The following is a 50566-nucleotide window of genomic DNA, read 5'->3' on the forward strand; positions in this document are numbered from 1 at the left end:
ATACCTATCTGAAAAGGAGTTTGTCAAGGCTATATATTATCACCCTGTTTATTTAACTTATATGCAGAGTACAGCATAAGAAACGCCGGACTGGAAGAAACACAAGCTGGAATCAAGATTGCTGGGAGCAATATCAATAACCTCAGATATGCAGATGACACCACCCTTATGGCAGAAAGTGAAGAGGAACTAAAAAGCCTCTTGATGAAAGTGAAAGTGGAGAGTGAAAAAGTTGGCTTAAAGCTCAACATTCAGAAAACGAAGATCATGGCATCTGGTCCCATCACTTCATGGGAAATAGATGGGGAAACAGTGGAAACAGTGTCAGACTTTATTTTTTGGGGCTCCGAAATCACTACAGATGGTGACTGCAGCCATGAAATTAAAAGACACTTACTCCTTGGAAGGAAAGTTATGACCAACCTAGATAGCATATTGAAAAGCAGAGACATTACTGTGCCAACAAAGCTTCGTCTAGTCAAGGCTATAGTTTTTCCAGTGGTCATGTATGGATGTGAGAGTTGGACTGTGAAGAAGGCTGAGCACCAAAGAATTGATGCTTTTGAACTGTGGTGTTGGAGAAGACTCTTGAGAGTCCCTTGGACTGCAAGGAGATCCAACCAGTCCATTCTGAAGGAGATCAGCTCTGGGATTTCTTTGGAAGGAATGATGCTGAAGCTGAAACTCCAGTACTTTGGCCACCTCATGCTAAGAGTTGACTCATTGGAAAAGACTCTGATGCTGGGAGGGATTGGGGGCAAGAGGAGAAGGGGACGACAGAGGATGAGATGGCTGGATGGCATCACTGACTCGATGGATGTGAGTCTGAGTGAACTCCAGGAGTTGGTGATGGACAGGGAGGCCTGGCGTGCTGCAATTCATGGAGTCGCAAAGAGTTGGACACGACTGAGCGACTGATCTGATCTGATCTGATGGGTAGTTATGCAGATTTCATGCAAATTTTTATGCTTGTAAAGTGCTTAAGAAGGGTTTCTGGCACCATAAATATTATATAAACTTTATCAGGCTATGTTGTCAGACCTCCCACCCCTTACCACCAGTGCTCTAGGGACTGGTGAGAGGACTAGTTTTGGGGCTAAGCTCTAACCTTATCATGGATACCTCCCAAAGGCAAAGCCTAAAATAAGGATTCAGATAGGCTTGGTGGTAAAGGCTCTGCCTGCCAGTACAGGAGGCAAAAGAGGCATGGGTTCGATCCCTGGGTCAGGAAGATCCCCTGAAGTAGGAAATGGCAACCCACTCCAATATTCTTGCCGAGATAATCTCATGGACTTATAGTCCGTGGGATCGCAAAAAGTCGGACATGACTGAGCATGCAGACTAAGTTAAGTCTAAGTGGTTTAAATGGTGATCCCAGGGCAGTGGGGACAGTGAATCAGGGGGTGATCAGGGAGGGACTTTGGAAATCAACAGAAGATGCAATGATGAGTAACCTGCCACTTCAGGCAATGGGGCTCCTTCTCAGAGGATCCATTGATAGACCCATGGAGCATTCTAGAGGCAAGAACACAAGGTATTTATACACTAACTCCCATCCCTCATCTGCCTAGGGCAGCTCCTAGGTCATTTCTCCTTGGTACTTGGCACTTCCTACTTGCCAAGCATACACCTATGATCAAGAAGACCCAGGTACCTGTTTCTTAAATGAATACTGTCCACCAAAGCTGCACATGACCTTTCAGGGTGGTCTGAAGACACATGGTGGGACACTATCACATCTACCACAACTTATGAAAAACTTGGTAGCACATCAGTTGGAAAATTCAGCTTGAGGGAGGCACCACTCGTGGTTCTCCACTTTTGCTAATCCAAACCATACTGCAGTGAACAACGGATCCATCATTTTATACATGTACATGCGTAGTAGTAGTAGTAGTAGTGTTAGTTGCTCAGTTGTGTCTGACTCTTTGTGACCCCATGGATTGTAGCCCCCCAGGCTCCTCTGTCCATGGGATTCTCCAGGTAAGAATACTGGAGTGGGTTGCCATGCCCTCCTCCAGGGAATATTCCTGGCCCAGGGATTGAATTCAGGTCTCCTGCATTGCAGGCAGATTCTTTACTGTCTGAGCTACCTCACAGATCCATCATTTTGCACACGTGCATGTGTAGCCACAGGCTATTTATAGAAGTAGTATTCCAGGCCTCTTGTCACTTTGATGGAGACACCCAAAACTGGCGTCCTGTGACTGCCTGTCTTCTGAACCCTTGCCAATATCCTTCTTAACACTCCTTGATCTTTGTCAATCTGGCCGATGGAAAAATAGTATCCCATGCTTTAAAATTTCATTTTCAAGCCTCTAATTGAGGTTGACATCTTTTGATAATGTGGAAGCCATCTGTACCCCTAATGAGCTAATGAATCTACACAATGACCAATGAAGGCTGCAAATGGCACACAAAGACGGCGAGGCATCACGTGTGCCTCCTGGCAAAAGAACATTCACGGAATACTCTTGCCAAAAAGTTAAATCTGAATCTGACCAAAGCCTCTAAATGTGACCAGCCCTGAATGGAAGATATAAGGGACAGAGCACAGTGAGTGATACATGGGCAAGCAGACAGTACAATGCAACCTGGAGGACACTCCTCAGGACAGATGACGCCTCTTCTGTACTTCCACTTCCGGGAAGATGGAGAGGCTGCGCTTCCCTCTATTTCTCCTGAGAAGTAAAACTAAAATCCCTGGAAGTTGTATATGCAACAAGCATAAGAAAGCCCTGAAAGGTAAAAAGAAGGCAGGTTGGATGAGGACCTGAGAACCTGAGGAACAACACAGCGGTGAGTTCTCTGGGTTTTCTGTCTCAGAGATCCCAGACTTAGGGTTGAAGAAGTTGTAGCAGGCTACTCAAAAAAGCCAGTGGGCACAGAAAAGAAAAAACAGCCCCAACTGAAGCCAGCTCTGTCTATTCAAATGATTAGGAGAGGAACATCCTAGCAAGATAGACGTTTTAGACGATTGCAGCTCTACTCCAGCCAAATGCCACTGGGAAAAGAAAAAAACTATGAAAATTATGGCCAACTAGATCAACAAAGGGTGAGTGGGGACCCTAGGCTTCCTCCCTGATTCAAGGTGCCCCGACTACCCACTAGCCATGTGGGGTGTTATGAGATAAGGCCAAGGAAGCAGGACTTTTCATCTCAGCTGGCCAGTTAATGAGCCCTCTCCTACCACCCCTTCTCCCCGCAGTGTCAGTGGAGACCACATTGGGAGCCTGGAATTCCACACCTACCTGGCAATAATGAAAGTTTTGCAACCCCATGGACTGTAGCCTGCCAGTCTCCTCTGTTCATGGGATTCTCCAAGCAAGAATACTAGAGTGGGTTGCCATGCCCTCCTCCAAGGGATCTTCCCAACCCAGGGATCAAACCTGTGTCTCCTGTATTGCAGGAGGATTTTTTACCCACTGAGCCACCTGGGAAGCCCAGTTTCCAGTGTGCCCTGCCTGAACTCCTAACCTACAGAATTGGTGAGCCTAAGGAAATGGTTGTTTCATGCTTTTGAGTTTTAAGGGGGGTTGGAATGTAGCAGTTGGAACAGATGCACCACAGGACTTGCTTTAGCCACTGGAATGTGGTGCTGGCTCTTTGTGTGTGGTTCTGAGCCTGGGCTTTCAGAGTACCATGAGTCCCCACTGTCTCTCTGCCCCCTCAGGAGTCTCTGAGTTCTGTCATGAGAAGAACACATGCTGGGAGCCTGCTGGTGTCAGAACAATAAGACACATGAAAAACCCTAAACCCAAGTGTTATGGGCTGGCTTGTGTTTCCTGCAAATTTATATGTCAAAGCTCTAACTCCCAATACATCCAATGTAGCAGTATTGAGATGAAAGTGAAAGTCACTCAGTCATGTCCGACTCTTTGCAATCCCACGAAGTGTACAGTCCATGGAATTCTCCAAGCCAGAATACTGGAATGGGTGGCCTTTCCCTTCTCTACGGGATCTTCCCAGCCCAGGGATTGAACCCAGGTCCCCTGCATTGCAGGCAGATTCTTTACCAGCTGAGCCTTTAAAAAGGTGATAAACTTAAATGACATCATTGGGAAAGGCCTTCACTGATCTCCCTGGTGTCCTTATAAGAAAAGGAAATCTGGGAGCTTCCCTGGTGGTCCGCTGGCTCAGGCTCTGCAATCCCAATGCAGGGGGCTCAGGTTTGATCCGTGGTCAGGAAACTAGATCCCACATGCCTCGGCTAAGAGTTTGCATGCTACAACTAAAAGGTCCCACGTGCAATAATGAAGATCAAAGATCCTACATGCTGCGACTAACACCTGGTGCAGCCAAATAAGTAAATAGTTTCAAAAGAAGGAGAGAAAAAAAAAAAAGAAGGAGAGGAAATCTGGGCACACGTGGAGACGCCATGGATATGCACACAGAGGAATGACCACGTGAGGACACCGTGAGAAGGAACCCATCTGCACACCAAGGAGTCAGTTCAGTTCGGTTGCTCAGTCGTGTCGGGTTCTTTGAGACTCCATGAACCACAGCACGCCAGGCCTCCCTGTCCATCACCAAATCCTGGAGTTTACCCAAACTCACGTCCATTGAGTCGGTGATGCCATCCACCCATCTCATCCTCTGTCATCCCCTTCCCCTCCTGCCCCCAATCTTTCCCAGCATCAGGGTCTTTTCCAATGAGTCAGCTCTTCGCATCAGGTGGCCAAAGTATTGGAGTTTCAGCTTCAACGTGAGTCCTTCCAATGAACACCCAGGACTGATCTCCTTTAGAATGGACTGGTTGGATCTCCTTGCAGTCCAAGGGACTCTCAAGAGTCTTCTCCAACATCACAGTTCAAAAGCATGAATTCTTCTGTGTTCAGCTTTCTTTATAGTCCGAATCTCACATCCAACATGACCACTGGAAAAACCAAGGAGAGAGGCATCCAAAGAAGCCAGTCCTACCAACGCTTCAATCTTGGACTTCTTTTCCTTTTTATTTATTTTCATTTTTGACCACCCTGCGTGGCATGTAGGATCTTAGTTCCCCAACCAGGGATTGAACCTGTGCGCCCTATGTTGGGGTCTTAACCACTGGACCACCAGAGAATTCCTCAGTCTTGGACTTCTATCCTCCAGAATCATGAGAAAGTACACTTTTGTTGCTTAAGCCACCCAGTCTGTGGCTGTGTTACGGCAGCCCTAGGAAGCTAAAATACCAGCGGAGAGCCTGGAACTAAACCTGGCAGATCCCAGCAGAGCTTCTGCCAACCCACAAGCCCAGGAAAGACAGAAGTAAATGCTCAAAGTTATAAGCCACCAAGTTTTGGGGGTGTTTGTTACACAGTATTATTGTAGAGGAAAAAATGACTAGGGAAAAAAATTTTTCCCCTAGGCCCATTTTGACAATGTTATTTATTACCCATGACATAATTCCTTAGCAATTTATTAATCTATACAAAGTTTACCACCTGCGTAGTTCAACATCTTCAGTTATGTCCAAACCGCTCCTGCTGCTAGCAAAAGGACAAAACAATGGGTTCAAAACATTCCATCAGAAATTTCTATAGCTCTTATTCCCTTAGTCTCTGATTGGCCAAGTTTATGCCAGTCCTGCCCACAGGCCAGGAGACCAGAAGGCCAAGGCTCCTGTCTGCTCCATGTCTGCATCCCCAGCATCTCTCATGATAAGTGACTAAAAGATGAATCCCTCATGCCAGACAGAAACTGGTGGGAAGGCAGATGCCTTTCTCAGATAAAAATTAAATAGATGGGGACTTCCCTGGTGGTTCAGTAGCTAGGACTCTTGTGTTCCCAGTGTGGGGGGTGGGGGAGCTGGGGAGAGCATTCAATCCCTGGTCAGGAACTAGATCCCACATGCTGCAGCTGAAGATCCCACATGTTGCAGCAAAGACTGGCACAGTCAAATAGAATAAATAAATAAATATAAATATCAAAAAAAATCATATGGTACTTCCCTGGTGGTTCAGTGGCAAAGAATCTGCCTGCCAATGCAGGAGACACGGGATCGAGCCCTGATCAGAAAGATCCTACATGCCGAGGAGCAACTAAGCCTGTGCACGACAGCTACTGAGCCTGTGCTCTAGAGCTCAGGAGCCGAAACTACTGAAGCCCACACACCCTAGAGCCTGTGCTCTGCAACAAGAGAAGCCGCCAACAGTGAGAAACCCACTCACTGCAGCAAGAGAGTAGCCCCCACTTGCCGCAACTAAAGAAAAGCTCCCGTAGCAACTAAGACCCAACACAGTCAAAAATAAATAAATAAGATCATTGTAAAATATAGATGTTCAAGGCTTCCCATACTCTGACCCCCACATATTCCCTCAGCTCCATCCCTTCCTGCTTTCCCCCAGATTTGTCTCTTCAGAAGAGGAAGCAGAGACTCCAGGGCTCCAGGTGAGTCTTCTCCCTCCCTGTCTCCCCTTGTCCATCTCTTCCTTCTCCTCCAACTGGCTTCTTTTATTTCTTCTTCCAAGCCGTGGTCCTCACTAGCACAGGGCATTTGCACGTGCTTTTCTCTGCCTAAAATGCTGATCCACCACCCCTTTCACCTAGTTTATACCTAGTCATCTTTCATATTGTAATCAAACAGGATCCCATGAGGCCCTCCCAGAACAGACGCCTGCCTGTGTCCTCCACCTGCCTTTTTTCTGTGGAAAAACTTCAGTCAAAGAGTAAATTTAATCAGAGAAGTGAGAAAATGCAGAAAGAAAAGTCAAGCAAGACAAAATAATAATACTTTATCCATTAAACAAAGTCAAGGACTTTAGGGAGAAGGCAATGGCACCCCCACTCCAATACTCTTGCCTGGAAAATCCCATGGATGGAGGAGCCTGGTAGGCTGCAGTCCATGAGGTCTCGAAGAGTCAGACACGACTGCGTGACTTCACTTTCACTTTTCACTTTCGTGCATTGGAGAAGGAAACGGCAACCCACTCCAGTGTTCTTGCCTGGAGAATATCAGGGACAGGGGAGCCTGGTGGGCTGCCATCTATGGGGTTGCACAGAGTTGGACACGACTGAAGCGACTTAGCAGCAGCAGCAGCAGCAAGGACTTTAGGTAATATTCTGATCCATGTCCTTCAAGCTGTTTTGCAGACACTGAAACACCCATCAGGTGGAAAAGTTAACTCTGTGCTACCCATAAGCATGTAGACCCCAGACGGGTTGGCATTGGAAGGTTGATGCTGCTGCCTCCCAATTACCTCACCACCAACCAATCAGAACAATGTCCACGAGCACTCCTCACCATCCCCTTCAGGGCAGGTCACAGTCTTGAGAGCATTAGTCCACTGTGGCCCCCCTTTGCCTGAAGAAGCAATAAAGCTATTTCTTCCTACTTCTCTCAAAACTCTGTCTCTGAGGCTTAATCCAGCACCAGTGTACAGGGGCTGAATTTTGGCAACAACATCTCAACATGAAGACATTTCTTCAGGGACGCCCACCCTGACTTCTGTAGATTAGGTCAGTCCAAGTATCAGTACCACATACCTCCCCTTCTTAGCATTCATTTGTTCTGTAATTGATTAGGGTGACAATTACAGACTTCCAGATTCATGAGGACTGGAACTCATAACACCGGAATGAGGTCTCATTCACTCTGTCCCCCAGAGTCTGCATGTGGTGGATGCAAGTATTCGTTGATTGAATGAATATTGTCCCAGCTGCTCTGCTGAGTCCCTCCATCCACATCCAGGGTGTCCGTGGAGGTGTGCTGCTCAGATGTCTCTCAAGAGAACCTGCTGTGAGGAGGGTAGGTGTGTGACCATCTCTGGCTGCTACCCTTTCAGAGCTCCTGAGTGTTCCTGCCAAGGCCGGAGTCCCCCAGGCTGCTCCTACCTAGCCAAGGACTGAGCACAAGGGGGCTCTAGGGATGGGTCCATTTTTCCCAATACAAGACTCCTCCTTTTTTGGTCTAAAGCTCCCTATTGACCTGGTCAAGACTTTCTCAAAGATGCTGTGCCAGTTATCAATGTATTGTCTCTCCACCCCAAACTCACCCCTCAGTGCCTGCTCTAAGATAATGAGCCTGACTCAGTGTTGTCCCCTGTACAGTGAGATGCTGAACTTTGCCAGCAGAGGGTGCTGGAGGGGACAAACCAAGAAGAAAGGAGTCTTCTCTTCTTGGTTCTGGGGGGGGTGTGTGTGTGTGTGTGTGTGTGTGTGTATTCCTATATAATCTGCTTTTTGCCCCAAGACCAGCCCTCTCCCTCAGCACACACCTTCTTACAATATTCCAAATCATTCTGCTCCAATCACTGTGGCCTCCTTGATGTTCCGCAGACAAACTAAAATCCTATCTCAAGATCTTTTCACTTGCTGTTTTGTTTTCTCATTTGCCACCTCGTCTAAGAAGCTTCACCTGCTGCTAAGTCGCTTCAGTCGTGTCCGACTCCGTGCGACCCCATAGATGGAAGCCCACCAGGCTCGCCCGTCCCTGGGATTCTCCAGGCAAGAACACTGGAGTGGGTTGCCATTTCCTTCTCCAGTGCATGAAAGTGAAGTGAAAGGGAAGTCGCTCAGTTATGTCCGACTCTTAGCGACCCCATGGACTGCAGCCTACCAGGCTCCTCCATCCATGGGATTTTCCAGGCAAGAGTACTGGAGTGGGGTGCCATTGCCTTCTCTGAGAAGCTTCACCTACCACCCTCCAAACCCCTTTTAACTCTGTCCTTTATTCTGCTGTTTTGTTCCTTCATAGCACTGCCTACAGTGTAACACGCTGTGTACTGTACTGACTTATTCCCTTTTCTGTCTCCCCCACCACGTGCACGCGCGCGCGCGCGCACACACACACACACACACACACACACACACATAAAGAAACGCCTCCTCCAAGAGGCCAGACACTGTGTGTTGTGTTCACTGCTGCATCCCCAGGGCCTGGATTAGTACCTGGGACACAGCAGATACCCAGAAAGTATTTGCTAATTGACAGAATAAAGGAATGTCTTTACCTCTGCTCAAGCCATTCCCTCCACCTGGAATGCCTTCCCTCTCCCTCCTGCCATTCCGAATCCCACCTATCACTAAAGGCTCAACCCCAACCCCTTCTCCTCCAGGAAGCCCTCACTGATAAGTGGGGTCCTGGCCAGTGGCTTATTGCCCCTCACTTACTGTCCTGCCTAATCTTAGGTATAATGTAGGCTTTATGGCAGGTAGAGACTGTGGTGGAGACTAAAGGCAGATGAGAGCCACCAGCTTTATTGGGGTTAAGGGAGGGGAGGGGCCTCCACAGGCTCTGGACGAGGGCGGAGCTGCAGGGGGAGCCACCGAGATTCCATGTCACTTCTTCCACTCTTTCCTCTCATAGTCCCACCGGGAGGCCAGGCCTTGCACGGGGTTGCCCTTCATGTCCAGGATGCGCTGGAGCTGCTGGGCCTTCCACTCATCCGTCAGGGTGATGGGCTTCTTACGGAACACTGCAGGGAAGGAACCAGGTAGGACCCAGGGCATATGGGACCCTGCCAAGCCCACCCCCTCCCACTGAGTCAGGGTGTCCAGGCATGGGGTGGAGATGCCCTGCACTGAGGACCCCTCTCTACTCTCTCCATCCCCCACTAGACTCCCCACTAAAGCTGCACTCCAGGTTCTGTCCCCAGCTTCACCTTGGACTCACTGGGGGAACTGGGTGAGGTCCTTCCTCTTTCTCAGGCTCAGTTTCCTCATCTACTCTGGGACCCAAGGATAGGAGGAGCACTGGCTTGAAGTCTTTTTGGGTCCAAATCTCAGTTCCACCATTCCCTCACTGCGTTACCTTGAATAAATCACTTCATCTCTGAGCCCCAGTTTCCTAACCTGTCAAAAACAAATCCTGTCCACTAGGCTTGTGGAGACTGAATTTGTTAATATTTATAATGCAATTAGCAGAATGCGGGACAGATATTAAGCTCCTAATACATGATAGCTACCATAGCTTCCCTGGTAGCTCAGTTGGTAAAGAATCTGCCTGTAGTGCAGGAGACCTAGGTTCGATCCCTGGGTCATGAAGATCTCCTGGAGAAGGAAATGGCAACCCACTCCAGTATTCTTGCCTGGAGAATCCCACGGACAGAGGAACCTGGCAGGCTACAGTCCATGGGGTCGCAAGAATCTGACACAACAGAGCGACTAAACCACCATCACCATAGTTATAATTACTGAGTTTGTTCCAACTTATTGGGAAGCGTCCAGCATGAAATAGTTTCTTATGCTTCCTCTCAAGAAGGAGAAGATGAGAGCGGCCAGTTTTATTGGGGTTAAGTAAGAGGGAAGCATAAGAAACCATCTTCTATATTGTTTAAGCTCTTGAATATTGGAGACTCTTTGTTACAGCAGCTGAAACAATATGTTGAAAAGTTCATGGCTAATAACAACAATTAGTAACAACACCATTCATAACTGTGTGCCTGGCACTAGCCAACAGCTCTCTCATTAAATCCTCACAAGAACCCTGAGATGTAGGCACTATTATTCCCATTTTACGGATGAGGAAGTTGAGACCCAGAGAGGCAGAGTCCCTACATTCCAACCCAGGCAGCCATGCTCTGCCCTTTACCCTACATCACTCTGGAGGACTTTTCAAAAACTCTTCAGATGAGTACTAGCTTAGTTCACTTATCAAAACTTGGCTGATGGTTATGACCACAAGGGCATGGCTGAGGACTGTGGCTGGGTGAGGCACTGCCACTCACCATAGACCCGCTGCCACCAAATCAGCAGACCTGTGAATCCACAGAAGAAAAAGACACAGCCCATCACTGTCTTCCACTCGTTGGAGCGTCGGTTCATCTCTGCGAAGGTCTGATGGAACTGGAGCCGGTACACTGGAGGCAGGTGGGCGGGGGGGGGCGGGGGAGGTGCCTCAGATACATCCAATTCTTGGGCCAACTCTTGGCCTCGGGGACTTCCAGCCACCCCCTCCCTGCAGCAGAAGCTGTCCATTCAGCAAATTCCTACTGAGCATCTACTGTGTGCAAAGCAGGGCTAGGAGCTGATGTTGAGGCTCAAAGCTCCCGGGGGCACTTCTGGTGGGCAGCACTTGGTGTCACACATCCTTCCTGCTTCCGAGAGCCAGACCCCTGCTCTCCCATCCAACTCACCTGCCTCTTTCTGCTCCATCCCCCCAACACCACTCAGTGAAGCCCAGGACTCTCCATGCTCTCCAGTTCCCATATCCTTCCCCATGCTGTTTCCACTGCCTGGCAGCCCCTCCCCTTCACCATCCAAGGCCAGCTGGAACAACCCTTCTTGGGAAAGCCTACCAGGATGCATCTCACTCTCTCCTTTGGGTTCTCACAGCCCCATGAACACACCTCACCCAGCAGCATATCCTCTATTACAGCTTTCTGGGTTTGCATTGGTTCCCCCACTGGACTGGGAGCACCCTAGGGGCAGGAACCCTCCCCATGATTCACTTCTGTGTCCCCAGCATCACCTAGCATCAGGCTGTGCTCAAACAGTTGTGTGAATTAAAAACTGAATGAACAAAAGAATGAATTTCACCACTCAGGTATGCATTTGAGTATTTGGGTGAGGGGGTTCTAGCTGTCTTGGCCAGGGTTTCTCCCTGCCGGCTGCTCCCTAACAGGTCAGGCCCTTCTTTGCAAAATCACTCCCATCCCCACCCTGAGACCTACAGGCCACCTTCTCGGCATGGCTCAGCTGCGTCCAGCTGCCCTTCTCCTTCTCCTTGAGGGCCCGCTGCTCAGCGTTGAGTTCCATGCAGAAGGGCTCCTCGGGCATGGGGTAGGAGCGCTGGGCATGGTAGTTAGTGTAGGGAGGCATCTTCTCCTTGCCGTGGGCTGTGGGCACAGGGAGGAGCTGAGATGAGGCTGCCCCTGAGACATCCCAGCACCAACCGTAAGATTAACAAAGAGGGTAGCACTTATTGCCGGAGAAGGCAATGGCACCCCACTCCAGTACTCTTGCCTGGAAAATCCCATGGGCTGAGGAGCCTGGTGGGCTGCAGTCCATGGGGTCGTTGAGGGTCGGACACGACTGAGCGACTTCACTTTCACTTTTCACTTTCATGCCTTGGAGAAGGAAATGGCAACCCACTCCAGTGTTCTTGCCTGGAGAATCCCAGGGACGGGGAGCCTGGTGGGCTGCCGTCTATGGGGTCACACAGAGTTGGACACGACTGAAGCGACGCAGCAGCAGCAGCAGCACTTATTGAGCACTTAAACTGTGTGCCAGGAACCATGCCAAGGCCTTTGGGCAGGTTGACTCTGGCTTGGCATGGCTCTGAGACAGTGATATTAGTCTCATCTTACAGAGGAAGAAACTGAGTAGCTAAAGGACTTACTGAAGTTTGCAGAGCAAGAGGGAGCTGGACCAGGGTGGCAGTTCAGCCCCTCTGGCTCCAGACCCTGTGTCCTCTGGGAAGATCTGGGGTGGGGTTGGCACATCAGGGGAAGGCAATGGGCGGGGAAAGGCTCGAAGAGATGAACCTGGGATGGCAGTTGGGAAACTGCTCCACAAACTGAAAAGTACTAGACCTCTGCCCTTAATGAGTGGTCACAGGCATGGCTTTGGAGTCGTGAGACCCCAGGTCCACCCCGCCCCAGCTCCGACAAGCCCGCTTTACCTCACTGTGTTCCACGTCCTCACCTGGAAAGTGGGGATAGTAAGTAATCCTATCTCACACTGTTGTGGAAGCTTCAAGATCATGCCCGGGGCCCGAAACACAAAAGTTACACTGATAGAGGTTGGTTTCACGTCTCACTTCCATGCCTGGAAGCTCTCCCTGATAGCCTAGTCCTCAAGGGCTCCGTGTGAGTGTCCAGAACAAGGCTGGGCCCTAGAAGAGTCTCAGGAAAGCTTCTTCTGTTTACTGTCACCTGGGATGCCCTCCAGGAGGGCATTGGTACCACCTTGCCCAGAGAGCATGGGAACTGCTTTGGGAAAAAGAGTCCCAGGTCTGGGACCGTTTGATCATCTGAAAAAAGGAGATAACGGCACAGTGCCCACTTCACGTGGCTGCTATGAAATCCAAATGTGTTAATCTGTGCAAAACATCGATCCCAGCTCAGGGCACACAGTAAGGGCTCAATAAATGTTATCTGTTATTCTCCAGAGGATCAAGAAGGCCCGTATAAAAAAAAAAAAAAAGAAGGCCCGTCTATCTGGCTCAAGTCTCCCCTTCTTTAGGCCTCTTTCTTCCAACTGGCTTGGACACAAAGGTCTGGAAGGTTCTGTCAGCACCCTCTGCCTCCGGACACAATGGCCTTAGGAACCTGAGGTACAGGCGTCAGGCCCTGAGAACACTTCGGGGGAGGGGGCTGCTGTCTATATCCTGGATGAACGTGGCCCCCCACCAAGGACCAGGATTATGGGAAATGGTTCAGGACAGGCCCAGAGCAGCATGGAAGGGAGCGGGAGCAGCCTGCACACAGGACCCCTGCCCCAAGCCCCGAAGCTAGGCAAGGGAGGACATGTCCACGTCTTACCGGTGCTTCCTGGACTGTGGATCCCTCGAATTCCAAGGCCCCCTTGCCTCAGGGTCAAGCTCCAGGCAGCTCTGAAGGTCATCTGGGACGTGGTTTGGGGTGAGTCTTGCCCCCACACTGCCCTCTGCCCTTCCCCTCAGGACCAGACAGAGACACAGGGTTTACACAGGTGTGGTGACTGGGAAAGGCATGGTCTCCAGGATATCAAGGTCATCTCCAGCCCCTGCCCGCTTCTAAGTTTGTATGATGGGGGGTTGATGGGGCTTCTAGACATTGGGAGCCCCCTCCTGGGGCCTCAGTTTGTCATCTGAGAAGTGGGACGAGGCCTAACTCTTGAATCAGGGCCTGAACAGTTTGGATCTGGGAGCCTCAGATCCAGCCTCAGTTCCAGCCTCAGCTCACAGTGGGTGGCTAGCTTAGACAAGCTCTCTCAGCTGTTTGCCCCCCAGAGGAAACAGGGTGGGAGTCCAGGTCGGGAGGGAGCAGTTCCTGGGATGACTGTCTTGCTACAGGGCCATCTGCCAAGGTCTCCTGCAGATGGCTTGCCCTCCCCCTCTCCTCCCGCTGTAATTGGTTGCCTACGTGCCTGGAAAGCCTGCTCTGCTGGACCTGGTGGGAGAGAGGGACAGGCGAACCCAACCCCCCCATCCCCAGGGAAAATCAGGATTTGGCAATCTGGGGTGGCAGGGGCTGAGGGGGCTGTGAGGAGGAGATTCAGAGGGGGATAAAGACCAACTTGGTCAGAGATAGGAAGAGGGGGCACACATCTGGGGAGAAGAAGAGGGTACCCCACTTCTGGAAACTGAAAGGACCCCTACATCTAGAGAGAGAGAGAAGGGCACCCAATAATTAGATAGAGGGTAGGGTGTACCATATGTGGAAAGTGGACAGACACCCCACATTTGGAAAGGAAAGGGTCCCCATCAGTGATAAGTGGGTGACAGAGCCCCACCTGTGGGGAGAGGGAAGGAGTAATCTACATTTGAGGAAAGAGATAGTGTCCCATATGTGGACAGAGGAAAATTCCCCTCACCCTTGAGCTGCCAGTAGCCCTCAGCCCCCAGATCCTCCTCCACAGCAGTGACCCCACAGGTCCTGACGGGGTGATGAAAGCCAGATTCCCAGCCGCATCCCCCACTGGCCGGTGTTTGGGCAGCTGAGGCTCTCCCCAGCCACTCACTCACCTTGCGGCTTGGAGAGAGCCAGAACGCGACCCAGGTCTGCAGAGCAAGCAACAGAGAACAGGCTGCAGAGGGACTGGATCGCTGGCGCCTGCCCGGGGCCCGCCCCACAGCCTTCCCCAGGGCCGCCCCTGCGTGGGAACGTCCTGCCTGTGAGCGCCCAGCCCGCGTCCCTGGGGGCTCCCACCCACAGCCTGGGGAGAGGGATTGCACAGTGACATTGACACCATGCCTCAATTTCCCTGCCCATCCGGGTCTGGCCTCTGGAGACCACCAGCTGATAGAGCCCTGGGTCCAGGCAACCAGCTGATAGAGCCCTGGGTCCAGGCAACTCAGCCCTCTGAGCTGGTTGTCCCAGGAACTGGATCTTGCCTTCACACTTCTGCTCACTGCTGTTTCTTCTACCTGGAATACTCTCAGAGGGCTTTTGAGGACCCAAGTCTTGCCAGCTTTCGAGCGCAGACCCAATGCTTCCTGCTGCAGGAAGCTACAAGGATAGAATTTGGGGATGGCCTGTGGTATACCACCTGGCATTCATGCCCCCAATCACAATGACAGGTGAAAATGCCTCCCTCTGGGGTTCAGCTCTTAGCTGTGTGACCTTTAACAAATGGCTAAACCTCCCTGAGTCTCTTTGTGTAAAGATTAAATATGTCAATATAAAAGCATCAGGCACATTTATTCCAGGACTGTTTATTAAGACCTGTTAGAGCTGGCATTATTGTCTATTGTTTAAACGTGTGAGGATTTAGAGATAAACAAAAGTGAACACAGTCCTTGCCATTACAGGGCTTACAATCTAGTTCCAAGTAGAGAGAGGCCTGGACAAAGACCCAAAGGCAGAAAAACACAGATGTGTTCATAGAATAGAGAGAGAACATCTTGGTCAGATTGTAATGGGCAAAGGAGAAAGTTGGAGAGAGACTGGAACACCAAGCAGGGCTTTGGAAGTCATGGTGTGGATCTCAGATTTTATTTTAAAGACGGGAGGCCAATAAAGGTAAAAGGGGGAATGATGTGGTTACTGGAGCAGAACATGAGTTCAGTAAATGTGGCTTGGGATTGTTAGAATACTGATGCTGGACTGATGGATGAAGGCTGTGAGTCCCTTCTGTGGCCTGGGGCCAAAGCTTTCTAGGTGTCCAAGCTCTGGTCCAGTGAGGTGTGCGGAGGACCCACCCATCCATCAGGGTTCCTGTAGCCCAGTGAGGCCATAGAGACCCACTCTATCCACTGCCTGGAAGAAGGGGCTTACTGCTCCGGAGGCAGATGAGCCTTGAAGAGAGAGATCCTCCAGTGGGCAGGATGCAGGCCCCCTCCATTCTGGGAGATGAGAAAGCAGTGTGGGAGTCTCCTGGATGTCTGCGACCCCAGTGCCCAGGATTGGCCCTGCTTACTCCTGGAGACTGCTGCTCCCCCTTCCCCGTGATCAAGGGGATTCCAGAGTTGAGAGAATCCCAAGAGGATCACCTCACCTCTTGGATGCTGTCAGGATGTCCTGAAGAGTAAGCCTAAGGACAGAAGAAGAGGGAAGACCCACCTTCAGGCAGCCTGGGGAGGATACACTTGGTGTCTCATCAGAACTCTCCAGGCTGGTTGCACTGGAGTGAGTGGCTGATGTGTGAGTGGCAGCTCTATTGCTGCCTCAATGGCGACCAAGCAGCGCCATTTCTGAGCCTGTTTCCCCAGAGCTCACAAGCCTCCCAAGAGAAGTCATCTAGAGAACTTGACCCTCTGTTCTCCTCTACCATCACCCACTCCTGCCTCTATGGGAACTCCAGTCTCCAGATGTGGGGTAATGTTGTGACAAAGAACATCTGTTTGGGAAGCTGGCCCCAGGGCTGAGGGTGATGGGGTGATGGCAGGCTCCAGGCGGCTCAAGGTTGACATAGGGCAGCAGGACCTTCTGGGGGCTGATGCCCAGCAGTGTCTCAAGGCCTGGAACCTGGGAATAGTCAGACTCTTCTGTAAAACAGATCTCTTGGAGGTGTCAGGGCCAGGGAGTAGGAGTCCTCCCTGGGAACCTTGGTGGGCACAAGGCGGGCTCCAGGTAGAGTATTACAGCCCACTCAGGGCAAGGGGTCCTCTATGTAAATGCAGGCTGAGATTTCGGAAACAGCTGGAATGGGAGGTGAGAGGCTCTGCCGCTCCAACCCTCCCAGGGGGAGCCCATATTACAGAAAGGAACAGCTCTCACTCGATCAGATTCAGGGAGCCCCTGAGATTCTGCCCAGACACAAAGACCTGAGCCACGACCTCCGTATCCCATTGGTACGACCTTCTCCCCTCGCCCAATTCAGACTTCATGCAGGACCACCTTCATTCTCCCAGCTTGGAGGAGATACAGAGAAAGCACCCGAAGGCGAAAATAAGGAGGGCTGTTGTGTTGGACAAAGCGTCGCGGACTCGTATTCCCAGCCCCATTGGGAGGTCCTGGAGCCGATTGAAAATGGGGAGCCTGAGACGAGGAAGGGCGCGGGACGAGGCCAAGGACTGGGCGGGATATGGCGGGTAGCCGGAGCCTGAGAGTAGGAGTGGACCGGGTTTATCCTTAGGGGCGGGGACTGCGAATTAGAGGGGGGCCAGGGAAGAGCAGGGGCGGAGGCACTAGGTGGGTGGGGCCAGCTGGGTGGGGGAGGGGCCAGTGAACAGAGAGGCGTGGTCACGACAAAGAGCCTATCCCTCTCCTTCTCTCCAGCTGGAATGCCGGCTGACGTGCCAACTCCCAGCAGACACTGTAATTCAGGAACTCTGAGGCCTTCAGGGCCCCGGGCGGCTCCGGGAAGCAGCTCAGGCCCGGAGATCGTCGATCGAAGACCCGGAGATACACCAGGAAGCAGTCTAGACAGCACTTCTGCAACTGTGGACAGGCGGGCCGGGTCTGAACCGACGCCGAACCAGGGCTACCACGGGGACAATCGCTAGTGGCGGGTTTCCTGGCCCTAGGAAAGACCCACGTGGTGCAATCGGAAGCAGGTGAACGCCCTTGGCTGGATTTCATTGGGACCGGTGGCCTGGAAGATCGAAACCTCCTTCCGGCAGGTCTGATGTCTCTGCACTACACCTGGTGCATGAAATACACGAAGCCCTATATGTTCAGCCGGAAGAGCAATTCCTCTCAGAGTTGCAGGGAAGATGTTTGAGGCCGACCCCAACGGACCATGAGGTTGTCACTCATGGCCTCTTGGCCCCACCCACAAGCGGCCTTTATTCCAGGTCCCGCCATCTGTCTTGTCACTCACACTGCTCACCTACGCCCGTCGTCTCCTCCCTCCTTCCTCGTCCTGGAGCTGCCAGTCATCCTTCCCCGGTCCCTCGAGCAGTCTTCGGGCCCGCTCTTCTGGACTCTACCTCGTAGGCTAGCATTCCACCAAATGACGCCCTGTCCCAGCCGCGTCATTTATCCCTGGCGGTGCCCGGCTCGCCTAGCTTAGCCCGCCCGCCGACCCCGCCCCTACCCTGAGGCTCGTCCTCAATCGCTCAGCCCGGGCCACCCCCTTGCCCAGTCCGTCATTCTGGCACTGCCTTCCCAAGACTCGATTAAACCCTCGCCCTGGCTCCTGCCTGGTTCTTTCGGTCATTTGTGGTACCGCCACCTCCCTAGCCCTTCCCTCATTGCAGTCTCCTCAGCACGCGCCAGCCACGCCCCTACCCTGTCAGTCACTCAAACCCCGCCCCTTAATGCCCCTCCTCCTTCCCCTAGATCCGCCCCCGAGGCCCTGCCAGGTCTGCCACTCCCCTCCAGTGCGCGCCCGCTCGCGCTGACTGTCCCACTGGCTCACCCCGTTGATCCCCTGGGCCCCGCCCCCTCCAGCCTACTCAGGTCCTTCCCCCAACCAGGTGGTCCTTGAGGTGCAAGCTGGAGACCCCACGTTGCAGGCGATCGCAGAAGCAGAGTAGGTGAAGGCGTTTCCCTATCCCGGCACCGAGGCCCTCACACTCTGACCGCAGGAAGGGCATCCGAACTCGCCTTGGGCCAGGAGATGGGGCGCGGGGGTGGGGTTTGGTCAGAACTTGCTGCATTGGAATCCCGGGGCCTAGGGTCCTGAGTCCTCATCACCACCACCTGTGAGCTGGGCAGGTGTATACAAACGACATGCAAAGGACCCTGTGGTTAATATTAGGGGCGGTGAAACTGAGTGCTTGGGAGGCCCACTTCTGGGCTTCTAGTCCCAGATCCATTCTCTGCTGGTTTCAGCCCCTCTTCCTGACTGCCTCCATGGCCTTGGTTTCCATATTTCTGTAATGCCAATCACACCCAAGCTCTGCTTGGGGACCAGGAGGGTGAATGTGATGGTCTAAGAGGGAGCTTCTCTGAGAGGCACCCATGGCAGTGACAAATATAAACAGCATACTAAAAAGCAGATATTACTTTGCCAACAAAAGTCTGTATAGTCAAAGGTATGGTTTTCCAGTAGTCATGTATGGATGTGAGAGCTGGACCATAAAGAAAGCTGAGATGCTTTTGAACTGTGGTGTTGGAGGAGACTCTTGAGGGTCCCTTGGACTGCAAGGAGATCAAACCAGTAAATCCTAAAGGAAACCAGTCCTGAATATTCTTTGAAAGGACTGATGCTGAATCTGAAACGCCAATAACTTAGGCCACTTGATGCGAAGAACTGACTCACTGGGAAAGATCCTGATGATGGGAAAGATTGAAGGCAGGAAGAGAAAGGGACAACAGAGGACGTGATGGTTGGATGGCATCACCGACTCGATGGACATGAGTTTGAGCAAGCTCTGGGAGTTGCTGATGGACAGGACAGCCTGGCAAGCTGCAGTCCATGGGGTCACAAAGAGTCAGACATGATGGGTGGCTGAACTGAACTGAAAGCAGGGCTTCTCTGAGAGGCACCCATGGCTGTGACATATAAGCTAAGCTCTGGATGGAGCTATGGGCAGTGTGGACATTGGCTTGAGGTCCAGCCCAGTGCTCTGCTCTGACCATCAGAGAACAGTCCAACTTGGCAAAGGGCTGCAGCAGTGGGATCCTGGTGGTGCAGGGCGTCAAATCAACTCCAGGGTAGGCATTGGTCCCTTCAGATCCCAGTGGATCTGGGACCCACACTAACGTGGGCTCCACACTAACGTGGAATGGCCTTCAGCTTCTGTTCCTGATCTTCCAGGGCCAAAAGGAGGGTGCACAGGTCAGGGCGTAAGGGCCCCTGGCCATGTCCTGAACTCAAACTCACCAGTCTCACGGTCATGGGGATAAGCCCCCTCGTGTGGGCCGGCCTTTGTGGGGACAGCCTCTTGGCATCCTTTAACCTCCATTACCACCCACTGGCCTTCCAGTAATCTCCTTAACCTGATATTTAAGGTTCCCTCTGCCAAACTCCACAAATGGAGCCTCCTCATCAACTTCTCCTCCTCTCCCTTCACACTCCAGGCATGCTGGCCTTCAGTTCTCGGAACACACTCCACTCTTGCCCACGGCAGGGCCTTTGTAACTGTGCCTCCCTCTGCCGAAATGCTCCTCTCAAGAACAAGACTCATTTATTCCCACGTGCCTGTTTCCACGCAGGAAGGCCTTACTGGAGCAACACATCTCACTTCTCACCCGCAGACTTAGACTATGGCCTACAAACAAGCGTCTCGATTATTGTGGCTTTAACAGTATCTCCAATGCCACATGCTCTCTTTACAATGTGACCTGGACCCTCTTGCCATCAAATGGTGGCATCTGTGTCCCCATCCCCTGAAGCTGAATGCACCTTTTTGACAGCCTTAAACATAGGACATGGTAAAAGTGATGCTGTGTGACTTCCAAAGCTGGATCATAAGATGCCATGGACTCTCTCAGGATACTCTGTCTTAAAACCTAGCCACCATGCCATGAGGAAGCCAAATTAACCCATGTGGAGAGAACATAGGGAGAAGTCATATGTCGGTGCTGAGGTGCCAGCCTACAGCCTTCTAGCCATGTACATTTTCAGACAATCCCAGTCCCTAGCCACCAAGTCCCGTTCAGCCATTGCGTCTTCCCAGCTAAGGTCCCAGACATTATGGGACACCTCTGCTGTGACCTTTCTGAATTCCTGACCCACAGAATCCATTAACGTCAGACAGCTGTTTTACACACTGTTTTCAGGTGGCTTGTCATGCAACAGTAGTAACTGGAACCGTAACCAAGTGTTATTTGGAATCAATATTTGCTGTTCAGTCTCTAAGTTGTGTCTGACTCTTTGCGACCCCATGGACTGTAGCGCACCAGGCTCCTCTGTCCAGGGGATTTCCCAGGCAAGAATACTGGAGTAGATTGCCATTCCCTTCTCCAGGGGATCTTCCAGACCCAGGGATCGAACCCGGATCTCCTGCATTGCAGGCAGATTCTTTAACTGTGTGAGCGACCACGGTTTCTTGAATCTGTAAATGTAAGTTTTTCACCAAATTTGAGAAATTTTAAGGCATCTTTAAAAATTTTTTTTTTTTGCATCTTTAAGGGTACAGAAATGACATGCATATTAAATCTTTTGATATTTCCCCACATGTCCGTAAGTCTGTTCAGTTTTTAAAATATTCACTCCTCTTTAGATTGGACCACTTCTGTTGATCTAGCTTCAGGTTTACTGAGTCTTTGCTTTGTCATCTCTCTTTACTATTGAGACTATCTTGTGCATTTTTAAGATCTGAGATATTGTATTTCTTACATTTTAAAATTGTCATTTGGTCATTTGATCCTTTTGGGGGTTTTTTAGTATAATTCAATGATTCTTTTGAAAATCGTTTTGTTAAGGTATGACATACAGAAGGTATGACATACAGAAAGCTACAGATATTTAGTGTATACGATTTGATGAGTTTGAAGGTAAGTATGCACCCCTGAAACCTTCACCACAGTAATCAAGGCCATAAATTTATCCATCACCTCCAAAAGTTTCCTCCTGCCCTCCACCCCCCCCCCCAATATTGATTTCCTCATTGTGGTAAGAGCGATTAACATAAGATCTACCCTTTCAGCAAGTTTTTAAGTATACAAAACAACATTAACTACAGGTCCTGTGCTGTACAGCTCTCCAGAACTTGTTGGTCTTGTGTTATGGAAGCTTTGTACCTTTGACCAACACCGTCTGTTTTTTGGTCTTTTTAAATGTTTTTTATTTCTCTGCTGAGAACGTCTGTTTTCCCATTCATTCTAAAGTATCCATTTTCCCTTCACAGTGTGCTCTTATAATAGCTGCTTTGAAGTCTCTGTCTGACAATCCCAACATCTGGGTCTTTTCATGGTTGGAATCTACTGATTGTCTTTTGCTTTGAGAATTGGTTGGATGTGCCTTACTTTGTATTGTATCCTGAACATTTTCAATATTATGAGACTCTAGATACTGGTAAAAGGCTCTGGATTTTTTTTTTTTTTAGTAGTACGCAAAATCGGATAGGTTCGGACTACGTGTTCTTTATCACCTTCTACTGGCAGTGATTCTAATATCAGTTTTACTTTCAAAGCTTTCCTATGTGGTTTGGTTCTGCCTGATGTAAAGGTTAGTCTGGGACTTGGGCAATGGTTTACATGGTGTCAATACTCAAAAGATTTTCTCACTCTTCTTAGGGTGTCTTCCACATAGGCTCAGCTTGGGGTTGAGCCCAGGACTTGTGCTGGTTCAACATAGAATTGGAGGATTTCCTTTATCCATTCTCTCGTCACCAGGATTATATGTACATTCTCTGGCTCCACAGACCTGTTTTTCTGGTCCTCTGGTCAGAAATATGAAGTTCTCTCAGAATGCTAACCACCAGCACTGTCATACAATTCCTCACCGCTGGGCTTACCTTCGGAGCAAAGCACCAAAAAACCAAAAGACAAAAAAAATGAAGATTTGCCCCACACTATTTACACTCAGCGGTTCTTTTCCAAGTTCTTTTCTCCAGGGGGTGGGTTTTCTCCGACTTTTCTCTCAAAGGCATTGGAACTGTAAAGCAGACTGGGGCTGCCCTGCAGCAGGGCTAGTTGAGAGCGATGATTAAACAAAAGTAATAACAAGGAGTTTCATTACACCCTCCAGCTTCTGGAGGCCCATTTTTCCTCTTCTCTGACCAGAGTGCTGGGCTTCTCTGTGGGAGTGTGTGCTGCCTGTATCAGATGTGGGGTTTTCTGATTTAAAGTATCCTGGGTCTAAGCAAGAAGATACAGGAAAAAAATTTACCAGGAAACTCACCTGGTAGTGAGTTTTCACTCACCTGCTTTGTGGGTTATTCTTCGGATTTTGACTTTTCACTCCAATCTGCTTTTATTTACTTTACCATGTTCTCTTAAGTAGTTGCTTTTTTAAAAATTTGTCCAAAAAAAAAAAAAAGAAAAAAAATTTGTCCAGAGTTTTTAGTTGTAACCAGTGGGAGAGATGGGCTGTAGGAGGCTTATTTTAGCTTAGCCTTCATTCTCCCTCTTTATTTTAAGGTGTTTTTTTTCCCTTCCTTTTGAGGTAATTTTAGACTTACAGAAGTTGCAAAAATAGTACAGAGTTCCCGTATGTCCTTCTCCCAGCTTTCCCTTTTGTCAGCGTCTTACATAATGATAGAACCCTTATCAGAACTAAGAAATTAACCTCGGTTCATTACTATTAACTAAAGTTATAACAACAGAAGTCATTTAGGTTTCATCCGTTTGCCTGTTAATGTCCTTTTTCTGTCCTGGAATTCAGTGCAGGAAGAATCCCATTCAATTGTCGTGTCTCCTTAGTCCCCTCTGTGATCTGTGACAGTTCCTCCTCCCTTCCATCTCTTTTATGGTCTTAACACATCTGAAGAGTACTAGCCAGCTCTTTTATAGAATGTCCATCAGCGTGGGCTTCTCTGAGGTTTTCTCATGATCATATTGAGGTTATGCATTTTCGGGGGGGAAACACCAGAGAACTGACATATGCTTTCCTCTATGCACTGCCCTCCCCCAGGACTTCGTGAGGTTGATATGTTTAACTGGTAATGTCACCTTGACCACTGTCTAGGGTAGTATCTGTTGGATTGATACTAAAATTAATATTTTACTCTTTGTAATTGTTAAATACATTAAGGGAGATATTCTGAAACTGTGAAAATATCCCATTTCTGCTTAAATTTGACCCATTAAATTTAGCGTCCTTCAGTGGATTATTAGGGCTTCCCTTGTGGCTCAGATGGTAAAGAATCTGCTTACGTTACAGTCAGTACTTTAAGAAATTATAGTCATGATGATGACGGTGATGAATTGGATCCCAGAAGAGTACTTGCCAGTCATGTACCTGGAACCCGCTTTTCCTCTTGGAATCCCAGCTTTCTTCTTCATAAAGTGAGATGATTATGAATCTGACCTCACTGGATTGTGGAGGCGTTGAAATGAGATCCTGGCAGCAAAACAGCCAGCTGAGGTGTCTTGGGATGGGGCTGACATCAGAGGACTGAACTGTGGGAGAGAGGGCTGTGAGTGCTCCTTGGGAGATGACAATATAGAGCAAGGAGGTGCTCTGCAGGCACGGGGCGGGAATGATCCTAAGAGAAATTCCTGGAATTGTCTGTGATCAATAAGCAGTTGAGGGTACTTGTTTCTGTAGGTCAGGTAGACAGCCTGAGGAGAGTTCCCAAACTGGACCAATTTCGGGAGGAGGTGACTTCAGATAAAGGAGGCTTGGAAGATATATTGGAAGGAACTTACGCAAAGTCCAGAGGCTGGACCATAGAAGAGAGGTCAAGGTGGGTGAGCACTTAATGGAGAGGCCCTGATGCCCTAGTGGGCTTTGGTGACCAAAGCAACTCTCAGTACCCCCTTCCAGAGCTAGGAAGTGGGCTGCCAGGCGATGGTAGGAGCTTGGGTACCCCCTTCCCAATGCCAAGATATCCGTAGGATTGTCCCCAAAACCCCAGCCAGCAGGGTGAATGGAGCTCGAGCTGAGTGTACTGTGCATACATCTATTCATCCATGCTGTCATTTATTCAACAAGTATTTACTGAGCACCACTCTTTGCCAGGCTTTGTGCTGGACAATGGTCACACAGCAGAGAACAAAGCAGCCGATGGAACACCCATCCTAGAGAAAGGAGACACAATAAACAAGGAAACAAACACACAAGATTGCTTTGGTTTTATATTGTTTGGTAACAAATACTCCAAAACTTTGTGACTTAAAAACAATAGCCATTTTCTTACCTCTCACAGATTCTGTGGATCAGGAATTAAGCCACGACTTGGCTTGGCAACTGGGCAATTCTTCTGCTCCCTGTGGCATCATCAGTGGTCACTCAGTGGGACTCAGCTGACCGACAGATTAGTCCAGAGGATCCAAGACAGCTTCACACAGACCTGAATGACTGGCTGAGCTCAGCTAGAAGTGTCTTCAGGAGTACCTGCACATGGCCTTGCCAGCTGGCCAGTCTCACAGCAGGCTTACCTGGCGGCTGCTCCCTCCAGAGTGAGCGCTCCAGGAGAACCAGACAGAAGCTGGCCTTTCGTGACATAGCCGCTGAAGCCATGTAGCATTACTTCCTATAAAATGTTGGTCAAAACAGCCACAGAATCCCATCTGGAGTCACAGGGAGGGGACAGAGACCCACCTTTAGATGGAAGGAATAACAGTGACCATTTAAAAAAAATGCCACAAGGATAAGTTGTTCTCAGTGCAACAAGTCCAGAGAGGTTCAGCAACTTTCCCCAAGGACAGTTATGGATATGAACGGTGCTAGGAAGGAAACAAAAAACAGGGTGAAAGGCAGAGAATGAAAGGAGATGGTGGGAAACCAGGACCTGCTGTATAGCAGAGGGAACTATATTCAGTATCCTGTGATAAACCATATGGAAAAGGATATTAAAAAATGAATGTACATATGTGTGTGACTCAGTCACTTTGCTGTACAACCGATATTGGCACAACTTTGTAAATCAACTGTACTTCAATTAAAAAAAAAAAAAAAAGGAGATGGTGGAAATTCCCTGGCAGTCGGATGATCAGGGCGCTGTACTTCCACTGCCAAGGGCCCGGTGGGTTCAGTCTCTGGTCAGGGAACAAAGATCCTGTAAGTGGAGTGGCCAAAAAACAGAAAGAAAGGAAGGAGGTGGTATGGTCAGGGAAGAAACGTCCTCTGAGGGACGTTTGGGCTGAGGCCTGAGTAACAAGAAGGCTTATTTGCAGGGCACAGAATTACAGGCAGCAGGCAAGCACATGCAAAGGCCTCCTAGATGGGGAAGAGTAACTGGAAGGTTACCAAGGTGACAGGGTGACCGTGAGGCGAGTGCAGGTGAGTAGCAGGGTGGATGCAGACAGGAGCCAGGCCTCACTGTGCCTTACGAGCCGTGGTACCAGGTTAGGATCTTATTTTAAGAGCAACTGGAAGGCACAGGAGACTTTTAAGCAGGGAAGTAATGTGTTCTGCCTACACTTTAGAATGATGTCTCTGCCTGCCATGTGGAGAATGGGTTTGGAGTTGGGGGCACAATGCTAGAAGCAGGGAAACCAATGAAGAGGTTACTGCAATGTCCAGGTGACAGATGATGGAAACCAGGGGGATGGGCAGAAGTGCAGGGATTGGGGATACATTCAGGAGTTAGAATTGGCAGTGCTTGGACATGGAGTAAATGTGTATATGTGTGTGTATCTGTGGAACAGTTTTCAAGGAGTATCCTTGTCTCTACTTTGTCCAGAATTCTAAAACCAGACCAGAGGACAATTTTAAAGGTAAATGAATTTTGCTAATCCTCAAAATGGGAAGGAAATATGTTCTCCTCACCCACGCCCAAAATTACTTCCTAAGTTGTGATCTTAGCCTGAGAGACCAAGGTCGGGGACTCTGGGCAAGTCACTTAAGGTCTCTGGGTTTTCCTTTTCTTATCTCTTACAGTGAGTGTGTTGGGTTAAGTGATAAGTAAGGGACCTCCAGGTCTGGACTCCTCTATTTAATCAGAATAGACTCCAGTCCAACCTAGCAGCATTTAAACTACACGCCCCGTGATGCAGCCATCTCACTGCTCCACACACAGCTTCCCTGGGAGACATGCACAAGGGCACTCAGAACAGTCCTGCTGATAACAGCAAAAACCATGAACCAACCCACAGGTCCGTCAGTAGGGGACTGGGTACATAAGTCACATTACAGAGCACTGTATGCAGCGAGAAATGAGTGACCTCAGACCACGCATCACTATGGATGGCGCTAATGAAATTTATGTTACCTGCGAAAAGCAAGTGCAGAAAACTGCACACAGTATGATCCCATGCATTTATTTTTTAGTATGATTCTATTTATATAAAATACAAATGATTAAATAACACAAAGTTCTGAATAGTGATAACATCTTACAAGGAGAGGGGGGATTCTACTCAGAAGGGCACGGAAAGATTTAATATTCTATTTCTTACGCAGGGTGGCTGGTACCTGTGTTTACTATTGTCTTTAAACTGTATGCATTTGTGATATGTACCCTTTTGTGTGTAAAATACATTTTGCAATTTTTTTAAAGGTCAAAAATTTGCTAAAATCTCCTCCTCTTGTGGACGAGGTCACGAGGCTCGGAGGGGGCTGTCATACAGCAAACGAAGATGAGACAATAGGGGAAAGAGTAGCTAAGGCCCTGATCAGAGCAGGAGCTGAGAGTGGTGATTTTTTTGATTCGTCGCTGTATACACATATACAGACATACAGTCACGTACCAGATACAGAAATAACTCATCCAGGACACTCAGGGTCTTCCCTGGTGGCTCAGAAAGTAAAGAATCTGCCTGTAATACAGGACAACCACGTTGAATCCCTGGGTCGGGAAGATTCCCTGAAGAAGGAAATGGCAACCCACTCCAGTATTCTTTCCTGGAGAATCCCATGGACAGAGGAGCCTGGTGGGTTACAGCCCATGGGATCTGAGTCGGACACAGCTGAGAGACTTTTAAGACACTCACAGCCCTGGGTGCAGTTCCCAGACAGTCCACTAGAGGCCGCAAAGGCACCAGCCTTGGCCGCCCTCAGGAATAAGGCCTGATTTCTCGCGGGCGCTAGCGCAGTTCCAAATCTCCCGGAAGGGGGCGCCAGTGGTCCGAGGAAGGCTGGAGATCGGCAGTGCGCCCAGGTTCGCTGTGCACAGAGTGAACTCAGCTGCACTGGAGCGCACTGATCCACAAAGCTCTTCCCTGCCGCTCAGAGCTGGGGCGTCTCATGCTGAAAAAACGAACAGCTGAGTATATATGATTCTGCACCCCTTCCAGCAGCCCTATCTTCAAGCTTGAATCTTATACAGGGGAGACTAAGTGTCACGGGGCCTAGACTTTTGCAATCTAGGCACATCTTGCACATTTTACAAAAATAGTGGCTCAGACCATAGTCTACCAGCTATGCAGGAGACCTGGGTTCAATCCCTGGGTCAGGAAGATCCCTAGAGAAGGGAATGGCTACCCACTCCAGTATTCTTACCTGGAGAACTCCATGACCAGAGAAGCCTGGACAGAGAAGTCCAAGAAGTCCATGGGGTGTCAAGAGTCTGAAACAATTGAGCAACTAATACTTACACTTTTTCACACACACACACACACACACACACACACACGAAACCACCTCATTGCTGGAGATCTTTGGCTTGAAGTTTAAGCTTCAATTTTTTCAGGGTAAATCCACCTCTGATTATGCTTATGCATATTTATTTACTGTCTGTCTTCTTCTACTAGGAATGTATGTTTCAAGAGGGCACGGATTTTTATTTAAATTCTTAGCTTTTGCAACCCGCTCCTAGCATATGTAGAAATTTTGTAACTACAGTTGACCCTTTGAACAATGTATAGGTTAGGGACACTGACCCTATGCAGTGAAAACTTGCATAAAATTTATAGTCAGGCCATCTTATCCTGGGTTCTGATCCATGCTTCTGCATCAGTGGTTTCAGCCAACCCCACATCCGTGTGGTCCTATGCATTTGTGTGTGTGTGTGCTCAGTTGGGTCCGACTCTTCACGACCCCATGCACTGTAGCCCACCAGGCTCCTCTGTCCATGGGGTTTCTCAGGCAAGAATACTGGAGTGGGTTGCCATGCTCTCCTCCAGGGGATCTTCCAGACCCAGGGATCAAACCTTCCTCTCCTGCACTGGCAGGCATGATTCTTTACCACTAGCGCCACCTGGGAAACCCAGTCCTACAGTATTTACTATTGAAAAACATCCACCCAGTGCAGTTCAAACCCATGTTGTTCAAGAGCCAATTGTGTTTGCTGAATGAACTAGTTAGGGCTGGTACAGTTTTCCAGGTAGGGATGACTGAGGCCTGGCCTGGGTGGGGCTTGAGGAGTGGATGGGCCAAGGATGATGTCACTGAAACCTCAGAACAGTGGCTGTGACGACCCATTTTAAAGCTAAAGATGCTGAGGTCCAGGGAGGTGGCAAGTGTCCGTGAGATGTGGCACTGGGCCTAGAATCTGAGTCTGCCTTCCCTTGCCCGCTCTTGGCCTGCAGCCACCACCCTCCCCGTCAGCTAGCCCTTGCACAAGGCTCTGATGCAACCCTGTAAGGCCCATGGCGCCTCTCTTGGGGGCATCGCTGGGAAACTGATTTTGCAAGAGTTGGGTCAGGAAGCACCAGCCAGGGTGGGTCCCGGGAAGATAAGAACGGCCCACCCCCTTGTGTGCCTCCAGGCCTTTTGATTTCCTCTCTTCCCTTCCCTTCCCTTTCCCGGAAAGCAGAGCCCGGACCCTGGCCCGGCCATGACTCACCTCCTTTCCCTCTGGCAGCCAGGCTGGGCTCCCAGGCCCGCCTGTCATTGGAAAGCCTTGCAGCCTGTGACCTGGACAGTGGGGAGCCCTCCCTGGGCGCAGTCCCTGGGCCTCAATAAGAGTAGCTGGTATGAAGAAAGGTTTCACCCTTGAGTCTTAGTCTCAGGAGGCAATGGGGTGGGGGAAAGGGGCTCCAGGAGCACTCTTGAGGTCTGGGTGACTCAGATCGGCAGGTGTAAGGTTGGTGTTTGCCCATGAAGTCCCCTTGCCCCTTGTGGAGAGGGGCTTGTGTACCCAGAGGTCAGAGCCTAGTGATCCCTCAGCCACAGGTGTCCCTCAAGCAGATGTAGCCACAGTTCAGTTGGTCTCTACCTGCTTCAAGACCTGTGCCCACTGTGCCACCTGACGTCTCAGAGCCAGGTCACATGGGACCTGGCCTAGGACCTCTTAGAGGACAAGAGAGCCTGGGTGAGTTCTATCTTTCTAGGCTCTTGCTAAGATTTTTTAAAATTAAGAAAAATGTAAATTGCAAAAATTGGGATATACATCGTGCCTTGCATTTTCCCAGTTTACGCATTTAAAACAAGCATACATAATGACCTGGTGTGATTTAAATTGGAAATAAGATGAAAAAGCTAGATTGGACCTCTTGTGGGAACGTGCAACCCCTCAGAAGCTTAGTTTCCAGAAAGTTTAAGTCAGAGTTCCCACGTGGCCTTGTGTGGGTCACTTCACCTCTCCAAGGTCTCCCTTTTCTCATCTGAAAAGTAGGACTAGCAGTGGGTTTACACACCGAACGGGCTCATGAGCCAGTCCCCTTGGTGAGGGCTCAAACACTTTGCACAAACACGTAACCTAGAGTCTACACGGAGCCAGTCCTGGTGCCAAGCTTCCCATTTGCAACCCTTCAATGGATCCCTGAGGCTGAGCTTCTGGAGCCCATTTCCCAGATGAGAAAGTGGAGGCTAAGACAGGCAAAGCCTCCAGGGAAGGGCCTCCCTTCCCAGCCTTCTCCTTCCCAGCCTGGGAAGCCTCCAGGCTGCTTCAGAGGCTGTGTTCTACCAGCCTGCCTACTAAAACGTTTATCTTCCCATTACTATTGTGCTGCTGTCGTTGCTATTATTAAAATGAGCATATGATAGCACTGCCCCCATACAGCTGTGAGTAGGCTTAACCAAATTAATTTTAAGAGTTTAGTATAGTACCCGGCACATAATAAGCGCTCTAGAAGTGTCTGTTAAAGAAAAAAGAAAAAAAATCCTTTAGGTCTTGGGGCCCACAGTCTTGGAGAGGCAAGGTCCAGTGTGCAAGGAACTTTGTCCCGGTTTTTCTCTGCGGCCTTCCCCCAGCCCAGCTCCTGCCGCGCCCGGTCCAACACAGTTAAGGAGTTAATGATTTCCCAAGCGGCGGCCCCAAAGGAGCAGGGTCTTGTGTGCAGCACACACGCACGCACACACGTGCACACACACCCTCTAGCTCTCACAAACCCCCACCCCGCGGCGGCCCCGTCCCCCCCTCGCCCCCTCCCTGCGCGGGGCCCGAGCCTCTTATGCAAGCCGCCGGCGCCCGCCCGTTCCCAGGCCCGGCTGCAGCTGCGGGCGGAGGGGCAGGGCGGGGGCGGCGCGCTGTTTGTCTAGCGCGGCCGTGCCAAAGGCGGCGGGCCCCAGACAGCCAGGCGCCTCCGTACACCTGGGGATGCTCAGGTTAAATAGCTCCGCATTCCTCGGGCCCAGCTGATGGAAACGCTCCCAGGCCGCCGCCGAGCCGGCCTCCAGATGGGCTGGGCCTGGGCCAAAGGGGAAAAGAGGGAAACGTGGAAGCCAGAGTGTGCCTGCACGGGGGAGGAGGGGGCCCGCCTACCCCCGGCTCGGCACAGCCCCTTCCTCCCCTGGAAAAGGGCCCTGCCGTGAGCGGGTCCTCGCGGGGACACGCCCACGGCCCGGTGGGTGGGCGGCTGGGAAGGGGGCTCGAGGGAGGGAGTGCACACGTGTGACTCTGAGGACACTCCAAGGACGTACAGGCGACAATTAATAATGATAATTTATAGCTATCAAACACTGCGTGCTAAGTGCTCTATTTCATTTATTCTCTACAGCAGTTCTGTGAAGTTGATGCTGTCAAACAGCAGCCCGTGGTGAGCTGAGGGGGCAGTAGCAAAGCACACGATTTACCTTCAAATACTGTTCCCTTTGATAAAGTCTAGAATGTGCTCGGGGAGGAGGTGGTACCTGGCTTAGTGTTAGTGCTCAATAGGCAGTCTTCATTGTTATTGTTATTCGCAATCCTGCTGTTAGCTCCACAAGGATCCACAAAATCCTTTATGTAAACGGCTGAGCGTACAGTCAGGCTCATGGTGCTAGGTGCTATTTATTTTATTGACAAAACATATTAACAGTCCTTGCCCTCTCTGGGGCAGGTTCTTTGCCCTTTCTGGGGCTGTTTCTCCCTGTGTAATGCCTGGCAGCTGCCTGGTAGGGGTACTGACTGTTGGTGTCCCCACGGGTCTAACAATTGCCCAGAAAGTTGGTACTTAAACTTCTGAGGAAGCGTTTGCCTATGAAAAGCTCCCCCTCACCGCTATCCCCAGATCAGCAGAGACCCAGGAATGCCAGCCGATGTACAGAACACATTTAGACACCCCATGCGGTTCTTCAGTCCCCGGACGCTCACACCCAACCATCAAGCCAGATCCAGGCAGAGGTGCCACCATGCATTCCAGCAGAGCCCACAAGCCCAAACAGCTGGAGTTGGCTCACTTATCTGCAGAACACATGCGCTCACATTTGCCCTTCTGCACACATCCCCACGTGTATCTTCATCCACACCCCCAAGCCTGCACACCAACAGATGACCCAGCCCCACAGGGTAACTACCAGTTCACTCATGTCACACAGGCCCAGACACTCATGTGCACTCCCCCGTGAGTACAAACCCACACACATGTCCAGGCAGATAGGCCCTTGCCAACGACACCATTTTCTGGCTCAGGAGCTGTGGACTTACTCGCCCACTCCTCCTCAGAGCCCACACAGGAGCCCTGGGCTGCTGGCACAGCCTGGCCAGGGTGAGGGGGCAGAGTCCAGACCCGAGAGCAGGTGGCCCAGCAGCTGTGACTGGTCTGGTTCTGCCAACTTGCTCACCCACTTGGACAAAGCTGAAGCCCTGGGGCAGCCTGCTGGGATCCAGGGTTTGGTGGCCCAGGGGGGAGGCGCCTCCTCCTGGGGAATGGGGCAAGTTGGAAGTCTTGTCCCCGACAAGCTGAGGTTCTCACTATCTCCATTTAAGCCAACATGCAGGTCCAGTGACCTGGTTCTCCCAAGTAACCGACTTGTTGATACTCTTCAACCCAAAGGGGGCCTTGGCAGGTTGATCTGCATTTGACAACCTCCCCAGGTGACCCAGATGGCCCCAGGACCGCTTTGAGAAACCCTAAAAGTCTGAAGGATTTAATTTTATGACACTGGGGAGCGGGGAAATAGCCAGGGATGGGGCGGGGTGGGGGGGAAGAATAGATTTTAAAGACACCGGAAACACTCATTTCAGGTCGGTAAAAGCGACGGTCCAGATGTGGCCTTCCCGTCCCCTCCCCCAGCAGCAGCTGTGAAAAGGGTCAGGGGTCACCGCCAGCCCAGGTCCCTCCCATCAATCCAAGAAGTCACTGCAGCTTTATCACCATCTAAAGTATTTGTTTAATAACAACAACCAAAAAAGAAAACACCCCACAGAACTATTGTAAAACAATATTCTCAGTCGGTGATCATTGTAATATACAATACAAAGCAATTAATTTCCTCAGAAATCTGAGAAGCACCAAACGTGACCATTTTTTAAATGTCCGCTTTTCAAAAAATAGAAACACACGAGGGGGACTCCCCCACGTCTCTGGTGGCTGGTGGGTGAGGAGGGAGGGTCAGCCTGCCCTGTCAGTCCCCCAGACCCGGGCTGGATCCTGCAAGCGCCCCGGTGGCCGCCAATCGTTCTTGTTCCTCCCCAGCTCCGGCGAGGCGCCTGGAAGGACCAGAGAGCACTTATTCCTCTCGCCCCCTGGAGGGCTGGGGTCTGCCGGCTCCCAAGGGCGGCGCTTCAGCGACACAGGATACGATCGTCCGCTGGAACACACGCCGCCTGTGAAAAGAGAGAGAAGAGTTGTTGTCGTTTTTTTAACTATCTATTTGGGCATCCTTGAGCACCTAGGTGCCCGAAAGGATGGGGCGAATATAGGGTCAAGCACTCCCTCCCGCTCTGAGCCTCAAGTGTCCCCTTCCGTAGAAGAAAAGTGATCTCCTACTCCAACTCGGACCTCACCTCTGCCGCCAGGGCGCCGATTTCGCCGTTGAGAGTGCTGAGCGGAGCCCGGGCGGGGAGCCCCCGGCCCCCGGGGGTCCCGACGTGGGATTCCGAGTTGAGCTCCAACTCCAGATCCCAGATGTAGTCGATGACGTGCTGGAGGATCTCCACCCTGCTCACCTTGCGGTTCTGGGGCAGGGTGGGCACCAGCTCCTTGAGGCGCGAGTAGCAGCCGTTCATGTCGTAGAGTAGCACGTTCACCGGCTGCTCCTCCAGCAGGGCCGGCAGGCGCGCCCCGGGGCCGCCCGCGCAGCGCGAGATGGCCACGCTCTGCTCGGACAGGCAGCGCACCACCTCGCCCGCGCCGCCCGCCGCCTTGCCGGCCTTCAGCGCGCAGCTGGGGCCCGCGGCGGCCGCGGCACTGCCACTGGCGACCTTCATGATGCCGGCGTCGGGAGAAAACGAAGCGGACGGAGGAGGAAGAGGACGCCGGTAGTGGGGAAAATAAGCCGCCGACGCGAAAAAGACTGCAGTGCAAAAGCGCAACTCGAGTTCCCCAACCCGACTTTTATAAAGATACCGCGCGCCTCCCCGCCCCTTGCTGGGGGGGCGGGCTCAGATGTTCAAAAACAGCCAATGGAAGGCTTAAGGGCGTGGCCTGGAGGGCTTCTGCGTCCCGCCTCCAGCTCCCCTAGAGCACCCTCACCCGCGTGGAAAAGCGACTTGAGTCGCAAGAACAGAGAGAGTGGGAGGCGGGGGACAAGATGGCTAGTGGAGGCGAGGGCTGCCCAGAAGGCGAAACTGGTTATTACTGATCACGAAAAGATTCCAAGAATCAGTTTTCTCAGGGATATGTTTTCATTTCTCCAGCCCCATTTTACAGATGAGGGAAACTGAGGTCCCGATGGAGAAGCAGCCTGGGCTTCTGGACCCTATTGGAAGATTACCTCTGGGACTCTGATCTTCCCAATATTTGAGCTGATATTTAAAGCTGGCCGTCTACACTCTGCCCACCCCCGGGAGGGGTTGGGGGCGTTCTCCTTTCCCAATTCCCAGAGAACGCTGCTGGTGACTGTTCCTGGGACCGGGCAGTCTTACCCAGGCACCTCAGGATGGAAGCAATTAATTCTGGAAAATCTTCCTCCACTACTGGAAGCTTGGGCCCCTGGGACCTGAGCAAGAAAAAGGCACCCAGAGTGGGCTGTCTTCCCTGATTTCTCCCCTGAATTTGCAGCCCCAAATCTGCACCGTTAAGTAATTAATTTTCCCCCCCTTTTTGGTTTTTTTCCCCCAAAGACCGCTGGGATCAGGGTCTCCCTCCCACGGCGCGGCAGCTGCGGAGCTCTCGTCGTCCCCCTCCCACTCTTCCCCAACCCCCCACTCCCGGGGCTGCTCTGTGTCAGCGTCTGAACAAGCTGCTCAGACCGTTAGACGCCAGGCCCGTGACGTCACCCATTCATAAAACCCGGACGGGCTGTCAGGCTGGCGCCTTGAGGGCGGTCGCCATGGAGACGGCAAACCCGGCCTCAGCGCTCCCTAGCTACCCGCAGCCCGGCCAGTCACCTGCAGACCTCGGGTGGGAAGCCTGGGAATGCGCTCCTCGCGGGCGCGGTCGCTGAGCAAGGGTCACCTTACCTCCCGGCCCCACACCTGGGAATCTCTCCACCAGGCCCACAGCTCGGGCCGCTTGAGAGGTTTCTTCACCACCCCTCTTTCCGCCTCTCTAGTTCCCCGCTCCCGCCTGGGGAAAGACTTCGGATTCCAACTTTGCTGCTGGGTGAATTCAGCTGAGTAACCCTCTCCGGCCCTCTCTGAGCCCTAATGTCTGCCTGGTATTTCGGTAATGATAAAGGTGATGAATTATTCCGTTCGTAAGAATAATATTCCCTTCCAGCCAGGCACTGGGTGAAGAGTTTGCTTTATCAAACTTACCCGATCCCGGCATCTTTATGTTGTTGTTGCTAAGTCGTGTCGGACTCTTTGTGACCCATGAGCTGTAGCCCTCCAGGCTCCTCTGCCCATGGGGTTTCTCAGGCAAGAATACTGGAGTGGATTGCCATTTCCTTCTCCAGAGGATCTTCCCCATTCAGGGATGGAACTGGGGTCTCCTGCATGGCAGGCGGATTCTTTATGGCTGAGCTACCAGAGACACCTTTGGTTTCTTTATACAAAGAAGGAAACTGAGCTCAAAAAGCTTCCCAGGACCCTGAGCTGTTGTAATGGCTGCATTATGATAACAAGGGCACTTGATTGCCATGCAGTGCTTTCCTGCCAGGGTAGGCAGTCGGCCTCAAGAACCGTGAGTAGGCTAGAGGAGGAGAAACTGAGGCTTAGAATAGCCCTCCTAAGTCACACAGCATTAGCCAGGCTAAAATACTGTGCTCACAAAGGAGAGGATGATGTTATGGCCCCTTCTCCCCCTGCAATTAATTCACTAAGTATCAGCAAGTTTCCTCTTCCCACTGTTTTGGGGGGAGGGGCCGATAAACCAGCTCCCTGCCTCCACATCTGGAAACCAGGAAAACTGATCCCCGAGACCAGCTTCAAAGGAGAGAGATCACTAATTAATTAACTGGACCCCTCCATCCATCCCCTTAACACCCCACCACCACCACCACCGCCAAACTCTCCCAACTCCCTAGGTCTTGTTTGTGTGTGTGCGCTCAGTGATTCAGTCCTATCTGACTGTTTGTGACCCCACAGACTGTAGCCCACCAGGCTCCTCTGTCCATGGGGTTTTCTGGGCAAGAATACTGGACCTGGTTGCCATTTCCTACTCCAGGGCACCTTCCCCAACCCAGGGATCAAACTGTGTCTCCTGCATTGGCAGGCAGATTCTTTATCACTGTGCCACCTGGAACCCCCTCTAATGATTGGAGAGAACATTTTGCTATGCAAAAGAATTGCTAAAGAATTGGAAGGACCAACCAGAGGAAATTAGAATATTTATTCATTCAGTTCAGGTCAGTCGTTCAGTCGTGTCCGACTCTTTGCGACCCCATGAATTGCAGCACGCCAGGCCTCCCTGTCCACCACCAAGTCCCGGAGTTTACCCAAACTCAAGTGCATCGAGTCGGTGATGCCATCCCACCATCTCATCCTCTGTGGTCCCCTTCTCCTCCTGCCCCCAATCCCTCGAAGCATCAGGGTCTTTCCCAATGAGTCAACTCTTCACATGAGGTGGGCAGAGTACTGGAGTTTCAGCTTCAGCATCAGTCCTTCCATTGAACACCCAGGACTGATCTCCTTTAGGATGGACTGGTTGGATCTCCTTGCTGTCCAAGGGACTCTCAAGAGTCTTCTCCAACACCACAGTTCAAAAGCATTAATTCTTTAGTGCTAAGCTTTCTTCACAGTCTAACTCTCACATCCATACATGACCACTGGAAAAACCATAGCCTTGACTAGACGGACTTTTGTTGGCAAAGTAATGTCTCTGCTTTTTAATATGCTGTCTAGGTTGGTCATAACTTTCCTTCCAAGGAGTAAGCATCTTTTAACTTCATGGCTGCAATCACCATCTGCAGTGATTTTGGAGCCCCCCAACATAAAGTCTGACACTGTTTCCACTGTTTCCCCATCTATCATGAAGTGATGGGACCAGATGCCATGATCTTCGTTTTCTGAATGTTGAGCTTTAAGCCAACCTTTTCACTCTCCTCTTTCACTTTCATCAAGAGGCTTTTTAGTTCCTCTTCACTTTCTGCCATAAGGGTGGTGTCATCTGCATATCTGAGGTTATTGACACTTCTCCCAGAAATCTTGATTCTAGCTTGTGCTTCTTCCAGCCCAGCGTTTCTCATGATGTACTCTGCATATAAGTTAAATAAGCAGGGTGACAATATACAGCCTTGACGTACTCCTTTTCCTATTTGGAACTAGTCTGTTGTTCCATGTCAAGTTCTAACTGTTGCTTCCTGACCTGCATATAGGTTTCTCAAGAGGCAGGTCAGGTGGTCTGGTATTTCTGTCTCTTTCAGAATTTTCCACAGTTTATTGTGATCCACACAGTCAAAAGCTTTGGCATAGTCAATAAAGCAGAAATAGATGTTTTTCTGGAACTCTCTTGCTTTTTCCATGATCCAGCAGATGCTGGCAATTTGATCTCTGGTTCCTCTGCCTTTTCTAAAACCAGCTTGAACACCTGGAAGTTCACGGTTCACATATTGCTGATGCCTGGCTTCGAGAATTTTGAGCATTACTTTACTAGCGTGTGAGATGAGTGCAATTGTGCAGTAGTTTGAGCATTCTTTGGCATTGCCTTTATTTGGGATTGGAATGAAAACCGACCTTTTCCAGTACTGTGGCCACTGCTGAGTTTTCCAAATTTGCTGGCATATTGGGTGCAGCACTTTCACAGCATCATCTTTCGGGATTTGAAATAGCCCAGCTGGAATTCCATCACCTCCACTAGCTTTGTTCATAGTTATGCTTTCTAAGGCCCACTTGATTTCACATTCCAGGATGTCTGGCTCTATGTGAGTGATCACACCATCTTGATTATCTGAGCCATGAAGATCTGTTTTGTACAGTTCTTCTGTGTATTCTTGCTACCTCTTCTTAATATCTTCTGCTTCTGTTAGATCCATACCGTTTCTGTCCTTTATCGAGCCCATCTTTGCATGAAATGTTCCCTTGGTATCTCTGATTTTCTTGAAGAGATCTCTAGTCTTTCCCATTCTGTTGTTTTCCTCTATTTCTTTGCATTGATCTCTGAGGGAGGCTTTCTTATCTCTCCTTGTTATTCTTTGGAACTCTGCATTCAGATTCTTATATCTTTCCTTTTCTCCTTTGCTTTTTGCTTCCCTTCTTTTCACAGCTATTTGTAAGGCCTCCTCACACAGCCATTTTGCTTTTTTTGCATTTCTTTTCCATGGGGATGGTCTTGATCCCTGTCTCCTGTACAACGTCATGAACCTCCATCCATAGTTCATCAGGCACTCTGTCTATCAGATCTAGTCCCTTAAATCTATTTCTCACTTCTACTGTATAATCATGAGGGATTTGATTTAGGTCATACCGGTTTAGTGGTTTTCCCTACTTTCTTCAATTTAAGTCTGAATTTGGCAATAAGGAGTTCATGATCTGAGCCACCGTCAGCTCCTGGTCTTGTTTTTGCTGACTGTATAGAGCTTCTCCATCTTTGGCTGCAAAGAATTTATTCATTACCTAGTAGAAGGCAATGGCACCCCACTCCAGTACTCTTGCCTGGAAAATCCCATGGGTGGAGGAGCCTGGAAGGCTGCAGTCCATGAGGTCCATGAGGGTCGGACACAACTGAGCGACTTCACTTTCACTTTTCACTTTCATGCATTGGAGAAGGAAATGGCAGCCCATTCCAGTGTTCTTGCCTGGAGAATCCCAGGGATGGGGGAGCCTGGTGGGCTGCCGTCTATGGGGTCGCACAGAGTCAGACACGACTGAAGTGACTTAGCAGCAGTGTTTATTAATTGATCCAGCAATTCCACTTGCTGGAATCAATTCCAGAGAAACCTACACACAGGGGCACAAAGGATGTCTGTTGAACATGTTTCACTGAGGTGCTACTTGCAAGGGGGGAAGCTGAAACAATGTAAATGTCCATCAACATGATACAAATTATGAATGAGACATCAAAGCAGTGACCTGGCTGTGCAGCAGGTGGGAAGCATCTAGAAATGTCTGAGACATTTCTAGATCTTACTGTTGGTGGAGAAAGCAAGTTTTAGACCAAGGGTCAAGGCAGGACCTCTTACTGATCCCAAGTACATGAGGATCTGGAAATGAATTTAAAACAAGAGAGAAAATTATGCTATAGAAAAAAAATTCAAACACAACATTGTGTGATTTCTTTTACATGAAGAATAGAATGGAATTGGCACAGTTAATCTAGAGGAAAGAAATCAGAACGGTGGTTGCCTCTGGGAGTGGAAAGTGAGAGATGCCAGGAATTTAGGGAATCTTTCTAGAGGAATGGAAATGGTCCATGTCATGCCGGTTACAGGTATAGGTTACACAGTGTATGAGTTAGTCAAAATATGTTAAATTATATACTTCTGTGCGTTTCACTCAATCCACCTCAATTAAAAAAATAAGAAAGTTAAAAATATATATACTAAGGTAGACACTAAATTATTAAGATTACCTGAGAAGGGAAGGGAAGGGAAGCAATATGAAATCAAAATTTCACTGTAACCTTCACAGAGATATTTCATCCTTTTTTGAATAAAATTTTAAAAAAAATGTTTTTTGCTTGTTGTTTGTTTGTGGTGTAGCACTCGGTTAGTGGGTCTTAGTTCCCCAACCAGGGCTTGATCCTGCAGCCTTGGCAGTGAAAGCGCCAGTCTTGACCACTGGACCTTCAAGAAATTCCCTAAAACAGTGGTGTTGAAGTATAACTGACATACCCAAACTGCAAATATTTAAAGTATCCAATCTGATAAAGTCTGACATACACATAAACCCATGCATCATCACCACGTTTAGGAAAATTATATGCTTCATCCCCCCTAAAAGTTTTAATCTGCCGCTTGAAATCCCTCCCTCCTGCCTCTTCCACTCAGTGCCCAAGCACTCTATAGATCAGTTTGCATTTTCTAAATTTTATATACCCAAGTACAGTATATAATGTACACAGTATATACTCTAATTTCTTAAAGTGTTTTCAGCCCAGTTTCTTTAACTTGGCATAATTACTCTGAGAATGTTTATTGCTTCTTATTGCTGAGTAGTAAGTAGGCTGTGGATATACCAAATACTCCCCTGTTGATGAGCATTTGAGTTGTTTACAATTTGGGGGGTTTGTCTGCTTCTAGTCTTAGTTGCGGCAGGCAGGAATCTTCGATGGATTTTTCTTGTATTAATGCGGTTGTGGACTCTAATTGTGCGAGGGTTCAGTCCCTGTGGGGAGCTGCTGGCCTAGTTGCTCTGAAGCATGTGGGATCTTAGTTCCCTAACCAGGGATCCAACCTGTGCCCCCTGCATTGCAAGGCGGATTCTTAACCACTGGACCACCAGGGAGGTCCCTGTTTACAGTTTTTGGTTAGTACAAATAAAGTGGCAATGAACTCTTATATACATGTATTTCTATGAATCTATGCTTTCATTTCTTCTAGGTAGACACTTAGTAGTGAAATTAATGGGTTACATAGTAGATATTTATTTAATTTCATAAGAAGCTGCTGGGAATTCCTTGGCAGTCCAGTGTTAGGACTCTGCAGTTTTACTGCTGAGGGCATGAATTCAGTCCCTGGTCCAGGAACTAAGATCCTGCAAGCCTTGTAGCCAAAAAAAGAAAAGCAAAGATACTGCTAAACTCCATAGTGGTTGCATCATTTTATATTCCCATCAGTATCCCATTCCATTCATTTTCCTCCACATCTTCTCTAACAGTTGTATGCTTGTCCATGAGAATGGTTAATAAAAGCTAAAAGCCATTCCAAAAGATGAATTGTGGTGTTTCACTGTGGTATTAATTTGTATTTTCCTAATGACTAAAGACATTGAGCATCTTTTCATATGCCTATATGCTACCCATATATCTCCTTTGATGAAGATATTCATTTCTTTTGCTCATATAAATTATTTTTAGGTAAATGTAGATTCACATGCAATTGTAAGAAATAACAGAGACACCTTATATCCTTTACCCAGTTTCCCTAATGGGAAACTTGCCTACCTACAGTACAATATCACAACAAGATTTCACCTTATTTCTGGTGAGATTCAGATTTTACCTGATTTACATGCGCTGCGGCCATGAAATTAAAAGATGCTTGCTCCTTGGAAGAAACACTATGACCAACCTAGATAGCATATTAAAAGCGGAGACATTCAGTTCAGTTCAGTTCAGTTGCTCAGTCATGTCCGACTCTTTTCGACCCCATGAATTGCAGCACGCCAGGCCTCCCTGACCATCACCAACTCCCGGAGTTCACTCAAACTCACGTCCATCAAGTCGGTGATGCCATCCAGCCATCTCATCCTCTGTCGTCCCCTTTTCCTCCTGCCCCCAATCCTTCCCAGAATCAGAGTCTTTTCCAATGAGTCAACTCTTCACATGAGGTGGCCAAAGTACTGGAGTTTCAGCTTTAGCATCATTCCTTTCAAAGAACACTCAGGACTGATCTCCTTTAGAATGGACTGGTTGGATCTCCTTGCAGTCCATGGGACTCTCAAGAGTCTTCACTTTGCCAACAAAAGTCCATCTAGTCAAAGCTATGGTTTTTCCAGTAGTCATGTATGGATGTGAGAGTTGGACCATAAAGAAAGCCTAGCACTGAAAAATTGATGCTTTTGAACTGTGGTGCTCGAGAAGACTCTTGAGAGTCCCTTGAACCAGTCAGTCCTGAATATTCATTGGAAAGACTGATGCTGAAGCTGAAACTCCAATACTTTGGCCACCTGATGCAAAGAACTGACTTATCTGAAAAGACCCTGATGAAAAGATTAAAGGCCAGAGGAGAAAGGGATGATAGAGGATGAGATTGTTGGATGGCATCACTGACTCAGTGGACATGAATTTGAGTAAGCTCTGAGAGTTGGTGATGGACAGGGAAGCCTGGCGTGCTGCAGTCCATGGGGTCGCAAAGAGTCGAACATGACTGAGCGACTGGACTGAACATGCACTAATGTGTGTGTATTTAGTTCTGTGCATTTTTATTACATGTGTAGACTTGTGTGACCATCACCAGAGTGAATACACAGAGCAGTTCCATCATAAGGCTCCCTCATGCCACCCTTTCATTTTTGTCCATTTCTTTTAATTTGGTTGGTTGTTTTCATATTGTAGACTTTTGAGACTTCTTCATAAATTTTGAACACAGATTGGTTGTCAGATAAATGATTTATGAATGTTTTCTCCAGTGTGTGTCAAGGTTTTTCTATCCTCTTAATAATGTTTTTGGAAGAGCAGAAGTTTTAAATTTGATGTTCAATTTATCAATTTTTAATTATATGAGTCATGCATTTTTGTCTATTTTTTTAAAAATCTCTGCCTAATCGAAGATCACAAAGCTTTTCTCTTTTGTTTTCCCAGAAGTTTTATAGCTTTAGGTCTATGTATCCATTATACCAGGTATTTCTTATATTGGCTTCCCTGGGGGCACAGATGGTAAAGAAACTGCCTGAAATGTGAGAGACCCAGGTCGGATCCCTGGGTCGGGAAGATCCCCTGGAGAAGGAAATGCTAACCCACTTCAGTCTTCTTGCCTGGAGAATTCCATGGACAGAGAGCCTGTCAGCCTACAGTCCACAGGGTCGCAAAGAGTTGGACATGACTAAGTGACTATCACTTTCACATATATGATTTTTTTTGGCTGGGTTGGGTCTTCCTTGTGGCATGTGGACTTAGTTGCCTCATGGCATATAGGACCTTAGTTCCTTGACCAGGGATTGAACCCACATCCCCTGCATTGGAAGGTGGATTCTAAACCACTGGATCACTGGGGAAGTTCCCTTGAATATATTTTTAAACAGAAGTGTATTCATGTACTACTTTATGTAAGAAAAAAGCCAACTCCAAATGTTTAGTATATCTCCCTCTGACCTGACTGCTGATTAGGACGAGGTAGAATCTCAAAGATCCTTTGCAGACAAACAGAGGAGAGAAAGTCAAGAGACCATTAGGACTCCCAGTAGTTAAGTGTACCTCACATTCACGAGCGTCCTCCTCCTGCCAGGTTCTGTGTTAGCTGTATGGAGACTATATTATGCAAATTGCCTGCTATGTGCATTAGCTACACAAAGAAAGGATGAGTCCTATTTTGGAGGAAATCAGGGAGGCTTCCTAAAGGAGGTGACTTATCCTCTAGGCACTTTATGAGGGAAAAGCACAAGGAGATAAGGCCTGAATGAAGATGTGTAAGGGGCCTGTAAAGGTCTGATCACTTGAGGAGAGACAGTTGGCTACAAAATAGTGTAAAGGGCTAGGGCTTGGGGTCCAGCAGTTTAAGATTTAAAACCTTGTTATACTGTGTGACCCGGACCAAGACATTTCACCTCTCTGAGCCTTTGCTTCCTCATTGGCAAAATGATAGAAGTTCCTAACTCCTTAGGCTATTTCTAGGACTCACTGAGATCAAGCTTTGCAAAGCTCCTACTGTGGTCTTAGTACAGAGCAGATGCTTACTATACAGTAGACAGTAATAGCATATTTTCAAGTCTAGGCCTGGCCTTCGGAACCGTTTGGCTGCAATTATGCTCCCAATTTTTTTATTTTTATTTTTTAATGTTTTGGCCATGCTAAAGGGCATGTGGGATCTTAGTTCCCTGACCAGGGATTGAACCCATGCCTCCTGCATTAGAAGCATGGAATCTTAACTGCTGGACCGCCAAGGAAGTCCTAGCTCCCAGCGGTTTTTAGTGAACTCTGGAAGGTGGGCTTTCAGATCCCCCGAAATGTCCCCTTCACTGTGCTCCCTTCAGACTTGCCAGTTGAAATAATGACACTTCCCTATACACACACCTAGGCCTGTGGGGGCAAAAAAATCTGGCTTCATTTCACTCCAGAAAATTTTCAGTACTTCCAGACTTTGGTTTTTATCTCCAGCATTTTTAAGGTCTGACAAGGAGTTGGAATAAAGACTGCTTGTTTATATTTTTGCCAAATGGGCATTTTTTTGTCCCTCTCCTTGGTAGTGTGAATTAAGGGAGTATTTGCCTCCCAACCCCACTACCAAGCCAGCTCAGGAAAACAGACCCAGACCACTCTTTTGGCCAGAAAGCTTGGAGGACTCATTAAATGACCCCCCAACAGTCCCACCCCAGGGTTCCGCTACTAGTCCTTCAGTTCATTTCATTTGCTCTGTGTGTCTCACTCTTTGACACTTCATGGACTGCAGCACGCCAGGCTTCCCTGTCTATCACCAATTATTGAAGCTTGCTCAAACTCATGTCCATCAAGTCAATGATGCCATCCAACCATCTCATCCTCTGTCATCCCCTTCTCCTCCTGACTTCAATCTTTCCCAGAATTGGGGTCTTTTCAAATAAGTCAGTTCTTAGCATCAAGTGGTCAAAGTATTGGAGCTTCAGCTTCAACAACAGTCCTTCCAATGAATATTCAGGACTGATTTCCTTTAAGATTGACTGGTTTGATCTCCTTGCAGTCCAAGAGACTCTCAAGAGTTTTCTCCAGAACCACAGTTCAAAAGCATCAATTCTTCAGTGCTAGGCTTTCTTTCAGAGAAGGCAATGGCACCCCACTCCAGTACTCTTGCCTGGAAAATCCCATGGATGGAGGAGCCTAGTAGGCTGCAGTCCATGGGGTCACTAAGAGTCGGACATGACTGAGAGACTTCATTTTCACTTTTCACTTTCATGCATTGGAGAAGGAAATGGCAACCCACTCCAGTGTTTTTGCCTGGAGAATCCCAGGGATGGCGGAGTCTGGTGGGCTGCTGTCTATAGAGTCTCACAGAGTTGGACATGACTAAAGCGACTTAGCAGCAGCAGCAGCAGCAGGCTTTCTTTATGGTCCAACTCTCATATCCATACATGACTACTGGAAAAACCATAGATTAGACTAGATGGACTTTCGTTGGCAAAGTAATGTCTCTGCTTTTTAATATGCTGTCTAGGTTGATCATGGCTTTTCTTCCAAAGAGCAAGTGTCTTTTAATTTCATGGCTGCAGTCATGATCTGCAGTGCTTCTGGAGCCCCCAAAATAAAGTCTGTCACGAGTCTCTCAGAAAGCCTTTACACACACCTCTGAGTTTCACAGCTGCTCTCTGGGACTGGCAGCAGCTGTGTGAATATAGTACTCCTTTTCACAGATGGGCATACTGGAGCCCAGAGAGGAGACGGGCCCAGCCCTTCACACCTTCAAATCTGGGCTCTTCCATTGATAAACTGTGCCTCAGTTTCCCCAAGTGTAAACTGGATCTAACCCTTGTCTCTGTGGAGCGATTATGAGAATGAAACAAGCTATTCCAGGAAGTGATGAATGGCGAGGTCTTTTGTTATTATGTCTCTGTCACCACGGCTCCTTTTGTGCCTTTACTATCCTTCCTCTGGGTTCCAGGGCTCAAGGCAAATGGCTCCCATTTCTTAAGTGCTCACTCTGGGTCAGGACTGGTTCCAAGTTTAACCTGAGAGAGGGAGCTCAGGAGGGCAGGGACCACAGCTGCAGTCACTGCTGCAACCCAAAGCAGAGCGCAGTGCCTGGCACACAGGAGGCACTCACTGAGTATTTGTTGATGAGAGAAAAACAACTCATGATTTAGGTGGTAATACTATGTCCCCTTTATAGCTGAGGTCACTGGGGCCCAGAGAAGTTGAGTGCTTTGGATCACACAGCTGGGATGTGGCATTGAACCTAAGTGGTCTGGTTCCTAAAAGAGTGGCTGTGAGGGACTGAGGGACTTGTGTGCGTGTGTGTCTACACTGCCTGCGTGTCTACACTGCAGGGTAACTCCTCAGGGATTTGTGTACAAGTCCGGCACATTCCCCACTGCCCCTCCCAGGAGTCTTGGCCTTGTAGGCTCCAGGGCGGGCCTGCCTGGGCCACGTGACCTGCTCTGGCCCTGGCCCGGCAGCTGTTCCCCAGATGTGCCCGCAGCACAGTCTTCCAGCCGCCAGGCCGGCGCCTCTGGGCTGGGGCTGCCGGAGCTGCGGGGGAGAGACCTTTGGCTCTGGTTGTCCCCGCCCCCCCGTAATGGGAGACTACAACCGTCCCCTGCACACTCTACCCCCAGAACCGTGTGCTCAGCCCACACTTCTCTCTGCCCATCATGCTGAGAAGAGAATCCAAGCTCCTCCCGGCCCGCAGCCCCTGACAGCACCACCAGCCCCACCAACACATCTCTTGCCCCTCCCTTTGTCTCACCAGCCCCAGGGCCTCCTTTACTACCTAGTGTGGTCCTGCCTCAGGGCCTTTGCCTTTGCTCTTCCCTCTCACTTGAAGGCCCATCTAGATCTTTATAAGACTGCTCATTCGTCAAGTCTCAGGTCAGAAGTCTCCTCTTGAGAGACCTTCTTAAAACCTCCCTGGGCTATTCACTTTCTTTCCTGTTCACCCGGTCTTCATCATTCATAGAACTTATTACCATCTGAAATGATCATTCTTTTCTTGGTAATTGTCCATCTTCTCCACACCCTTTCCAGGCTGTGAGCTCCTTCAGTCACTGCTGTGTCCCTAGAGCTGAGCACAGGGCCTAACCCAGAGAGGGCAAGCGACTTGCTCAAGGTCACACAGCATAGTACTTAGAATAGCGTAATATTTAGAGTAATATCTGTCAAATGAATGGTTACCTTACGGTCCTCAGTTACCATGTGTGCAAAATGGAGACAAAAGTTGAACTTAGTCTACAAGGTTATGACATGTCAGTTGGAAAGCATTCAGAAATGGGAGCCAGAACACAGCTTTGTGTCTTTCCAGGGTCCTCAAGTTTTCAACCCTTCAAACCAGCAGGAGGCTGTGGATGGGTGCATGAGGGTGTGGGGACTTCGAGCTATCTGTCCTTAATAGCTGTGGAAGCCTCTGCCAGGTCCCGGTCCCACTCTGGACCTCAGTTTCCACATCTATAAAATGAGGCCTGTTGCCACCCCTCCATCCTAGAGGTTTTGTGCTGGACTCCTGGGTCATGTTGGAGAGGACAGGGGTCCAGGCTTGAGTCCACCTTTTGCTTTTCATCCTGTTTTCCAAAGAGGCCCCAGAACAATGAACAGGCGGCTGGAGCCTTTCAGTCTGGGCACCTCCCTGGGTCCCCTGCAGTTGAGGAGTGAGGTGGGGCCTTCCTGTGGCCTGACAAAGGACCACTGCTGCTCTGGAGCCTTAGGACCAAAGGGAGGGGCAGAATCAGGTCCCAGGGACCTCCCATCTTAGGTCACTTAGCACAGGCCAAACCTGCAGAGCTGACAAGTACACTGCTAACACACACTGAATGACATATGACAAACACAGCACATGTGTGCAAACTGACACCATGACTGACACATTGACAACAACACCTCAACACACAACCAGCAGAGCAACCTGCCAAATGCATAACACAGTACCACGTGATAAGAACAATTAGCACGCTGGCCTCAGAGCACACAACCAAAACCCAAATCTGTACAACCTACACATCAGTAAACACACGGAGACCAAGGAGGCAACACACTGAAACACCCAATTGTCAAGCCTAACAGAACCACATCAAAGCAACACACTACAACAGCACCCTCAACAGCACAACCCAGACACACACCCTACAGTGCAACACACATGCACCAAACACAATAGACACTTACACCCAGATCAATATTGCTCACATCAAGATGCTGACACACAGCTCCCACAGTGCCCACATCTTACAGAAAACAATCCAATGCAAATCCACAAGCCAGCTTCCCCAGGCACTGATTCCCCGCAGGGTACATGCCCGACCAGCACCACCTTCACCAGTTCAAAGGCCCCATACTGCCTCCCACCACTCCTAAAGTCTTTTTTTTTTAATTTGGCTGCACCAGGTCTCAGTTGAGGCACGTGGCATCTTTAGCTGCAGCATGCAGGATCTTTTAGTCGTGCATGTGAACTCTCAGTTGTGGCGGCTCGTGGGACCTACTTCCCTGATCGAAACTGGGCCCCCTGCCTTGGGAGCATGGAGTCTTAACTGCTGGACCACCAGGGAAGTCCCCCAAAGCCTTTTAAATTGTATTTATTTATTTATTTGGCTGCACCAGGTGGCTTGAGGGATCTTAATTCCCTGAACAAGGGTTGAACCTGCGTCCTTGGCAGTGAAAGCATGGAGTCCTAAACACTGGAAAGAAGGTGTTAATCGCTCAGTCGTGTCCAACTCTTTGCAACCCCATGGGCTGTAGTCTGCCAGGCTGCTCTGTCCATGGACTTCTCCAGGCAAGAATACTGGAGTGGGTTGCCATTTCCTTCGCCAGAGGATCTTTCTGACCCAGGGATCAAACCCAGGTCTCTTGCATTGCAGGCAGATTCTTTACTGTCTGAGCCAACAAGAAGTGAAGTGGACTGCCAGGGGAATTCCCCCATAGTCTTTGTAGATGTAGATACCTCCACCAACAGGACTTGCCAGGTAGCTCAGTGGGTAAAGAATCTGCCTGCAGTGCAGGAGACACAGATTCAGTCTCTGGGTTGGGAAGATCCCTTGGAGCAAAGCATGGCAACCCACTCTAATATTCTTGCCTGGAGAATCCCATCGACAGAGGGAGCCTGATGGATTACAGTCCATTGGGTTGCAAAGAGTCAGACACGACTGAAGCCACTGAGCATGGAGGTATCTCCTGCAACACACACATATACACACAGACACTTCAGTATTGTGCATAAGCCCTGAGGACACACAAGCACTCAACCATGCCCACCCAGTGCCCAGGAATTCATGCCTCAGAACGTAGAACTGGGCTCTGCCAAGGGCAGATGCATGGGAGCTGGTCTGATCCTGTCAGCCATAGAAGCTGATGCCACCCGCCAGGGATACCCCAAGTCAGGCACCGTCTGCAGAACTTGCAGATACCGCCCCTCCTGCTGCAAGGCCCAGGCCCATGGAGGTGGAAGGAGGGAGACTGGGCAAGGACCTTCTGGTGCTGGGCTTTAGTAAGTTCCCCCTGTGCCCACTGGGGCTCCACTGGTGGCCCCAGAGCTTCCCTTCCCGGAAGCAGAAATCCCCGCTCCTGCCTGGTGCCTAGCAGAGGGCCCTCCCTTGACTCACCTGCCCCGTACACCTGGTGCCCCCTCCTACCCTGGGGCCCAGAACCCGGAAACGGCTGAGGGTGTGTCTCTCAGGGCCTGCCCAGGTGCCTCCCCACCCCAAAAGCCTAAGGCAGTTCCACCCTCTCCACTCACCCCAACCCTAAGTACCCTCCAACTGCACCCTTGCCTCAGGTCATGGGTGGGGCTATACACCTCAAATACTGTGACTCAGGTCAATCTCTCAGGTCTTTTAAAAAGTCTCATTAGTTTTTGCTGATGCAAAAGCAGAACTGTTCTGGTTAAAAAGAAGTTGACATCTCAGAAACACTTAAGGGAGAAAGGGGCCCTTTTCCTAGGTGAAAAGAGGTCTGGATTCACATCTTTGTTTACTGCTTATAAGCTATGAGTCTGTACGTCACTTCATTTTTTCTGTGTCTGTTTCCCCATATGTGAAACTGGGGACAGGAGGAGTTCCCCTCTCTATGAGGATTCAGTGAGTTAAGTCGCATAAAGAGCTTAGAACAGTGCCTAGCAAAGTTGGCATTCAGTAGACACTAGTTATTATTATTATCACCGACTCAATGGACATGAATTTGAGCAAACTCCAGGAGATAGTGGAGGATAGAAGAGCTTGGTGTGCTGCAGTCCATGGGGTCTCATGAAATGCCAACCACTCATTCTGTAATTGGCACACACCAACTCTAGGCACAGCATTGAAAGAACAAGGTGCAAGTTGATGCCATCAGGGAGCCAGGTGGTTGGTTCCTGGCTGCTGTGTCCACATGCTGGGGACCCAGATGCCACCAATAAGTTAACTACTGCCCTTCCAAAGGGGGCACTTTGGAGAGAAATGAACCTTCCAGGAGTGCTCTCGGTAGCACTTGCCGGGTCCTCGCAGTCTGCTCAATGGCCCTGCAAACCTGATCCCTGCCTGGAGATCAGGCAGACACCCCCCAGTTCCCAGGGCTATGATGGGGAAGCACAAAGTGCTGTAGAAGGCGTGGCCTGGGAGATACCCCAGTCAACTAAGGGAGATCAGAGAGGACTTCTTGTAGGAAGAGGTAATATGCCATCTGAGATGGAAAAAAGCGAGGAAGAGTGAGGCAGAGGCTCCTGAGCCTGAACATCTGTACATCTGGGATGTACACAGGAGACAACTGCCACATCAAATTGCAAAAACTTCAAAGTCTGATAATGTAAATTCGTGAGGGTGTGGGAAAACAAAAATCCTCAACCGCCGCTGGTATGTAAACTGGTACGATCACTTGAGAGCTCAGTTTGGCAATATTGAGTAAAAGTGAACACGGGAACTCCCTTTGACCCAGCAGTTCACTCCCACGGACATACCCTGAAAATCCTGCCCTCAAGATGCCAAAGGCATGGGGCAGGAACACGGCAGCTATGCTGACAGCAGAGCAGA

At 49.5% G+C, this 50566-nt stretch overlaps 2 protein-coding genes across 5 annotated transcripts; both read right to left on the minus strand.

The window, feature by feature from the left end:
• Positions 1-9158: 9158 nt before the first annotated feature.
• Positions 9159-18954, minus strand: LOC113903152. 4 transcript variants are annotated; one of them, XM_027558878.1, is made up of 6 exons: positions 17839-18263; positions 14591-17651; positions 13407-13488; positions 11595-11759; positions 10650-10781; positions 9159-9398 (listed from the first exon to the last, which is right to left on the minus strand). In XM_027558878.1, the coding sequence occupies exons 2-6, from the start codon at positions 15119-15121 to the stop codon at positions 9262-9264; spliced, it is 1047 nt and encodes a 348-aa protein (XP_027414679.1). In that variant the 5' UTR covers positions 15122-17651; positions 17839-18263; the 3' UTR covers positions 9159-9261. The 4 variants fall into 4 exon arrangements, with proteins under 4 accessions (XP_027414679.1, XP_027414678.1, XP_027414681.1 ...); XM_027558877.1 differs by having other exon boundaries at positions 14591-18263; XM_027558880.1 differs by lacking the exon at positions 17839-18263 and having other exon boundaries at positions 13407-13541; positions 14591-14897.
• A 13944-nt stretch (positions 18955-32898) lies between these two features.
• Positions 32899-34076, minus strand: ID1 (inhibitor of DNA binding 1, HLH protein). The gene is made up of 2 exons (XM_027558881.1): positions 33539-34076; positions 32899-33358 (listed from the first exon to the last, which is right to left on the minus strand). The coding sequence occupies exons 1-2, from the start codon at positions 33959-33961 to the stop codon at positions 33317-33319; spliced, it is 465 nt and encodes a 154-aa protein (XP_027414682.1). The 5' UTR covers positions 33962-34076; the 3' UTR covers positions 32899-33316.
• Between the last annotated feature and the right edge of the window lie 16490 nt (positions 34077-50566).

The sequence above is a fragment of the Bos indicus x Bos taurus genome, chromosome 13 (assembly GCF_003369695.1).
Source record: "Bos indicus x Bos taurus breed Angus x Brahman F1 hybrid chromosome 13, Bos_hybrid_MaternalHap_v2.0, whole genome shotgun sequence".
NCBI classification, from domain to species: Eukaryota; Metazoa; Chordata; class Mammalia; order Artiodactyla; family Bovidae; genus Bos; species Bos indicus x Bos taurus.

What these genes read in the sequence shown, in the direction of transcription:
- LOC113903152 (XM_027558878.1), bottom strand. Translation starts at nt 15,121, where the DNA reads ATGCCAGGTGGTATACCACAGGCCATCCCCAAATTCTATCCTTGTAGC. An exon ending in GGCTCTCTCCAAGCCGCAAG is followed by an intron (nt 13,489 to 14,590) that starts GTGAGTGAGTGG and finishes ACCACGTCCCAG; the next exon opens with ATGACCTTCAGAGCTGCCTG. An exon ending in TTGGTGGCAGCGGGTCTATG is followed by an intron (nt 9,399 to 10,649) that starts GTGAGTGGCAGT and finishes CCTTCCCTGCAG; the next exon opens with TGTTCCGTAAGAAGCCCATC.
- ID1 (XM_027558881.1), bottom strand. Translation starts at nt 33,961, where the DNA reads ATGAAGGTCGCCAGTGGCAGTGCCGCGGCCGCCGCGGGCCCCAGCTGC. An exon ending in TCGGCGCCCTGGCGGCAGAG is followed by an intron (nt 33,359 to 33,538) that starts GTGAGGTCCGAG and finishes CTCTTTTCACAG; the next exon opens with GCGGCGTGTGTTCCAGCGGA.